At 41.1% G+C, this 60948-nt stretch overlaps 1 protein-coding gene across 2 annotated transcripts; it reads right to left on the bottom strand.

Annotated features, from left to right (window-relative positions):
* Positions 1–11141: 11141 nt before the first annotated feature.
* zswim6 (zinc finger, SWIM-type containing 6) lies at positions 11142–55169 on the bottom strand. Of its 2 annotated transcripts, none has more exons than XM_035184725.2 (14): positions 54330–55169; positions 31292–31648; positions 29228–29376; positions 28966–29116; positions 27205–27384; positions 25930–26106; positions 25692–25838; positions 24451–24591; positions 21832–22095; positions 20996–21131; positions 19816–19973; positions 17657–17820; positions 17501–17582; positions 11142–15075 (listed from the first exon to the last, which is right to left on the bottom strand). In XM_035184725.2, exons 1-14 carry the CDS (start codon positions 54754–54756, stop codon positions 14213–14215), a joined length of 3396 nt encoding a protein of 1131 aa, XP_035040616.1. In that variant the 5' UTR covers positions 54757–55169; the 3' UTR covers positions 11142–14212. The 2 variants fall into 2 exon arrangements, with proteins under 2 accessions (XP_035040616.1, XP_035040617.1); XM_035184726.2 differs by having other exon boundaries at positions 21832–22092.
* Positions 55170–60948: the final 5779 nt, after the last annotated feature.

The raw sequence follows: 60948 nt of genomic DNA, 5'->3' as shown, positions 1-60948 counted from the left end.
CATTTTACTTTTACATTGAAGATTCTTGATTGTAAAAATACAATATAAAAGATGTCCTCCCATCCACAATGGAAATGATGCCCTTGCTTTAGCAATAACTCAAGGTGAAAGGAAGCAAAAGGACAGGAAAAAACTGGGTTCCAATATCATTTTCATTCCTTCAGAGTTCACACTCTGGTATCTCACCTGTGAGTGAGTGACAGCAAGGTTAGGCTGATGTAAAAGATCTGACCTAAGTCACCCTCCCCCCTGCTCACCTCTCTCTCTCTCTCTCTCTCTCTCTCTCTCTCTGAATTGAATAGGCAGGCAGTAGGAGGCTTCTTTTTGGGACCATTAGTCAAAGGTGGGGACACTATCAAGGCTTTGATTACAATGGTGTGGAGTATCCCCTCGGGGTCCGCTCTTCTTCATTCATATTCTGCTCTTTAAACATCCCATTTATCAATTACCACCACCACTGCAGCCACATGCCCCCTATTTAGAAATAGACACACGTACACACGTACACACACACACACACTGGACGCACACACAATATGTAGAGTATGCATTAACATGTATGGACCATTTTCATTTACATGCACAGATGTACATATGCATGTACACACACGCACACACACACACACACACACACACACACACACACACACACACACACACACACACACACACACACACACACACACAAACACACAGTCCGTATAGAACAAGGTGGTTCTGATGTTCTAGGGTAGGAAGCAGGATATTTCTGTTTATGTATTCATTTGATATCTTTTTGGCATCTCAGTTTTGGAAGTGTTAGCATGTTATGACCTTTTTTACCCAGACTAGTGGCCTGGCTCCAGGGATTCCAGTATCAGTCAGCGTATCAGAGTGTGATACCTCAACAGTGATGGGATGGATGAGAACAAATTTTGCACAGACGTTGGTGGTCCCCAGAGGATAAGTCCTAATGGTATTGGCGATCTCCTGATGTTTTCTAGTGCCATAATAAGGTCAACATTTTAATTTGTCGAGCACTTGGTTTATGACTAAACAGCTGTAATAGTAACGGCATTCCCATCAGCCTTTGCTGTATTTTGTGTTTTTGTACAAATTGAAATGCTGAACAAGGATGGTCAACATTTTTTGCACACTGACCTTAATTTTCAGCTCTTAACAGCCCTGTGCTAAACTACAACTGCAACCAAACAGGCAAATCATATCGAACTGCTTAATAAAACAGTGTTTATACTAAAATAATAATACAAATAATTGTAAGTCTCCCGGATAAAATCTAGAACAATGTCAGAAAAGGTTTTGATGCAAAGTTTAGATTCTTGATGCATTGGCGTGCGAGATGTAACCGACACATTTCAATCTCATCTCTTATTCAGAAAGATATTTAGGTTTGATATCCAGGCCCACTATTCCTTTTTCTGATGCACATATTTTCACAGATAGATGGATGATGCACCTCCACTTTCTCATACTCACAAAAATGAGGCAAAAATATCCTGGATAACGGGCACTGCCATTTTGTGCTGGTGACGTCATTTGTAACCATGGAGCCATTTGGAGTCTACATGGTAGGGATCATGGAGTGGCGCTGTCAACTATGTTTTTATAGCGCCTCTAATTTAAACCAACCTAGCCAGGAAAAAACAACACACAGACATGTTATTAGAACTACCTAAAAGGACGGACACAATTTCTAAAGGTATTTATGAAACATATACTTTGACTTTTAATTTTGGCCCATGTCCCAACCACTGACATGGAGGAGGCTGGGTTTATGACCCATACTGCGGTCAGCAGGGTTCAGAGGGCGGTCATGATGTTTTGGCTTTACCTTTGGGAGCTGTCATGTTGTCCATCACAATGATTGGGACCGATCTGACCCAAAATAAGTTTGGTAGATGAGGTGTGTTTCACTTATAGAATATCAGATTGTGATAAAAAAAAAAAAATTGTCTGGACATATAAACAATGAGCCAATACTCATAAAGCTCTGTAAAGCAGAGGCGAGTTGCAGATTCAGGTGATGATTCTCTGTAGGTTCATTACTATAAGAAACCCCTTTCACACTATCATCTGACAACTGTCCAATGTATCTACACTTTCTCCGACTTATTCAGTCGAGCCTTTTCCACTCCCATATTCTCCCTGTCTGCTACAGCCTGGCCTCAACCTTTCCTTTGATCTCGCCTTCATCTTTTTCCCCTGGTGCCTCATTTGCCCCTCTGCTCTCTGAGACATTCAGCTGGGACGGACCTCAGCGAGTCTCAGCATGTGCTCTGGAGGTTTGTCTGTGGAGCGCAGATGAGTTTCGGGTCAGCACTAATTCAGAGCGAGGGGCTACATTTACCTTTTGAAATGGAATAAGTGAGTGAGAGTGTCTGCGTGTGGTCAAACTGAGCAGACACATGCATATATATATATATATCTATCATTACTATGAAGCTGCAGTTCAACCTCCGCTCTTTCATCTGAACCTGCTCCAGCCTTCAGGTTTACGCCGGGTGTCCGATCTTTGAGAGGTTCGGAGGGGATTTGAATCCTCAGGAGGCCGAGTTTCATCTTTTGTCTTCTTCCTGTCACCTTTGCCTCTGCCTCAGTCCTCCACATCTGACAAGCTGACACCAAAGCCGTGTTTCATCCCTGCTTCTCAAGCTGAGATGACATGTCATTCAGGTAGAGAAACATGCAGCAGGTGACACTTAACTCCCGACTAACACAGGGAGCCAGAGCCAGTATACCTGATATCTCGTCCTCAGGCAGACACAGGGCTCGGTCGAGACAGACAGATCAGGATGGGTAGGCTTATGAGCAAGGAATTTATTGCAAACGTCAAAATCCTCCCACTGTGTAGATTATTGTGATGGTTTCTTGTCTCGTCTTCCTCCACTGACTTTCTTATAATTCTAAAATATACACTCACCGAGCACTGGGTAGCTCAAACAGCCTTAAATTCTTCATGGCATGGATCCCACAAGATTTTAGTAATATGACTTAATCTTGTAAATTGTAAATAATCGCACGTCTAGTCATGATGACACACACACACACACATATATTCAGTGCATCTATGTGCGACACTTTCTCTATCACACATCAGTCATCACAGTCTTCAGGGGCAGTTTGGGGTTCAGTATCTTGCCCAAGGACACTTCGACACTTGGAATGGGGGGGACTGGGATTGAACAGCCAACCTTCTGGTTAGATGGCCCGCTGTACCCCCTGACCCCGCTGCACATTCATCCACGTTCAATAGATCCTCTGCTGGATCCACATCTGGTGACTGTGGAGGTCACTGAACTGACGTTTACATGGAGCATTAACCTGCAGGAAGTAGCAGATAAAGTTGTCACGATGCTGAGGGTTCATGCTGTTGACTCCAGATTAAGACTCTATCATCTGCCGGCTCAGCAGGAATCCCCATTCATCGGCCCAGACTACGTTTTTAACGCTTCGACTGTCCAGCGTTGGTGAGTCTGTGTCTCTGTAGCCTCAGGATTCTGCTCCTGACTGACAGGAGTGGAACCTGAAGTGCTCACTGCAGAACGTCTGGAGGAGTCGATGTGAGAACGCAGCAGGAGATCACCACGAACGAGTGGGATCAAGGGGTGGGGGGGTCGATGACGCATCTAAAACGCGTGAAAAAAGCGAAATAAATATCTCAGGATTAAAAAGCGGTGCCATACACACAGAAAACGTCTACGAAGATGTTAAGAGAGTTAGTGGTTATGAGGGCCCACGCTGATGTTGATGTGCTGTCAACAAAAACACGTGATCTCCGCAGCAGAATTAATACGTTACATCCTGCCTCTGCCTGCTGTGGAGTATTTGTTGCTGAGAATCTCCTGCTGCGTTGTGCATGTGTGAAAGGCAAACTGCGGAGAAGGTCTGGACCGAGTTCTCTGGAGATCCTCCGGAGGTCATGGCAGAAAAATGGCTTTAATGAGTGGTTTACCTGAGTTACTGTAGCTTTTCTGTCAGCTCCTACCCTGACCTGACCTGGTTATTCTCCTCTTACTTCGCCCATCAACACAGAACTGCTGCTCATTGGATGTTTTCCTTGGACTTTTATGCACGGAAATCCCACACAAGGATTTCTTTGGGGGGGGGAATAGCTGCACATGGACTTCAGTCTCTCTCTGAAGTGTAGAATAACTAACTGGCTGATTTCCCGGCCAAACATTCTGACCTATTAATGATTTGTTCAGAGCAGAAGCAAAGGTCAGACTGCACCGCTGACTGTAAATGGACTGGACTAATAAAAAAAAAAAAAGCATAAAAGAGAATTTTACCATGCAGACAAACTGGGGAGGCCTGGTTCCAGCAGATCCTGCTGTGCACTCAGCAGATAATTACATGGTCAAACATTAACACCAATCTTTAAACAGCCCACTGAGCTTGAGATAGCAGATAGAGTCTAGTAAAGCACATTAATTAACTGCCCCCAACACTTTAATAGAGTATAAAGGTAATAGATACCCTCAGGTGACATTTCTGCTTTAACAAAGGCGTATAAATTAACTTTAATGTATTAATTCCTTTTTCTTTTTTTCTTTATCGTAAATCTCACAGGGGGGTTGCATTACACATTTATATCGGGAGGCAAGGAATTATTGCAGCGAGGTCGGAAGTTATCAAGAGGAGCTTCTCTGATGTTATATTCAGGCTGCTTCTTTTCAGGAGCTAATGGCTTTGAGTGAAATTATCTCTTAACTCTATTAAAAGCTGGGTTTGTGTCCTTGTTAACTAAGTGAATAAATGGCAACTATTAATCATCTGATAGGGACGGTGTGGTGAACACTGCTCAGGCATAAGCTCTGGAGGTAATAATTAGTATTTAATTATATACACTGGTCATAAATATCATTAAAAGCTATCACTTATTTCCACCTGGGAACAGAAACCTCCTGGGGAGCCTTCATGTGTTTCAGCAAACCGCAACGGAAACAGAGGAAATGTCTCAAATCAGAACCAAAATAATTTGACAACAGTAACTGACTCAATATCGTGATCAAACCTCTCTTTTGGATGGTGGAGCTTTTTCAACCGAACTCAATGCGCCGGTTTGTGTGTTTTACTGTCCAGTTCATGTATCCACAAACACACACACACACACACACACACACACACACACACACACACACACACACACACACACACACACACCGTAAATCTCAGGTAGATAGATAGATAGATAGATAGATAATAGATAGATAGATAGATAGATAGATAGATAGATAGATAGATAGATGGATGGATGGATGGATGGATGGATAGATGGATAGATAGATGGATAGACAGATAGATTCCAATTTATGGGTAAATGAGGTAAATGTAATAATTAGAAGATTCTTATTTGTGTATTTGTGTGTGTGTACTTTAAAATACAATTGATCTATGTGTCTATCTATCTATCTATCTATCTATCTATCTATCTATCTATCCATCCATCCATCCATCCATCCATCTAAACTAATCGTTACTGAATCGTTATTTTAGGGTACACCATATCACAAATCAAAATAGAGAAATACATAAAAACCACAATCTGTGCCAGCCTTCCTGATGATATTATAGGTTGTTGGTAAAAGCAAACAAGACAAAAAAAGATAGCAATTTTGTGTTTCCTTGTGTTTGGTTTCCACCTGTATGTAAGTGTTCTGTGTAATTTTCTGGTCATTTTGTGTCTTTGTGGTGGTTTTATGTCTCTTTGTTGTCATTTTGCATCACTGCAGACATTCTCTGTCTATCTGTCTCTTTTGAGAACATGTTACATCTGTTTGTAGGCGGCTCTTTGTGGTGGTTGTGCGTCTGTTTTGTTTGGTCTGTTTAATCTTGGTCCAATTGTCGTTTTTGGGATATTGTTTAGAAGACCTGCTCAGTAATCCATCCTCCTCCATGCACTATATATAACGTCATCATTTTTAACTGGGTCTAATACGCACCTTTATGCTGATGACACAATTTTGTACTGCACTGCACATTCTGCTCTTAAATCCCTTCAACACTGTTTCTCAGATTTACAAGTTGCACTCAATAATCATAAACTAGTTCTTAATGTAAACAAAACAGAATCCATGTTCATCATTAGAGCCAGAAATATGGATTCTAACAATCTCATCATCTCGACCATGAATAGCACAATTGTTTAAGGAGAGTCAGAATATAAATCAAATCAAATCAAATCAAATCAAATCAAATCAAATTGTATTCGTATAGCCCATATTCAGAAATCACAATTTGTCTCACAGGGTTTAACAAGGTGGGACATCCTCTGCTCTATATAAGCACTTTGGAATCTGGATTGATGAGAAGCTAAGTGTTTAGTAACAGTTCTAAATTTGGGACCATCTTAAGGAAGAATTTTGGCTTCATCCACAGAAACAAAACACGTTTCCCTCTGTGCTTGGAGAAAAAAAAACATTATGGTGAGATTTCATACATGCATGTTACAACCCTGACTGTTTTTCTCACTGCATTAAGATGCATTAGCGTTGACAACTGCAACACTCATCGTTGCATGTTATATGCTAAGGTGGGATGACCCTCTCTCTCTGATGGTGATGCTCTTTGACCCCTTTACATCTCCTCACTGCTGTCTTTGAATGTGGGCTCCAATCAAAAATGCTCAAATTAAAAAAAAATGACACTGCAGGTGGCAACTGTTTTTGATTAGCTGGGTAAATCCAGTTTTCCTCATCATGCACCTGCAGCGTATAAACTGATGCATTGACAAAATATCTATATATCCGTCTATAATATCTGCTTACAAGTACATTTTTGAGTTTTGTAAATCTTGGGAGGTGTTGCCATGCGCACTCTCGGCAAAACATAGATCTGATTACAATAATGACCACACTCAACAGGCGTTTATTCTAACAAAAGACTGCTCAGGTTTTTTTTTTTCTTCCAGTGGCATTCACATTTGAAAAGGCTCCCAGTGAAGAGCTGAGTCTTAATACTGGGCCCAAAGAGCCCCACTACGAGCAGCACTTGTTAATGCCAATCAACAGGCGGAGAGGACCTCTCTGTTGCTAAGAGACCAGACAGGATATTTTCATCGGTCCAGTGAGACTCTGATTGATCAGTCACTACTGGTCTCTGGTGTGAGTTTTGTCCTGAGAATAACCAATTTTGATTGATGCAACTTTAATAAAATAATACAGTCAGTGTTTTGAGAGTAATTTCATCAACACAGAAACATAAAAAAAACCTCCTTTGTGCTCCATAAAACATCAAACAACTGAGGAAGCTGAATCAATTAATCGCTGTACATCTCAATATAATTACACTTGTTTTTGAAATGGAAATCCTCAAGATAATTGGACGAATTGTGTTGCCGTTTCACAATATTCTCTCTTTCTGTGCATCAGGAAGGAGGTTTTTGTTGTGAAGAGCTGGCCTTTCAGGAAATACCTAATTGCTATTGGCTGTTTCATTCGCCGTGACATTTATGAAAACTTAATGGACAGCAATTGCTTCTGCTTGTGACATTTTGGATTCCCTTTAAAGCTGTGAATATGAAGGGTTTCTGCCTTACGGGCCATGGGACTCAAAATGAAAACGGCTCCCACACCGAGTCTCGTTGGCCCGGATGAAAGAGCGACGAGAGAAAAGAGACTGACGGTGTTTTCATCCTGGAGGAAAAGGTCATAAATACGTTGCATCATGATGGAGACCAAAGGTCTTGTGTGGTTTGCAATGGAAATCCTTTCACAGGTTGTTGAACTCTGCATGTAATTGAAATGAGGAAACACTAAGCTGATGTTCCGGCTGTAGAAAAGATGCTGAGGTGTGATACTTGGCTGGATGTGTCTGCTCCAATGCACTGGCTCCAAATGTTTTGGAAACCGGGACAGTTTCACTCCATCAAAATAATTTACTTAGACCAACAGGGTTGTTTCATTGTCAAAGTTGGAAAGATGAAGTACGAGCCGGAGAAGAACCTGTTTTATTTTGTTGCAGGAATTTTTTTCATCACTTTCCTTGATGCTTTGAGATGGGACATTTTTCTTTTCTTTTTTTTTCAGAACATAATTTTGAAATTAAAATATCAGACATATTCAAGGTGCCTTTGAGTTTGTACAGTTTGATGCTGATTATAAGACAGCTTCCTTTTTCCTGGAAAGCTGGACAGACGTCTGTAGGATTGTTTGGCCTCGGTGGAGGTGTCTAGATATATGACAATATTTTGTATCTGTCAAAAAAACTATTAATATCCCATTACTGAAGTTTGACGATGTGAATCATACAATATAGCCAGAGCTGTTGGATAATATTTTGGGCCAGACAATGTGTATCTTTAGTCTCAAGTATTTAAACGTTGTTTGAAAGCATGTCAGTGAAGGTATCATGTACAGTATGTTGTGAGGCTGTTGGTGTGTGTATTTGTATCTTATTGCTCCTCCTACCTGCCAACTTTACTTGTGGTGCGATGACAAGCACCTCATGCACTCCATGACTACATTAGGCTACATGACACAGTAAACGCATGCACTCTCAATGTGCTTGCACAGTAGTTTATCCTGTTAGGTAACATGATACAGTAAATGCTTGTACTCTCGAGAGTGTTTTTGCAAAGTGAGTGACATAATTGATAATGTCAGCTCCCACATTGTTATAACAATAATCAAGATATGATTTCCCTCCACATCGTTACTCATCTTCTCTGGATGTGTGTGTTCACGTGGTCCCACCAGTGACACACACCCTGTGTGATTGACAGTCGGGATGCATCTGTGCTTGTGTGTGCACCATCACCGACAGGATTTAGAAAACAGCGCTGCTGAAAACATAGAAGACTGATGTTAACACATGCAGTTTACACGACATGTGGGGTTCAGTGGCTTGCCCGGGACACTTTGGCATGCAGACTGGGGAAGACTGGGATCAAACTGTCGACTTTTTGGTGAATTTGACAACCCACTCTCCCCCCTGAGCCACAGCTGCCTGCTGAATCACACAGCACCCGCCTGCAGGTCAGACTGCCGGTAGACTCATTTGTCTAGAAAACAGTGTGTTTTAAACCCAATTGCTCCCGTTTGCATTCACTGCTGCTGTGAAGCCACTGAGGGCTGTAATCTGGCAGCAGATCAGCAGTTAAAGGTTACTTGTGTTGCGGGGCAGGTGGACGGTTCTCCCTGCAGTCACCCCACTGTGCCTTCATTTGCATACCGGATCAGATTATCATTACATTATATATTCCAAGGACAGGCCTGAGCGTGATGGATGATTGGTGCAGTGGAGTCATCTTCACCAAGGTGCTTTGTGCAACCCTCGTATTTCTGCCTCCAAACCGAGCAGCAGTGATCTACTGCTCCGCTGATCCAGGGTCAGACTCTGTTTACGGCTTCATTCAGTGGTGCCTTCAGTTCATATGAAATACAATGCATACAATTTCAATTGTATACAGTCTACATTCATGTATATGTTATGTTATGTCATGTCAGCGTTAAATCAGTTGTTTTAAATTCTGATTTCCGATACAACTTTCTTTTTTGCAGATAGATTATATTGAGCGGATGGCTTCACTAACTCTGTAGCAGGAGTGGAATAACAGGCCGGTCCACACAGGATATGTGTGATTAAGGGTGATAAGATTTATCTGTGGTGCCAGTTACACAGATGAGCTTACAGAAATAAGCTGCTGCCTGGGTACAGGATATGCTCTGACTGACATTTTGCTGCATTTGATCCAGATAATAGCCTGAAGTAGCAACAATAGCATCCAGGATTAAGTGCACAGATACAATACGATATTTACTGTATGTGCTTATGCGGAGGTGTGTGAACGACAGATACTGTAGAAGAGGCTGAGTGTGTAAAGTCTGAATCTGCTGCTACAGGAAACATGTGATGTGTTGATGGGTGAACAAAAACACTTAATAGACGACTGTAGTTTCAAGTAAAAAGGGAAAAGCTGACACTGAGATGAACGGTTTGCGAGATGTGCGTTCAACATACAGACAGACAGAGGTTTGGGGAATTAGTAGGTAGATGAGCAGTCGAGCTGATGGGAGGATGATTGTGTTTCCTTTAGACGGAGACAGAGATGGACTGTTTCCTCTTGTTCCCAGTGTTTGTGCAAAGCCAAGCTAATCGGCGGCTGGCAGCTTAAATAGGTGTTGATCTCTTCACATAACTCTCAGCAAAGAAAATTTGAATAATCACCTTTTTAAACCCTTTTTTTTAGGTTTCCATGTGTTTCTGCTGCAGCTCATGCGTTTGTCAGTGACCTCACACAAACTCCACTTACTGTGAACTTTCTACCACATCTTGTGACCTTCATCAGTGGATGGAATTTGTCATGAAGAAAGTTAATGGTTCAGTTATACAGGAGTCACAGTAAGAGGCTGCACAGTTTGGAGTCAGTGAACTCCAGTAACCTTGTTCTAAGAATTTCTTGTCAGATTCAAATAACACATTTGATTAATTAAATACTAACACTTGGAAAATATGTCATCTTAAAATGATTCAGTGATTAGGATTGAACCTTTTAAATGTAGAGACATAGAAACGGTGAACACAAGCACAACGACTGAGGAATGTATAGAAAAACAGTCGTAGCATAAAAACAACGATGAGTGATGGCGTAGGGAGTTTCTATACGACCCACAAGTCGACATTAATTCAGTCACTTAAAGGTTTTTACTGACCCTTAGCTTGCACCATATTTCCAACATTTAATGGTCCTTTGTTTCCTCAAGAAAACGTCCTTTTTTAAAGAGCTTCCTGCTCCGGGCTCTCTGTTGACAAGAGACAGGAAGTAGATAAGCAAAGCTTAAAATTCCCAAATTATCTTTGCAGGAAGACAAATAAGCAGGAAGAGAAATTATGACTTCCTCCTTGAGAGCACTAATCTGTACCGACAAGTCATACAGAATTTAACATCGAAACCTGTTTATGTCTCTGTCCGTATATATATATATATATATATATATATGATACATAAATACAACTGGTACTGATATTATATGATGGGAACAAGGTAATTAAAATACAAAAAAAAAAACAGAACAAGTTCTTCTCAAACTAACCGAGTCTGAAATAAGCACATTAGAGACGGGTCACCACTAAGAATTAATGCAGAAGTAACTGAATGTAGCAAACCAGAGCTAAAATAAGAAAAAAGACAGAGGTCGTCCTGCTGTCAAAAAACTAATTTAATCCAAACAAAATGTTGATTCAATAACAAGTTTATAAAACAGTGATTTAGTTACATAAATAAATCGATCAGTGTATCAAATCTTAGTTTCAACTTCATGAGCATGTCGACATGGTTGTACAATCATTTACCTAACGTAATAAATAAAAGGGAGTAATATTCGCTTCTAAACAAAAAGGAGCTACCAACAGACCTCTAAGAGACGACACTGAAAAACGGATGACATGAGCTTTTAAAGCACAGAATACAGTTCAGCTAAAAAACGAAAAGACACTAAGAAAAGTTGTAACCAAACGTCGGCTGGCCTATGAAAAAGGTTTGGTAGTTAGAACTCCCATTTGGTTGTTTTAAAGCATTAAGACAAGGCAAGAAAGAAGGCTGTTCCTGTGTGAGGAATTCTAGAGAGAAATGAAAACACTTGAACGAGAGGGGAAATAAAAAGAAAACGCACAAAAAAGTGGAACAGTCAAAACCCATGGTATATGGCAATGTTTTATTTTACAGCTTCTGTATTTTACAGCTAGATTCCTGGAAACTTCCAGATTCATTTTCATTAGATCAGCGAATATTTATTATTCTATAATTTATTATTGGAAACTTTATTCTTCATTTTTGCTGATTGTTCAGTCTCTATTTTAACCATGATTTCAGGAAACTTCATGGGAGACTATTTGGAAATAAATTGGAATTCACAGACCCAAATGAAGCGAACCCCAACTTGTGTGTGCCTTTCTTTGAAATAAATTTGTAATCAACAGTAAATCTTTAGGAAGGTTATGAGGAAAGTTCACAGGATATTAGCTGTAAAACACAGGACTCGTGAAATAAAGCTTTGCCCAACTTCCTGTCCCGCTCAAAGTTCAGATGTGAGCAGAGGAGGCATGGACACCGGGGCGTAAAGCAGCTTTCGTCTAGTGATCGGATCGCTGCAGGAGGAGACGTGTCCACTGGAGGGTCGCAGCAGTTGGCATCTGAACGTCGTCGCTGCTCGACCTCCACAGTCCTCTCTCACGTGCGCCCATCCTCAATACACTTTCTGTATTCAGGAGAATTCACTCTTTGCATGTCCACCTCCTGTCTTCACGTGGCCAGTTTCTGCAGTTCATTACATGTCTGCAGAGCCAGACCTGCCAGCATGTACTCTGTGGGTACTACTGTCTCCACCAGCCCCTGATGCGATGCAAGGCGAACGTTTTGAAGTCCTTCTGATATGTTTCTCTTTTCTTGTTTCAAAAACCAAAAGTACTGCAGCTTCAAGTATTGTGCCTTACATAGAATATTCTGTCATAAATTACTTAACATATACATTTTTTTTCAATATTCAGACATATACTTTCATATATACAGGACATTAAAATGCTTTTGTTCTCTTTTTTTGTCTTGGTTTTTTTTTTTAGAGAAATCCCTGAGAATGTATGTTGACAGTTGCAAAGTTTCCACAAGAGCGAGCACTGTGACAGTTTGTTGTGGTGTCCGTGACAAATAGTCTGTAAACGAAGCATATTGAACATTTGAGACAGCGAAGCAAAAACAATCAGCTTAAAGATGGCAGGAACAAATATCGACCCATTTAATGAATTCTGATCATGGATTTGGAGTTTTTCTGAGCACTGGGGGGTGGGTGGGGTGGGGTAAAGCTGGATCCTTAAAAAGAGGTACTCAATACTTCAGATGGAGTTGCTCCATTTGGTTTAAAGCCGTTTGTTTTCTCTTTGAGGCTGTGAATGTTAACAGAGGGACACAGGAGGAGTGCAAGGTGGACTTTTTGCCATTAGACAATACAGTATATACTCAGTGTAAAACTCTTCCTCTCTTACTTTCATACATATAAAAAGGGACAAACAGTTCTCTGCTTCTGCAGACGTAATGGTTTTATACACATCAATACCAGCTGTTGCTTTCAGGGCTCAGTTTTTTTTCCTTCAATTTCAAACGTGTCAATTTTCAGAGAGAAACTTCACCCTGCAGCATTTTTCATATCTCAACCCTATCACCTTGGACTGTCCAATCCTTCCTCCAGCACGGAAGTCAACCCAGGATCTGTCTGTGCTTAGGCTGACACTTGGTGCGGCTTGAATTGAATAAAGTCTAAGGATCTGCCTTCGGGAACCTGTGGTTATTATCACATTAGCTAGAAGAGAGACTGCACAGTGACTCCAAGTCACAACATTTAGAAAACGTTCAAAGTCAGAACATTTGTCAGGTCAAAACTCTTGACATAGATTTATTCACAAGTTTTTATATTTATAGCCTAATTTTATTCCAGTCTTGTGTGTTGATGGAAAAGATAATTTCAAGTTAAAATAAATATCGTACAATAGGGAATTTGCTACGACCAACAGGGGAATTATTGAGAGGTAGAGGTAGAAAGGATTGGTTTTCTAGTCATTTTTCACTACTGTGTATTTAACTTTATCCACAGTGCTATAATATGATATAGTGCAAAATGTAATACTTAATCCCACCAAGACATATCCACTCAGCACTGGTTACTGCTCTCAAAATCTATGTTTTATTTTTACTTTCAATAATAATAATAATAATAATGGTGATAATGATAATGTTAATAATAATAATAGCATTAACCCTTGCAAATTTGCTGGAAAGGCCACCCAAGCCTATACATTTTTTCTTATAATTAATTTTCTGATATATTGTTGATATTTTATCGTTGAGATTTATCTTCTTGCTTTGAGATTCTTATTATTTCTGTTACATAATCATATGTATGTGGATGTGGTATTTTTAAGCATTTTGACCCGTCAGAGATTAGAGTGGGATAGAAACGTTGGCTTTTCTTCTTCACATTTTGTGGCTTGGAATCAGTGTGCAGGAGACTTTTTTTCTTCCGATGCTGCTTTTTAAATAGCCCTACATCTCTATGGTATGTGCATATAATTACACCCCTTCAGTTCAGTATCACATTAGACCCAGTAGTCCCAAATCATATGAATATGAATGTTGTTTTAAGTGGATTTTCACTTCAAGTTAGAAAGGATAAAAAACGAGTCTCAAGTAAAAAAAAAAGGGCAATAGTCTTTTGGTCCACTTTCAACCAAATCTTTCTCGAACAAGCATCATGAGTTTCTTCTTGCCCTTGTATATCTGTTTCAGGTTGTCTATAAACTGGGTGAACTGGATGTGTCCGTCTTGTGCCATGAGAAAAGTCTCTCTGGCTTTACTGAGGAACTCTATGAACTCGCTGTAGTGGCGTGGGCTGATGTGCGTCAGCCGAGAGTGCGTCGTGTTGATGTAGGCCCCAATAGTGGCGTCCAGTAGCTGCCTGAGTGGAGCCTTGTCCAGAGACATCAGCTTCCCAGAGTTCCTGCGACTGTGCAGTGCCACCATGCCTGGCGTCGTTAATGTGCACCGCCGCAAAATGTCCGACAAGACGGTGGCGCATTTCACACTCTTCACCACCAGGGGGATGACGGCTGCCAGTTCGTTTTTTCCCAGCGAATGACTGAGCGCACATGCCCACAGCACATCGTTGATGGCCGGGTGTGTGTCTTGGTTGTAGCTGAGGTTCAGGTGAGTCATGGCTAATGTTGCTAGTTTGTACGCTCTCATAGGATAACCACGGTGCTCCATGTAGCGTGCTATTGTAAACAGCTGTGTGTAGTTCATTCCTGTAGCAGCTGCGTCCAGTACAATCTGGTAGGCTGTCTCAAAGGCAATGTGGTCCTTCTCACAAAGCGTCAGGGCAGACAGGGCACAGTTTTGGGGGTCCTTCATGGCACACTGCAGGGCCAGGGTGCGAGCAGAGTTGGCCAGGTTCTCCTGTTGATGGCAGTCCAAATGCAGGCGGACGATGGTGCTGTTGGACATGACTGTGCTAGCCACAACACTGGTGGCTTCGGTGGGGGTGAAGAGGGTGAACCAGCTCTGCATGATGCTGTCCAGTGCAAACACACCTAGGCAGAAAGGAAAAGACATCTTAGTAAAGATTTTACATTTGAATAGAACGTCGTCAACCCACTTTAAAGACCTTGATGGGGTACACCAAGGCTCAATTGTCAGTCCTTTCACTTTTTCATTTTACATGCTTACCATTTGGTACTGTTTGCCAAAATATATCCTCTTTCACACTAGGCATTCCATAGCCTTACATTATACAGCATAAACCAAATGTAGATTAATCTGCCACTAAAGATAGTCCCCAACAAATGCACAATTTTCTCCAGTTTGGTTAAGAGGTATTCCTTAATATTTATATTTTAGTAGGAACCAAAGAGTTTTTTACTGTGGGATACAGTGGCTTATGTATTTTTGTATGATTTGTTAGACAAAATAATAAAATCTGACCAGCCTTGTCCTTTAAATCCTGCAGTCACAAGAATATAAAATGCATTAGTCATGTCAACTTTTCACTGCTGGAAGTTATAATGCTCTTTTTAGTCCTTGAAGACATTTAATCCAACTTCAACTATGAATGAATAAGTCATGACTAGAAATTGGATTTCATTAACTGATATAATATCCAAACAGCATATTTTTGTTTAATTATTGTCTCTGGGATGTTTCTGTTCAGACTAAATCCTCTTTCACTAGAGTGTTTGTCCTCAGAAATCATTCAATTGTTCCGGAATTCTAACAAACTGCGTCACAGACCTTACAATTTTAACCGTCTAATTCAATATTCTATTTCTAATGCAGTGACATTATATGGCCTGGCCCCTCTCTACATCACCAACTGGCATGTTCTCAATGCATCCATTCAAACTGTGCTCACAGAAACAGGGACTCCTTGTCACTCCCCCACATTCACAAGAAATCATCTGGGAGGAGGGGTTTCCCCTCTGGACCCCACTTCCTGTCCACTTCAGGGAAATCAGCCGCTGGGTTTCAGTATTCAAGTCCAAACATAAGGCCCACTTAATCAGCCCAAAGCCCACAATCTTCCATAATTACTACTCTGCCAGTCATTCCTTCCCTCCTGCTGAGAGGCCTCCAAAATCCACTTCTAAAGGTCTTGTGAAGACCGACCTGGTGTTTCTCAAAAATCTCTCACATCTCCACATACGCCCGTCTAAATTATTTGTAACTGACATTTGCCAACGTTTGCTGATCCCCTCCCCAAACAGGAGCTGAGCACAGTAGGCCTGTCAAGCTCTAGATTCCCCTGCATGTTGAAGCTGTGTATAAGGGGCTGTTGAAAGAAAAATATTCAGTAACTCAAGAAGCTGGGAGATTAACCAAAAAACACAACAATAGTATAAGAAACGTTTCTTTCTTTCTACAGAAACGTAGAATGTGTATTTGTCTGCTCTAATTCAATCTAGAAACCATCAGCAACCCGAGCTACCTAGCTTACTTTAAATGTGTTTCTGTTCATTTATTGATATTTTCCTGAGTGGCGCATGACAAAAATAATCACAAAATAAGACTATTCATTGCAGCAAAAATTGAGTTAATCTCAAAGAGCCAACCCCAAACACATTTTACTTTTAGGTTTTCTGAAAATGTAGTTACACTTTGCACCAGCCAAACTCGTTACCCAAGATAACGTTAGATTTGCCAAATTCATCAGTTAAAGCCTTCTTGTCTTGTTGAAAACATGAACAAGAGCAAAGTCTTTCTACTGTTTATAGTTTGTGTTTGAAAGAAATACCAGGATTAACTAACTCTCCACTACATTAGTCTTCTAACTGGGTCACTAGCTGGCGACGATGCTGAATATCATATACAGCATGAAGCCATCAAGTGCATATTTAAGACTTATATATATATATATATATATATATATATATATATATATATATATATATATATATATATATATATATATATATATATATGGAAATTCAGCTGGAGGTTTTCATAAAAAAATATATATAAAAAAGATGATAGTCTGCTATAAGGAAAAGCATTTTTTTTTTTTTTTAAGAAATAAGGACCAGTTCCTTTAAAAATAAACAGAAACTTTAGGAGGAAAATCTGCACCCAAGGTCAGACCTAGGATTTTGCTGAATAAGAACCCATAAAGGGGCCGAGTACATGTCCAACATTCATGAACCATTGCCTATTCAGTAAGGTCTTTCCTTGTTTGCTGTCGGTTCTATAACTTTGGGCAAAAACAATTGAACATATTTTGCTAAATGTTCCTTATTTCTCCAAGCAAATCACAAAAAGCTTAGAAAATATAAACACAGAAAATAAACAAGACGTAGTTTATGGTGTTTACTTATCTTTTAAGAGTCAAGTGACTAAGCACTAAGCACTTCAGGGGCCAATCAGATTTTAGTAGAGGCCCCGCCCCTGCCTTCACCATTATTACTGTAAACTGTGCGTGTGCCATATTGAGGTCAGACACGTTTTTTTTGTGAAAAACCTACTCACCGACTTCAGTAGCACAAGTGACGAGCCACCGCACCATTTCCCTCCTCCGCCAGTTCAGGGTGGACAGGGTCATTCTCATCACCTATAAGAAACACGGGATTAGCTCAGGGCCTATGTGGTATGAAGTGTGTTTACTTGTGTGTTTGTGTTGTTTACCTGAAGGCCCAGCTCCAGGGAGACTTTGAGCAGCGTGAGGTCCGGCAGGCTGTCCATGAGGGTGGCGATTTTGAAGGCATCCTGGGCCAGTTTGAAGATGTGGGATGAGGAGTGGATGTTCTTCTGGATGGACTCTAACACTGTTTGTAGCTTACGAGCATCACCTGTGAACACAGCAAACAGCCAATGACATCAGATGTAATGTTGAGTTTGTGTTGAAACAGGTTTTGATCACACAGGTAAATTCATTTTTATATGAATATAGTCAGGGTTATGTGACATCTGTGTTCTTTTGTCTATTTGTTAAAAAGATTACGCAATGCAAATACATGCCCTTGCAAATACGCACACAACTGCAGCTGAAACTACAAGGTCTGATTGTCTGCATGGATGGTAACAACTTAAGGGACGATGACGTGAGTGTATGTTTAACTATGTGGCAAATTGTGCTGCACACATTCAATCCAGCAAGTTAGAGATCTCTTATTCAAATCCCACTATCTCAAGGCACGTAGTAAGGTCGGGACCCTCTCATGTTATTATGAGAAGTGTATAAATGTTTTGGTTGATTATGAAACTGTGGCAGGACAAATAAGAATATGGCCCATGTCACAGTCTAGATAACTAATGGGAACCACTGGTTTGACATGGAAAGATAGGGTATTAGCCTTGGAGGGGGTATGCGCTCTCAGGAGGCCCTTCTAGTTTTCTTATGTTGCAAAACTATTCTCATTTTATAATGATCCATTTCATGTTCAAATATGTTTCATACTAATGACGTGACATACAAAATGTTATAACCTCTTTGATAAAACATCAACCTATTTTGTTAGATGACAAGTTGGTATGTTAGAGCAAGAAACGTTCCAGTCAGTGCCTGAAGAGAAGAACTTGTGCCTGGAATTAAATAGTGACTGTAAATAAGCATCCATTTATACAGTCATACAGTCACACACACACACACACACACACACACCATCATACCCACAGTCGTGCCTATGGGATATTTTTAGAGTTGGTGATTATACATATATTTTGTCCAGATTTAAAATGATACAGTGTGTAACATGGAACAACCCAGGGAGTGTTGGCGGGTTAGGGAGGGGAGGCGGTTCACGCTGTAGGTGGTCAGACATATAAATAACCTACATGACTTCGGGGTAGGGTCGAAGCTAACACTGCACAAAGCGACACAGAGTGTTACAGAAACGTTTCCTGTTTAAAGGTTCAGTGTGTTGAATTTAGTGAAATCTAGAGGAGAAGTTTCATGTTGCAGCTGAATACCCCTCCCCTCACCCTCCCCTTCCAAACATGAAAGAGAACCTGTGGTAGACTTCAGTTGTCATAGAAACTCAAAAAGGTGTTTAGAGAGGACCGGCTCCCGATGTAAATATAAAGTATTTAAATTTAAAAGGGCCATTCTAGGGTTAAGAAAACAAAAAAATTGTACAATTTAGATGATTACACACTAGTGACAACATCCCTAACGGTTATAGTGACATGTCACTTTATCTTGTTATTGTTCATGTAATTACACAAATAACATATCTCCTTAAAAGGTTCAGTGTGTAAGATTTAGGTGAAAGGGATCTATTGGCAGAAATTGAATATAAAATAATCCTCAAGTTTCTTGTTAAAAGTGAATTATAGGGTTTTTAGTAATTATAGAAAGAACACAATCAGTTGCCAGTTCATTAGTTTTCCTCACAGTCTAATGCATCAGTCCTGGAATAAATCCTCCTCTATGAAGCTTATAATGTTGACTCTGTGCTGAAACTGCTTTAGACATGAGCTGATTCAAGTATATGATCAGTTTGGAAGGAGTCAGTACTGGTGGTGCTTCTATTATTCGGATCATATTTACTGTATAACAATATGGGTATGCTAAACAATAGACTCACCTCTCTATATAATGCATATACTTCAACAGCACCACAGACTACAGCTCCAAAATGATCACAAAGTTGACAACACCCCTCTAGAGCAGAGAAAAATTTAACTAAAGTTGTAACCAGGGAGTGCCAAATAAAATGAGAACTGACAACAAATTGTGAATAAATTATTGTTGTGTGAATAGAGTCAATAAAACAAAGTTTATCCTTAAAACCAGAGATGTTGTTCCCATACAAATGGACATATCAGAACATTTCTGTTTGTACCTTTAGCAGCAGTGAGCATGGTAGAGGCCAGTTCACACTGTTGGGTCTCTATGTGGCTGAGCGTGAACCAGCGAGGGTAGCGGTTGGGCACCACCGACACTATATGGTGAGGCCGGGACATGTCGCCAGAGGGGGCCGTGGACTCCAGGACTGGCAATCTGAGCACAGAGGAAAACTCAATTAGACACAGACAGAGAAGCGTAATCACACAGGAACTGATCTGTTCACTAAGATGAACATTTCATGGAGGTAAAGAAGTTATTAGAGAGCAATGCTTCTGTTACAGAACCAATCGATAGCTTTCCTTTGTCTGTCGGCACAAATAAACTCAGGTGGATCTTTGCCTCAGGCCGTAATAAGGATGGGTTTAAAAATAACAGCTTGGTTCCTTTTTCCTCCACACTCCTGTTATATCCAGTTATAGCTGCTGTGATACCACAAGTTTAATATTTCTCCTTCTACGATTCAAGTCTGGAATTTCAAAAATAAACATTATTGTAAAAATCCAAGGGGCCTAATTTGGGCAAGAGGAAATAAAGTTTCCAGTGGCGGTCAGGGAGGAAACCAACAGCATGTATTTATTATTCACACATTTTATAAAACTGGTTTTCAGCAGTGTTGAATTATTTAGTGAATATTCCAGCAAAAGGAGGTTTTGTCATTAAAGACTGCCCCAGATAGCTCCTAAATCTGCCTCCATTCCTCCATGTCTGCACCATCAGACGCTTTTTCAGCGCCTGGAAACAAGACCAATCAGCCAGCTCATATTTATTCACTCTCGCAGATGGGTCTGCCACCTCCCCCTCCTTCAGATAGTTTTCCATCCATTTATCTAAAAAGGGGAACGTTTGAGAGCGGAGCACCGAGGAAGCATTTATATTTACAAAACCAAAATGGCTGCCGCTGATGTCAAAACTCCAACAATACTTCCAGTGTTTGTTAATTCGGTGGAAGTTTAATTTACTGTTTCTCCGCTACATCCACGTTTTGTTGCATGACTGATTGTAGGTCTAATTGTGTCCAGAAGCATTTTGGTCTGCGGCTGTTGATAACACCCCTGGTAGACTCACTCTTTCACACATTAAACAGAGGAGACCAAAAGGAGACGGAGAAGGACGGTACCTCCCGTTCTCACTTTTTCTTTATTTCTCTGTTTTGACCCTCTGTCCAGTTGACTCACCTCATGGCCCTCAGTGCAATTTTGTACGCCAGTTCGGCTTCATGAGGTAGCAGCGAGGTGAAGAGATACTTGGCAAAGGTGTGCATGGGCACGCTCTCTCTGTAGAGTAGTTCTCCCAGACCAGTGTAAGGACCAGCTGGAAGGAAATGCACAGAGACACAAGACAAAGATCAGTTCAGTCCGCAGAGTCAGCATAAGGAGAGATGAATGTAAAATCACAGATCTCAGCATGCAGCACAGTGAAGAGCAGCACGGCTCATATATGAATCACAGAAGAGTTGAAAGGTTTCTGGCTTCTAGGAAAAGGCATTAAGATTAATCTAACCTTAATTTCTATATACAGTATGTTTTTCTCTGTAGCTGGATATAATTTGAATTAAAGCCAAAGTGTAAAGATATCATAAACGATAAGGTTTTCATTATTCAGCTTTTTTTTTTACGTAAAAAAGGCCAAAACCAACAATGTGTTGGTCTGTCCCTCGATACGTCCTGTCTTCTCTACCTTGTCTGTAGCACCAAAATTATCATCATTTCAAAATATGACAATTTGAAATTTAACTAAAGATGGCACCTTAGGTTGTGGGAAATTATGACAGACATTTTTCACTATGTCATAGAGAAAACAGTTATTTGAGAGAATAGACAGCAGATAAATCAATAATGGAAATAAGTACAGGGACATGTAGAGGGGGCATTTTTCCACATTTGCAGCTGAGTCACAGGTGATGTCTTCAGTTTTGTTATTTAGATTTTCAGTTTACTAACCTAAGATGTCAATCATCACATTAGAGAGTCTAGAATCAACAGTTGCTTCACAATGTTTGAGGCCTCCTCACCCTCTAGCAGGAAAACGGCTTGCTTCTGAAAGATTTTCACCAACGAGTCGTCCAAATTGACTTCATGGAGCTTGGCCAATAGCTGCTCCTCGTTGCGACACACTTTCTCCTGGGCGTAGAGGCCGTCCGGCATCACCCTCTGCTGCCCCAACCCGATCAGCGCCGTCTCCACAGCCAGCGACACAAACGACTCTCCGTCTTCCAGGAAACGCTGCGCCGGGAAAGCGAAATGCTCCGTCATCCTCCCTGGACCATATGAGCCTGCTGGTGAAGCAGAGGAGGGAGAGGCAGAGTGAGAGATAGGGATGGGCTTCACTTCAGATCTGGTTCCAAGTTGGTAAAATACCAGGATTCATTAAGCTCCGTGGAAAACTACTCTTTCAAACTTTTTTGGACACCACAGAAACTGGCAAAGAAAAACTGACTGATGACCCAGGATGGAGTGCAGTGGCATTTTATCAAATTCATATCCTTGTATCTCCTTTATCAAATCTGTTGAAATAGTTTGTTTGGGGGGGAACAAAGACATCTGTTATTGGTTCAGAACAATTTACGGATTTTAGTTCACTCAGTGCAGGAACAAGAGATAACTTTCCTTATCATAACTAATCATGTTAATAACAAGTAATTAGCTGGTCCACCATTTAAAAGTTATTTCTTTATGTACATCTGAACGTCGTCTTTTTTAAATCTTCCGTCCCACATGTCATTTTAAGATGTAGCGATGTTTTTGATAACCTGAGAAGGACGAGTGCTCAGCCTCAGCAAAAAAATCTGCTTTTTTTGTGCTATTTACTGAATGATAAAGTAGACCTAATAATTTCACTATGTTGTGTTTACTTCAGCTTGTGTTGCACCCCCAAGTCTTATCTTTTGATAAATAAATCTTATTTCTTATGTTACATTTTTCCTTACATCTCTTCGATTCCCTCCAAACAAGCTACTTAAAAAGATTCAATAAAGGGCTCAGAGATTGGAGCCTCCATCCTCAAGTGTGAGAGATGACTTAGGGAGGAGAATGTTCCCTTTGGGCTGTGGACCTAGCAGAGTGCTGATAGATCTATTGATCTATTTGTTCATTCTGCTGTTCCTTTTTTCACAGTGTGTATTCTCCTGGGGATGGTAACCGTGTGTTTTAATGACTTAATGATGTCTTGGCAGACCTCACAGTTCATCCCAGGAGGGTTAACAGTCCCTAATGAATACGTACACACACACACACACACACACACTCTCTCTCTCTCTATCAGATATAAACAGCAGAGTCCTAATTGAAAAGTCACTACTTTCTCCCATGCAGAGACTTCAGAATGTTGCCCATCACTTTACCTACTTTACAACAGAAACAAAGTGTAGAGCTGACGTGATCGTGTCTTTCCTGGCTACTGCGAGAACTGTGCTATGTGATTGGTCTAGCTGAGCTCCCTGCATAATTAATACTTTCTAACTGGAGTGTTTCTTCCTGCTGCATTCCTTATTCATGAGCTGTTATTGGAGGATGACTGCCGGCCAATCAGCACGTCTGTGTCATCACTGCTGATTGCAGCCTGAGGGGCTGCAGTTCCGTCAAGGAGACACAATCACCGCAGTGTAAATGTATCTGCAATGGTAAACAGTAACTTGGTGCTGATACTTAAGTATTGTGCTTTAAGTACAGCTTTCACACTGTTTTGCTGCTACTTTTATAGTTGTACTCCACAACGGTACAGAGTACATCACGTCTCAAGTGTCAGCTGAGATTGGGATCGAGCTGCCTCGCAAACCTCAAAGAATAAGCGTAAATAGTTAAGAGATGGATGGATGAACAGGGAATTATTGCATTTTTACTCCACTGCACTAATCTGTCAGATTTACTTACTTTTACACCATACAGTGTATACTTAACTACTAAACCCGTTTTGGGATTGTGACTCGATTCTTGTCACATTTCAGATCTCTAGGAGTTGTTATCCGTTCCTCCTCTGAACGTCTCTCATGGTTTTTATATTTCAATAATTGTTGAGACTCAAGCAGGTAAAATTATCCACGTCCAAATAATCTCAAAGTTGTCTGTCAATCATCTTACGACCCCTCAGTTAGGAACCACTGGACTTGACGATCTAATTCTACATGACAAGTTAAGCTAAACCTACAACAGCTACAACTTTACAAATTATGCATCCGTATCGATAATTTAATAATGTATGAGTCACATTAGACATTTTTCTGTCAATGTTTTACTTGAATACATTATGTACTAGCTGACATACTTTAGCACTTCTACTTTACACAGGGATTCATGTTCTGTACGGCCTTTGACTGAATCCCATCCTACCCTCTTTCCCTCCATTTCCATTAATTTTAACATTTTCTTCACAAAAAAGGCCTCTATTCTTTTACTTTGTATTTCAATGTTGTTTTTCTTACGCTTCTGATGGTTTCTCTGCATTATGTAAATCACTTTGAACTGCCTCTACGTATGAAATATGCTATATAAATAAACTTTCCTTGCCATGTGTGAATAAAGGATGGTCGTACTTGTTCCTTCGTTTTCGTGTGTGTGTGTGTGTGTGTGTGTGTGTGTGTGTGTGTGTGTGTGTGTGTGTGTGTGTGTGTGTGTGTGTGTGTGTGTGTGTGTACCTGAGAAGTCGAACAGGACTCTATCTTCACTTCCCTGCCTCGTCTCCATCAGTGTGCTGAACAGTGTGCCGATGGGGTCCAGAGGGTGGCCCACCCAGCCCTCCAGGTTGGTAACTGATGTCATGCCTTTATGAAGCAGCTCTGCAGTGAAACACAAAACACACAGAGAATGAGTAAGGAGACAAAGCCAAAGACAAAGACTTGAATTTAAAGCCAGAACCTCGGCTCATTAATGCGTTTTACTTGTTATTTTATTGTTTTCACATTCATGAGTAGAAGGGGAAAGTTCCTCAGCTCGTCTTCCAAAGACGAGGAGGCAGCAGCAATATTTTCTGAGATCATCACTAATCTTGAGGCCAAACCATGGTCCAATATGCAACTTGCACCAGAGAGATGTAGAAACTCGAAACCTACAGCTCTCATACTGCAACACTGAGAACTGACTAGTCATCTTGTGTCCAGCTGTTAAACTTCTGAAGTGAAAACTATTTTTGCATTATTCATAGATTCTGGAGAAGGAATAGATTTGATTTTAAGAATTTGTAATGAGGTACCTGATCTTTTTCACACATATATTTTTATGTGTCTTCAAATGTGTCTGGGGAATTTTTAAAGCTAAAGATACAGGAAATAATACACAAACGATCAATGACAGTTTTATGAATCAGAAAACATTTGTGTCTTTTAAAGTAACCGTGGGGAATTGTTTTCACCAGTTGATGCATTCTCTTAATGTATTTTATTACTGTTAATGGTCCTGTAGCTTTTAGCATATTAAAATACAGCCATTTCAAGCTAAAACTGTCAATTCTAACTTTACTTTTTATTGCAGGCAAAAGTGTCTCTGATAGTTTGATTGTATTATGATTGACAGAAGCTTTCTCACACCTCCAAAAGCACATATTAAATATGAAATCATGAATATGTGTAAGTTAATGGCGTAATAATAAGTGTTTCTGTGTAAAATGCGGTTGCTGGTATCAGAGTCACTGATGAGTTCTGCAGTTAGTTCTATGTATTTTTTAACAAAGTGGGACATGGAAATATACGAGTAAAAAAATCCAGCTTTATCTCAAGTGAGTTGATCGATTTTAGCCAATTAGAGCTGAACAATATGGACAGCATTAAACATGCAGTCCGATAACAGCTTGAATGGGGAAAATAGAAGGAAGGAAACAAAGGATGGATTCCTCTTTCTGTTGCTTCAAGGTTAAACAAAGCTTGATGGTGAATAAACAGACCTTTTTTATGAGTGCGGAAGAACTCCAGCTGTTTCTGCTGTTGCCTCCTCAGTGTGTTGACTATGGCGATGGCCAGTCTGAGTGCTTCCTTGGGGTAACCATGTGATCTCAGGGCGTCGACTCGGGCGCAGGCGGTGGGTACATGCTCTGCGGGGATGGAAGGAGAAGAAAAGATGTTTCAAGGCATTTTTCTGTTTTATTGATTCAACTTGTCTGACCTCGAACCCCGCTCTCTCACCGTGCCACAGGGGCCACCCTCGGGCATCGAAGAGGGAGCTGTCAATGTTGTCATGGTAACAGTAGTTGGTGTAGTGGTCCTCCGTGATGATGTGCTGCAGGTGGGGGTCCTGCCAGTGCAGGTCGCAGGCCTCAATCGCCCGCGTGAACACGGTCCGGTGAGGCCGAGTCAGTGAGTCTGAGGGTCAGTCAAGCAACAAGGTCAGTTTTTAAATCCCATGTGGTGGCACTGAGGTGTTCAGGCTGTGGGGGGTGGTAGGTGGGTGGCACACAGTACAAAGGCAGTTTAGCTGCTGATTGTCCTGGAGTATCAACACCATCAGGCTGCAGTGTCTATGACAAACAGCTCATAGAGGCAATTAGGGTACTTGAAAAACCATTTACGTCCCTTTCCTGCAATTAGTATCTATAACCATGCTCCTCCTCTGAGTCATAACTCGGTCGAATCGGACATGTTTCACATATTTTTAGATTCGGTGTAACTCACACTTTCTGATGACATCATTATCCTCCATATCAGTCGTGTATTAACATCCAATAACCAACGTTAGTAATCATAGACCTTCTCTGAGAAGTTTTCTTTAGTACCACAGTCATCCAGTGATGGTTGTGTGTACATCCACTCCTACACTGCAAATAGGTACTAGTAATACATCATTGGGCAAAATAAATGCTGCCAATTTGATCAAAATGCAAACAAATAACTCCCATATTTATCATTATCTATATGAAAACTTAAGCTTTAACAAATAAGAAGGTGATAATGCACAAAATACAAGGCAAACATTTTGACACGAGTAAGGCTCAGCATGATACTGACTTGAAAACTGCTATAGTAGCAGAATTGGAAATGTTAATAACATCACAAAAGCAGGGCGGTTACAGACAGAAGGGCAGCAGTAGTAACACCATCTGCCCTCTCATTCAGAACATCTTTATGATTAACTAATAAAAAACGTGTGTCTGGATTTTTTTCAGTGCAACCACACGCAGGAATACAGGCCAGAAAAACTGTATTATTAGGGTCATTCTATTAGCTCGGTACAAAGGTAATACAACTCCTAGGCACAAGATTGATAGAACGAGACTTGATTAAAAGAGAGGGGGGAGGGTGGAAGAGAGAAGACTCAACAGTGTTAATACAACAGCTGAACAGAAGAGGAGGCACAGACTGAAATGTACAGATGAGAAAAGATGAGATGTGGGAGAGGATTTGGGGGAAAACAATAAATAAAAGAAAGGAAAAAATCTCGGCCTCAGCCAGGTGCCATCTCACCTGGGTTGCCGAGAAGGCCCTGGGGCAGAGCGTTGGTCAGATTGGTCAGCTCGCTGCCATGGTTACCATCCTCCAAGGGACAGACGTCCACACTGTTCCACCTGCGAAGCTGTCGAAGCCAGAATCCCTTCTGCTCGGGTTTACAGTGGGGGTTCAACACAATGCACATCCACAGAGCCCCTGCACAGAAACACACACACACACACACTGCTGTTATCCTGCTGCAGAACACGGTTCCATATGTGAGACTCTTTGGCCTTATTTGTTCTGTGCAACCCATTATACCATCTTCATATCACACCACAATTTCTTTGTTTGTACAATTTACAGGACATTCCTCCCAACATTTGCACTTGTGCCGTGTCTGTAACTTTTGGTTCAGCATTTCTTACGTGTTAAACAAGCAAATAACAAAAAAAAGGAGCAAATACATTTGATAGAAACAGAAATCAACCATTTGTCATTATTCTCGAAACTGCTCCAGAGCAGTTGAGATTACATCGACTGAACAGATGCTGCTGAAAACTTTTCACAAACATCTGTATTTTCACTAAATCTCAACTCAACTTTCTGTTCACCAGATGTAGAGTTGGACAACGCAGCGCTAATCTACAACTAATGATTGTTTTTAAAATATTGATTAATTTGCTGGTATTTTCTCCATTAGTCGATCTAATTGTTGCTGCGACTACCTGCACTGCCGGCGGAGCACACGAGGACACTGGGTACAGACGGGAGGATAAAAGGCACAATGTTGCGGGACAAATAAAGGATGACAGATGACAAAATGAAACGGGAGAAGAAAAGAAAAAAGGAGGTGAAGTGAATGAGGGGGGGAAAAGGAGAAACACGGAGGAGAGGTGGGGAGGAAGCGAATGGGGGAAGGAGAATGAGAAACGGGGGGAGGGGACAGGAGAAGAGAGGCTATATCCTCCGTCTCTTTGTTAAGGCTGCACCAAGGACAACGACGAGGAGGGAATAACAGAAGAGACACGAGAGTGACGAAATGCAAAGCAACTATCTGGGGGTGTTTACTGGGAAAATAAAAATAAAAAACACAGAGAGGGGAAAGGGGAGGACGGAATTTCAATCTCCAGCCTAATTTATGAAGTGGAAGATTTATCGAGCATCGTTATATTCTGAATATAAATGTGAATTGGCAGCCTGCAGACGAGCGTACAACCTGGTTACTAGTACATTTTTATATTAAAATCATTTACATTTACAATACACTAATAAAGATTTATACTGTGGGTTTTTGGCTTGAAATGTTTGGAAAAATGTTTGGAATTTTTAGTCGTGGCAGTTTTTAGCAGCCGGAGATTGAATCTTTCCTTTTCTACACGTGATATGGCTGATACCTGATTTAAGTACAAAGCAGACATGCACAGAATGTTAATAGTTTGTCAAACAGCATTTTCTACAGAAAACAACCTTGATCTTGAACCTCACCCGGATTATATTTGTGATCCATTTTTGCCAAGTGCAAAGATATTTCTACATCTCGTCATCCTACATTGCAGTTGTTTGAAGAAATATTGATTGTTCTGCAATTTAAAATCATATTTCAGGGGAAATTTGAATATTTCCGGTTTTAAAAAAAAGGGAAAATATCAGTATATACTTTCTATACTATCACTCTCTCTAAAGCTACAGCAAACTATGTTGTATTTCTATTGTGTGTGTGTGTGTGTGTGTGTGTGTGTGTGTGTGTGTGTGTGTGTGTGTGTGTGTGTGTGTGTGTGTGTTTTCACACCATACCTAGTTCATCCCACAGCTGCCTGTACTTGTCAGTCATGGTGGTCCCCTGTTGCCTCCACAGCACCAGTCTGGGGTCGCCCATGAACTGCTCTGTGATCAGCGTTAACATGCGGGCGCCATTGGAGTCCCTCATCTTCAGCATCTCTCTCACCTACACAGAAGGGGGGGAGACATTGTGGGTAAAGGTCGCCTGCCACAGAGGTGTATGCGATGCTTGCTGGGCTGAGGACCGAGCCCAGTTATCCGCTCTGGGGATCGTTACCTTGCTGAACAGTAAGTTGAGCTGCTTTCCCGAGCCATGGTACCCGCCCTGGGAGAGAAAGAGCTTCACCTGCTCCTGAACCTGCTCCTCGTCCAGATGCCAGCAGTTCTCATCGTCCACACTGGCCCCTGCCGTCGGATCTGGAGCTCCTGCACCAAGAAATCAGTCAGCAAATTATTGCGGAAGCAAAACAACATCACAATCAAATGACCCTGATTTTCATCGATTAGTTTCCTACAGTCAGTGACGGGAGAAGGGCTCAGACAAGGAGGCAGAGTTGTTGATTATCATCAAAACCACAGAGTTAAGAATAAGATTGATAATTATTATACAGCTTACTTCTTTAGTATAAAGTGAGCATGTTTGCTTTTAGTCTGATGATTTACACCCAATTATGAATATGTGATTCACATAAAAATGTTTATGTAAAATTTCTTATGTGTTAATACAAATTCATATTTAATCAATTATAAAGTAAAAGTCCCATATTTACAGTTTTACTTTATTGACCAGAAGTACTCGTGCAGAAATCCCCCCCATGTCAATGTTTCTGTGGCGATCAACACGTTTAACCAATAATTATCATTCATTCAACATAAACACATCATAAATATATATATTCTGTGTTATTAATAGTCTCCAAATTTACTAAACTTATGTAATAAATGCAGTGGAGGGGAAATATAAAGTAGCAGATGAAATACTCAAGTACAAGTAACTAAAAAAGTGTCTTGTTGGGGAAGTGTGGACATGACTATGTCTGCATCAGTATATGATGTAGTTCACTGTTTGCACTAATGCTTTGATGCAGTGCTGGTTAAGCCAAACACTCAACACCATAAACTCTGACAACAATGACTGGCCTCCATTAGTGAAGAATACATCCTGTACATTTCATGAATCTAATATGTGTCACTGTGGAGGATTAAATCCATGAGACAAAACAGCTTCTGGTATTTTCCACAGTCAACATGAAAGCAATGGAGATAAAACCACCAAACTGCAACCTAAGGCAGGATACACAGAAACCAGGAGGCTGCAAAGCTAAACATCTTCAGACAGACTTTACAGTTGCATCTATGTAATTAAGCAACTGCATATTATCAGATTAAATCATTTACGTCACCGACAGAAACATGTGCACATGTAAATAAACATGAAAGAGGAATATTACAGGGACTGAAAAACAAAGTGCTTCATAAAAAACATGAGGTGCTACTTCATCCTAAAAATAAAAGGAAAATCCAGCTAAGCCGCAAATATTCTGCTGAAAGATTTCCCAAAAATAATACTTTTTACTACATACATGATACTGAGCATCTATGAAGTAGCCAAAAGTAATTAATGGCCCCATATGACACAACAGATGATACCACAGTACACGAACACACAGCAAAGTGTACTATAACATGTACCTACATAACCACAGACTGGAACTACAAGTATCCTTGGCTATATTAAAACTACCACAAAAAATACCCACCATGTTCTGTAAAGCTCAAACTAGCCCAACATGATGACTCAGCAAATACTTCGATTATCAGTTGATTCTTTCATATGTGTCATGTTGTATTTTAAGCAAAAATAAACAATCCCTTGTCCCAGGATCTCAAATATTTCTCCCTAAAAGTTACCATAGAATGTTAAGTTTAATTTTGTACTGCATGGGTATGGAAAATTACAATGTGCAATTCTACAAAGAAACCAAATGATTCATCAACATATTGAGTATAATGATATTGAGTATGTGCATCATACTTTTGCAGTACAGTGGTGCTATTCCTGTAAACCTTAAAAAGGCAGCAGTTCAAAGACGTAACAACAAGTGTGTGTAATGCATTCAAGTCAAACTTGACTTAATTTGAGTGTGAGTGTGTGTGTGTGTGTGTGTGTGTGTGTGTGTGTGTGTGTGTGTGTTCGGAGGAAATCTAACACAGGTACCTGCATTTGCTGCTGAGAGTTTTTGTGCCTGTGGTGCTGTTGCACATTAAAGCGCTAGCACAGCCTGTTATTTCATTGAAATCACAAAACAAAAACAGCCATTAATACAGACCCTCCACTCACCGTGAACCTGGTTGATCTCTGAGTTCTGCGACAGTATTTCATCTGCCAGCTTCTGTGCCGTCGGCAGCACCTCCGTGTGATGCACTGTGATCAGGTACTGAACAAACTTCTGCAGCTGATCTCTGTTCATTTGGAAAAGCGTCTCTGAGATGGGCAGGCGCAGTTTGACCTGCTCTGGCTTTCGTACTCGATACAGCGAGAGTGCCACGACGTGGGCGCAGTAGAAGATGTCCTTGTTGCCGCAGCTGCATGTTACTGCTGTGATTTTGCAGCGGTCGAAGCTGACGCTCACGTTGCAGACCAGCTCGGGCTCCGAGGCCGTGGCAGGTTCCCTTACTGTGCCGCTGAGGTGAAACCCTGCACAGAAACAGAGAAAATAATCAGCGTTAATCTTTTAATATACACTGTTCAATGCATGGTACAACTTGGCCTTGAAGCAATACTTAGTTTGGGACTGCACCAGATTCAATCTTCTCAGAACTTTGAGAAATTGGACAAGTTTTGAAAACTCCAACTCTTCAGTTTCTTTCTGTGCAAAGTATTTTAGGATTTCCATGTATCACAGCAACAGCTGTCAACACAGACTTGGTTCAGACTTGTGGCCTTATGTTCCCTTGTTTATGCCAAAATAATAAACACAAAAAAACACAAAAAAGAATCCTAACATTTCTACCATGTTTGTGCCTCTAGAACTTGGGTGCAGTATCTCTTACATTCACTCTGACTCTGTGCTTGAAAAATTCAAAGAATTGCCTTTCAATACAGACCAGGGTAATGACTGTAATCAAAAGGGTTGAAGAACGGTTAACTTTCTATTGAAGGTGTCGAGAAACTGGTTATTTCTCTTCAGTCAGTGACTACCTACATGCTGTTGCAGTATTCAAATTAAAAAGTTACACATAATGAAATCTACATTGGTCACTCTGACAAAAGCAACCGTCGTCTTTGCATCTGATTCGGCTGATTTTGTGCAAATTTCTACTCTTCAAGAGATATGAACCCAGATGATCAGTACCAGTGTGGTTCAACCTGACATTCATCCAGTCAGGAGAGAGCTGGCAGGGAGAAAACTGTAAAAGCGAGACAGAAGCCAGGAGAGGGCAGGGACCCAAATATTCTCATTTCCTGTTCATTTCCCTTCCACAACACCTCCGGTGCTTACCTTCCCCTGAACACCTCCTCCCGCTCCCAGGACTGACGGGATCATTTCACCGCATTATACAGAGAACATACTGCCCTCTCACAAGTTAAAAACCTGTAGGTCTGTGTGTGTGTGTGTGTGTGTGTGTGTGTGTGTGTGTGTGTGTGTGTGTGTGTCGGAGAAACAGATTTGAATGTGGGTGTGTCTTGAACTTGTGTTTCTCGAAGCGTCTGTGTTTGGGGTTTCTGACATGAAAATAAACCCACGGGCAAGTGTACCCTCATTTTCTGTTTTAACTAATAACCCATCACAAATAAATGGAATTGAAAACAGTGGTGGAAGAGGGACTCTGATGAGAAAAATGTACTGAAAGTATTAAAAACTATTCAATACCACTATATATTCTACTATAAAACATGAATCTGTTAAGTATCAGCAGCTGAAAGAGATGTAGTGGAACATATGTATACAGTAGAAGGAAGTAGAAATACTAAGAATGTATAAGTACATCAGATTGGTATTTAGTGTAGTACTTGAGTGAATATGCTGTTAAAGTAAAATCAGTCATAGTTTATCATCTGTTTACGTACATCTAACAGGGCAAGTGTCTGTGCCGTTTCAGTTTCAAGCCCATAGTTCCAACAAATCCAAGTTACTGATTCAAAGAGAATCACTCCATCAGTAATCACCTCACAGAACTCCAAAGGTTTAACAAAAGCAGGTTGACATAGAGTCCACAACTCACTGTTTGTCTCACAAGTCAACACACAGTTTGTCCTTTTAGTTTTGAATCCCAGGAGCAGGATGTACAGTGTTGATTTGCCTCATGTTTTTCTGATTTCAGCAGGATGTTGATTATGTTGCTGATGCGTTATACAGAGGGGCCGATCTGTTCCATCTGTCCTCATTGAACCAAATAAGAGAAACGCCTGTCAGTATATTGCAAGTGAACAGTAACCGGACCTGTAGCCTCAAACTCAGCTTCTCTTGAACACAAACTAATTATTATAAACCATGAAGGAGATTTACTGCAGGACCGTTGAGTTAGTCAGTTTTAGCTCGGTGTTCCTAATAAACTGACCACTGACTGAACAGTTTATCGTGTGAGGAAAGTCTGACGATGTAGAAAAACAAAAACATGTGCACAAAACACAAGCAGAAGCACTCATCGCGGAACATTATCTGGGAGATTTGATTTCCACATTGCTCGGATGTTCTCACAAATGTGACACACACCACAGAGCTGATGCATATCACCCTTGGTGGGTGGAAGAAGGTTGTAAACAGAGTAGGGTTTTTTTATTTTCTGCAAATGTGGTGGGGCTCAGTGACACCACCGAACTGAGCAAATACAAAAAGAGACGGAACAACAACTACACCAAATCTGCGAGAGGAACATGTTACAAACAGAGAAAACGTGTGAGTTCAGCAGACACGGCACAGTAACACATTGAAACGCACTCCACTCAACCACCAGTCCACATCCTGTCTTTTTAAATACACAAACACACACACATACACACGTGCACACACACACACACACACACACACACACACAGAAATGCATGGCACTCTCTGTTACACAGCCCTGCCCCAGTCATGCCTGGCCCACAGCTGAACTACTGACGTAACAGAAAGAGAGAGGGTGACTCCAGGAGGAGGAGGAGGCTGGAAAAATCGGTATGCCCTCAGCTGAGTGTGAGTGCGTGTGCACATGCAGGAGTGTATGCTTGGCGGCGGGCCAAAGCCCTGAGCTCAGCATTCTGTAATGCACTTCCTCTCTGTGTGTCTGCGCTTCACAGCTTGCATAATACAGCTCTCTGTGCACTGCATAGCAACCAAACTTAACTCCTTCCCTCCCAACGCAGCATCATCTCAGGCAGGAGACGTAACTGAGGGCAAAGTAACAGTTTACTCATGTGAGATATTTTGTTAAACTACCTTTACTCCACTCAATTTAGAGAGAATACTGCATCTTTTTTTCATTTATTTGGAAGTTTAAAAAACTGCTTACTTTGCAAATTTTGACAATCTATAGAAAATATAAATAGCAAATTAATTCTGATGTGTTATTAGAGTTTGAGCTGTCCAACTGTTATTTTATTTATTTATTATTGTATCTAAAATAAAAGTGGTGGAGAGAGTACTTAAAATATTTACTTCAATAAAAGTACCAATGCACAAACACTCCGGAACAAATAAATCACTGCATTCAACAGGATGTTAGGTTGAAAACAAAAGTATTACCAGCACAATGTAGTATTTTTTTTTATAAATGGTAAAAATTACTGTCTTGTTTTGACTGCAGTCAAGAACACAAAGATAGTCAGTTTATTATCATATGTGACAAAGAAAAGCATGAAATACTCACTTTAAGAAGATTTCATTATGGATGTTAGTTGCTCAGTACTTTCCTTTTGAACAAATTATCAATAAATCCACTGAGGATTAGTCTATAGGTATATATTATGTCCTGGCAACCTGCTATCGGTTACAAAAACATTTTTATAGCTAAAATGACTGCCTGCTGCAGGAAAGAGAAAATATTCAGGACTTTGTGAAGTGAGTTTAAGACCTTCAACACCTACGTTGGCCTTTTTGGTTTTGTTGAGGAAAGTACATTAAAGTCTTTTCCAGACTTTACGAGACGTGCAGATGGCCTGATTAACCACTCTGGAAACACTGGAAAACAAGGTTTAACACTTCACTCAAGTTAAGCCCGAGGTAGGTGACATAAGCCGGCTCCATAGGATTCAGAGAGGAGGATGAGGGGGTGGGGTTTTTTTTGTGGCTGAAGACAAAGCCGGGACGTTAGCCTGTGAAAGAGCAGTGGCTCAGCTCCCTACAGAGATCAGCCTGAGGAGACCTTCATGCCAGAGGCTGTGTGCAACATTGCTCACTGAATTCTGTGGCTGCAGGGCGTCATTCTCAGCTATGTGGCCATAGCCTTCTTTAACAGGACTAGCACACACAAAAGGCAGACAGACCCCCATCCTCCTCCTCCACTCTACATTACACACAGGCATACACCAGTCAGCCATTCAGCCAGCTCGGCCTCCAAAGCAGGCCACTCAGGCGGAAGTGAGAGCCTCTCAACCAAGGTGTGTGTGTGTGTGTGTGTGTGTGTGTGTGTGCTTGCTTTTGATGACAATGGGGAACCTAATCTCTCACCCGTGGAGATGCAGGGGCACCTCTGGGGCTGTAGGAAGGTGAAGTAAACAACCAATCAATAGTCACTGTGCACTGATTACCATCTGTCCTTAATGACTGGTTTCAGATGAGCCTCCCAGTGCATTTAAATACAACTTTATGGAGTATTTAGTGCTACTCATTCATGTGATTCTGGCAACAAAAGAGACAAAACGGACTTGACCGAAACATATTTCTGGCCATTGATTGAATCGTCTATCACTATTTGAACTGATACCCATTATGTAAAACAGGGTTTCTGTGGTGTTCGCCAATCTGTCTGAATCATGTTCAAACATGGCGGCAGATTCTGCGTGGTAAACCTACCACTGTTATCACTGTACAAACTAAGGGGGCTACAGGGCTTAGCGACGGGTCAGATGGGTTTGAGAGGCAGCGCTCATGTGGTAATGTGTCAAGGGGGAGGGGGGGGATGTCCTGTGAGCTGGAGGATGCACCTCCATGCATGCACAGAATGAGGTCAATGAGGATTTGAGTTAACTGGGTCAATCTGTGTCCCTTAAGCTCCTTACAGTATGACCATGCTAATCGAGGAACTCTATTTATTCTGCAAACTTTTTATCAAAGAAGAATACTTATTGTGTTTTTATCTTTCAGGGTGTTCCCTCTTGCCCATTTCTTTTTTAATGTCTTGCAACTGGTTTTATTTTAAAATTTTAAAATGCAGATTTCAATTCACTTCAGAACTGCAGCTTCTTTCATTTTACAGACATTTCACTGCTTCTTCTTCCAACCCACTGTCCTGCTTTTGAAACCAAACTCTAGAAATAACAAACTGCACTGAAATACTACAAGGAGGAAGGAGTCCTCTCTGACCAAGGGAACAGAAATTCCTCAGCTCTGTCAGAAAAACAAGGGGCCGCCTTTACAACGCATGAGAAATTGGGAACGGCCTCGTCACTCAGACAAGAAAACAACTTCTTCAGCACTGGCGAAGCCGCTGTTTTACAGCGTCTTTTAATTGCTGCCATTCAGGCTCCAGTGCAGGCCTGTCTGGCCTGTAGTCAGCACCGGGACGAAACAGGTCCCTGCACTTCTATGAGAATGACTCAATCTGCCAGTGAGAGGAGGGAGAGAGATAGAGAGAGAGAAAGACTGGGCTTTTAAGAGCGAGCACTCCAGTAGAAACCTCTCAGTGGTTTGTATCAGAGCAGACAGCGGCAGCAGCACATGAATCGATTACAAAAACAACTATCAAAGCACTCAGAGATCCTGCACTCGCTGCTGCTTGCAACTTATATAATGTGAGCACTATGAAGGCAGGTGTCACATGAGGCAGTTAGGTTTTACATTGCTGAGTTAGTGTTAGCAGGAAATTCTAATTCAATGATTAAAAATGTGTTTTGGTTATTTGTTTTATTGGTTGGTCTGTGAAATGCTCTAAAGAAAGTTTTCAAACATCTTGTTTTGTTGGACCAACAGTCCAAAACCCAAAGATATTCAGTTTATCACCATGTATGACAAAGAAAAGCATCATAGCGTCATGTCTGAGAATTTGAGAGGCTGACACTACACATTCAGATTGTTTACAACTGAACGGAACAAAACCAAACATTGAAAACCAAAATGACATTTAATAGAAAAAGAGAAAAGCAGCACACAATCCAACTAAATAAGAAGGAACTGGCAAATGTTTTGGATTTGTTTTTGCCCTCGAGGAAAATTGAGTGCCAATTTGATTATCAAAATGACTGCCAATTAGTTTTGTATTGATATAATAATTACTGCATGCCTATGTTAATGTGATATGCAACAATATCATCGTTTAATTAATTTAATATGGACTGTTTTATGCTGGTAGAGATGAAGAGACAAGCACTTTAAACTGACAGCGTCTACAAAGTGCCAGAGAAGATGTTTATAAAAAGCTTTAGAATGGGACATTTGTGAGGTCTGATGTTAACATAAGCCCAAAAGCATGAGGGTTTATGTATCAATTATTAGAATTAATGAATGCATACAAGACTGAAACAACAGAGGAATGTAAAAATACTAGAATCTGACTATGTCTTCTACTGCCAACCAAAGTAATAGCAGGGAAAAAACAGCAGCATAGCTACACAATGTGGTTAACACCCTACGCATAATAAAACAAAGTTTTTTCACAACACGAAGGCAACAGTCAATTTGATGCCAAACTATTACAAAGTCACAGTGACCTGATGTTGCTGTTCTGTATTTCCTCCGTCCTGAAAGGCAAATTCGCTTCTTTAGAGGGTGCGGATTCATCACTTAAAAAAAAATTGTCTCTGTTTTGAAGTGCTGTCAATTCAATAAGTTTACATTTTGGACAGAAGGTTGATAAATACCCCAGTAGAAAATATCAAATTGGGCTCAGGGATTTTCCAGCCATTTTACAGGCAAATTAAAGTATTAATTAATCAAGACAATAATCAACAGTTTAATAAATTGTGAAAATAATTTAGAATAGAGTTTGAAGCACTTGCTTATTTCGCTTTGCATAAGTGTGACACATCTTTGGTTGTAGCCCCAGGTTTCCTGTGGAGGTGGGTCCCAGCCTCTAGCACCGCACTTAACTGTAATAAACTGTAAAATGACATGACGATGAGGCATCAGCATAAACAAGTATTTTTACTTGTAATGCTCCGAGACCATTTTGCTGATAATCCTTCAATTTTAAATGTAGGTATTTTACATTGTTGTACTTTTCCTTAGGTAAAGATTCAGAGCTGTTCCTCCATCACAGAATTACAGGGTAATCATCTATGCACAGCGTACGGTGCATGTCGATAAAGGACAAAATTTGATTTCAAATTGAGCTCCAGAGTTTAGAATAAATGAGGAAACTAACGACAAGACCTTACACGCGGCTCCCTGATCAAACCGCCTCGGCCGTGGAGGAACATAGACAGAGGAACACGTGCAATCTCGCAAAGTTTTTACGTCATTGTGCCTTTGCTGAGACTAATAACGGCCAACGGAGGTTTGCCAACAAGCTTCTAAAGGGACCGAGGAGGATCTTCCCCTCCTCATCTTCCCTCCCATTTAAGAGCATTTGTTTGAGTGCTGTCTGTTGCCGACGTGCTCAGTGAAAGTCATTTGTTTAGCCTCTGAGGACCATCAGCAGGCCAGCCAGTGCCTCTCCTCTCCAAATGCATTTATTCCCACTCCTGAGATACACCACAGAGAGTCTCCACAGACATCCTGACTGAGCTCCACCGCTGCAGCTAATGAGCCCAGGATCCCATAAAGACAAATAAAAATCAAATAAAAGCTTTTAAGTGTTTGCTTACATATTTGCTCTGCTGTAGGTTATTAAACCTTTTTCAAGATGCGAGCTGTGTTGGTGAATATTCAGCATCTTCATTAAAAGGAATAGTTTGAGGTTTTCCCACAGAGCAGGGATGGGAACGACACCGCTCACATGGGTGTACATTAAATATGAAACTGTAGAGGTAGTCAGCTTAGTTTACGATAACGACTGGAAACAGAGGAAAACAGCTATTCGAGGATTGACAAAACAATCCACCAATCAGCACCTTTAAAGCTCACTATTCAACAAATGATATCTATTTCATTTTCATCAATACTTCAGCCAAAATGTAATAATTATTTATTGTAGATAGATGAGCACATTGATGTTTAATTGTAAATCCACATTTGGAATTACAGGGGAATATGGCAAATCAGTTATTATTATGAAGCTACAACCACTAGCCAGATAGCTTAGAATAAAGACGTCGATCTCTATATAAAGCTAAATCCCTTGACTAGTACCCCTAAATATCAAAGGTTATCACATTACATCTCATTTGTTTAATCCATAGAAAGGTTAAAGTGTAAAAGCAACAGATTAAGTTAAGATCAGTCCTCTAAATTATTTACATCCTATCTTTGATCACATCAGCTGAAATAGTGACCAAAATAACCAGAAAGGAAAAGGCTAAAGATAAAAAAAACTGCATGTGGGAACAGGCAGCACATCGGTGAAGCCGGCCAACAAAAGGCCGATGGGAGAAGTTCACTGTGGGAACAAATGCGTTGGGAAGCGTCTGGTCCGTGAGTGAATGAAGTTGGAACTGGGAGCAACCTGAATGTTCCTTCATCTCCTGTGGGAGTGTGGTGGTGCGGCCCCAGCTGTTTTCTGCATTTTATTTCCCTTTAATGTCGCCATTTCCCTCCACTGGACCCCTTTCTCCTGAGATTACAGCCTGAACTCTTCCACAGTCTCACTGCGGCAATTTAATACATGTAGTCCTAAACTCACATTAACAGCGACAGTTAACGCCGTTTCATCTGCTACTCCGATGGAAGATTCTTTATTTATATGCAGATGACTATCAGTGCCACCATGTGTACTATCCTGATTAACCAGGATAGTGCCACCATGTGCACTATCCTGATTAACCAGTTATAAGTTTGGTTAAAATAAGGAAATTGCCCGTCACAATCTCCTAAAGCCCAAGTAGATGAATTCAGATCTCTTGTTTTTTTTTCCTGTCTAAAACACAAACGTTTCAGCAAAAATAGCAACTGACTTCCCAGCAGTAACAATATATAAGACCAAACAGATCGTAGTGGGTTAGCCTCTGCCAGTAAGCGTATTTTCATATCATTATTCACACATTATATTTGCATACACTTAAATACAAGAGTCACGTCAGAGATGACAAAGAGAGACTCATGAGGATATAGATCCTAAACGTTCTGGCTAATTAGCTTCTTTCCAGAACGGACAAATATCATTTTCATTCACCACTTGTGTGAGGGAGGAGGATTAATATCTGTACATCTGAGTCCGACCATGATTGTAACTCGTGTCGCGTGTGTTTGAGCCACTCAGTCATGGCTAGGACGCTCAGAAACTGCGAGGCGGCGTGATGAACCACATCACAGCTGAACAGGAAGGCACCTCCAGCTGGTCGATGAGAGGCAGAGAGGAAAAGAGCTGGTTGGTTTGGACCGCGACAGACAGATAACGTGGGGCGACAGAAACTAAAGTAACCTTGTGTCCTGACAACGAAAGTTCAGAACGATTAAGGAGTAGTATTGTTTATTTTTCAGTCCAGTCAGACCTGCTGTCTAGGCAGAGCCATTTCTTGCCCAGAAATGTTGAGCAAGCCGTTTTGTCTGTTTAGCCTAAATAGAAAGTAGGCGGAGGGTGTGTAGATCTGGTTTGATGCACAGCCACAATAAGGTGCGACCTGCATCCTGTTTGGACAGTGAGGGGCCCCTCCTCCTCTGTGACGCTGTAGGAAAATATGCTTTCCTCTCATAGGCACAGCATTATGATGAAACGCTGACAGTTAAACGGCTACTCTCAGTCACACCGAGACAAAGACAAGCCCTGGGTATGTTGATAGATTCTTTGTTGAACACACAGACACACAAAAACGTACACCCACACACACACACCCCCCCCCCACACACACTCAGATTGATTGGACTGTTGAATGCAGATTTTTCAGTTATGGGGCTGAAGCAAGTTGAGCAAATGTGCAGCGGATTCACAGGAATCATAACGCGGCCATGACGAGAGCCACTCAGATCAGTTGATTAGTTGGCAACCACTTAATTGATCATTTAGGTAATGTTCGATGAAGTCAGCTTCTCAAATTAGATCATTTGTAGCTTTTTTGCACTTCCACTAAGACACGTTTCCCCTCTAAACTTCACAGATGGTTTATATAACATTTTGAAGTCCAAGGTGAATAATTGATCCAATATTTCACCATAAAGCAAAGATGAGAGAAAAGCCTTGAAGTTTTCCTCCCCCATTAATCATCGCACATCATGTGAGATTTATTGAGGGGCCCCGACTCTTAGGGTGGGAAAAATGCTGGTAACTTGGAAACTATAAATCAATTACTCGTTGCATCTTTTGTACTTAACGTGTGTAGAAGCAGAGGACAAGACACTGCAGTTTAACAAATAGCAGTTGTACAGTTTGGAGGGACTTACTGAAAACCCAGCAGCAGTTAGCCTCTCCTCAGTCACTGCACACAGCTCTCAACAAAGCCCCACGTGTAGACAGAGACACCTATAGGGCCTGTCCCGCACCTGAACCACACCACACTGCCCACTACACAAAGACACCCAGCTAATATTAGCCCTTCTCGAAATGCACTGTAAGACAATGAACACACCAACTATTAAACTGTCAAAGTAACAGACAGCCTTTTCAGACATGAACTCCGGCTGATGTTTGCACAATTGAGCCTGGACCTTCTTTGGAGGTTGCCTTTCGCACACGCACAACGCAGCAGGAGATTCTCAGCTTAGAGCCATTTACAAGAGAAGGTGAAGGAGGCAGGACGTAACGTATAAATTCGTTTTTTGTTTACATCACAACAATACCGGCATCAGCCCGTCTCACCTCATCAGTGTCTTTCACATGTATTGCATCTGTATTTTTACATCTGTCGCGTGTTAAAAAAGGTATAAACATGCTCACTAGCTCGTGGTGAATCCTCCGGAGAATCTCCTGGGGGTTTTTTCACATGGGCTAACTCTGACATTATCTGGAGGTTTTACTAAATGTCCGGCAGATGAAACTCCAGAGAATGTCCGCAGCAACTGACTCTGACTATCACATCACCTGAAGGTCTGTGCATATCTAGAGCAGCTTGACTGGTGAAAAATAGCAAACATTGACGATTGTTATTTCCCAAATCCTAAAGAGGATTTTTTTTATATTTTCGTCTGACTAGCAGTCCAGGACGAAAACATTTATTTGATTATCCGGAATTCATTACATGTCTGAAAGCAGCTCAAGAGCCCCATACTTTAGAAATTGTAGTCCCTTACATGACTCCATAATGAAAAAAGTAATCAAATTACTGTTACATGTTTCTCAATGCCCATCACTCCCTGGAAACAACTACAAAATTGTATGCAAAGCACTTCGGGTAAAACTAGCTCCACATCGAGCAGCTAAACTGCCTCTATCACACTAATGCATCAGTATTTAGAATATAATAATATATTCTGCAGAACTAAAACCTTTATTTTGAAAGCAGGCCTTAAAATCTCCTCTGTTCTCAGCGTTTTCTACTCCCCTCCTTTTTAAAATTCACCAACATGCACACATCTGATCATCCTCAATGCACTCGCCTCCCCTCCCTGCTTTAAAATGCATTAAAGCCAAGTCTTTACAGTTCTCAGTTACATCCCGTACCGATACTGTTCAACAGATGAAAACAATGACTCAACATGCAGGCGCATGCCAGGCATGTGCTGAAACATCCCGGATGAGTTTGCCGGGCTTGTGAGAGCTTGTGTCAAATCTGAGGTGTGCGTGTGTGTGTGTGTGCTTTGTAGAGCAACTGGTTCTTTGAAAAAACTCATAGTTGAGCAGAATAATACAGGGTTGTTATTATCTTCATCATCAAATCATCTCCTGATTATTTTCTTTATTGAACAGAGACACCGCCAATATTACTAATAAAGAAAATGTCACTTTACTCGTCATGGAAAGTTTGACTACACATGTAAAGTAGTGGCTGGCTCTGGAGGGAGGAGAACCTGAAAGATCATTTTTATTTAAGTCTCACATGGACAATGTTAGATCACTCTAGTGTTACACAGTAGAAAAGAAAATATCTGGTTTTCTGATAAAGATGATAAAGGTCAGAGTCTGTTTACATAAGGCCAGATATAAACTACCACTCCCAACGTGCATTTATCAAGAAACAGTGTGGTAAGCTTAAAATTCATCTGCAACTATTTTGAAAATTGATTAATCGTTAGTAGTAAACATGCCAAACATTACATTTTATTTCCGCTCCTAAATGATAGAATTTTAGTTTTTTGCTCTTATTAGCATCATAGACATTTAAATATATTTTTATTTTGGACTGTTAATTGGGCTTAACTTGAAATTAGATGACATCAATGTGGGCTTTGTAAAATTGTGATCGCAACATTGATTCTTTTGTTATGTTTTACACAGAAGGTAATAATCTGAAGATTAATCCATGATGACAATTATGGTTAATTTTAGTCGTAATCTCTGCTCTTCCTTCTTCTCATCTACATGAAAGATGTTGTGGTGTTGCATCATTATGGGATATGTAGGACTTAGCATGTTTCAGCTTTGACTTGTACTAAAGGTCAGGCTATCTCTGCCTCTGCTGCTTAGATTCTAACAATGTTTTTTATTTTTCTATTGCAAGTCCCCCGTCTTTATGATGGAAGTCTAAAATAACACGATAAACTCCATCACAATGTACAAAAGCCAAGGTTAAGTTTGCCGTCACAGAACATAAAGAGGAGAATTAACTCATAGAGAAGCTAGAAACTCGTGATGTTTGTCATTTTTTCTTTTGAAGTAACATAAATGGTTAGGTGGCTTATAAAACCAAGCACTTATTAGTACAGCTCTATCAACAATCGCCAATGAGACCATGAAGTCGTGAGGAAATGAAGGAATTTGAATGTGGCGACAGAGTTGTGCAACAGTTTGCCTGGAAGTGTTTAGAAAATGGATCCATGATCAAACAGTTTCAGGACGCGTCTCGAAACCTGGTTTTACTTGTCTAAACTTTAACATGCTGTGCCCGTTGAAACTTCAAGGCACTCGCCCAAAAGCAGCAACATATCATGTGAGTCAGGGAGCTCTGCTGGAGGTTGGGGAAAGGCCTGCAGCTACAGCTGGACCAGGAGAGCAAGATTCTGTGCTTGCTGATGCAGATACAGATACAGATACAGATACCAGTGCAGAAGGTGAAGCATGTGGAAAATAATAAACCCGAACCAGAGAGGAGAACCCTGAGTAAAGAGCTGAATGAAGTTAATGGTTACATGTCCTGTGACAACGCTGATGAGGAAATCTAAATGTGTTCACAGTCAATGGATCTGTTTGTGAATTTGGCTAAGCTAACTAAGAAACAGTTCAACTCCGTCTATAAATATGTTCTTTGACTTGTTGTAAAGGCGCCTCTAGGGAAAGGCATTTGGAATTAGCAGTAGCAAGAAGGATTATGTGGTGAATAAATGACTGAATCAAATCAAATCAAATGAATGAGCATTTATCATAATTTTGCTTCCTGTGCTGAAAAAGACCAGACATACAGATACTGGATCTTCCAGAGCAGGTTCACATGCAGGAGGGAAACCTACAGTATCTCAAGCCCAAGTTGAATGCTCTGCGCTTAAGGCCTCTGTGGGACGGTTGACTGACATTTGCGCTACAAGCGTTGACACAAGTCAACATGCTGGTTGTTAGCTGTTAGCAGCTCAAGACGGTTCACCAAATACAGTGCATTTCTTTAACTGCAATGATGTATGCGTTTCTGCTGTCTGAGGAGGAGCGAGCAGAGGACCATCAGTCTTCATTAAGCATGGCCTGGCAGTGAGCTATAAGGTAACAGCCTCTGATGGATGGCACCTTTAAGTTCCCATTAAAAGGTGAGCATTGCTCATAAGCAGCTTCTGATTAAACACTGGGGCTGGGAGCGGGGAGCCGTCTGCTGCACATAGACAAAAGCTTGTGCTTCTCTCTCAGGCTGCAACACTCAGCACAGGCCCTTCAGCAAACACCTTTATTTTCGTTTCCTCTGTCTCTCTCTCGCTCTCTCTTGGTGAACCACAGCTTATTTTTCATTAGAAAATAAAGAAAAAAACACCCAGAACAGGACATTTGGAGATGATGACCTCAGAAAATCGTGAGTAGCACCAATATGTAACATGATGAAATGCTTATGAAATGCTCGCAGCACTTCACCTGTTTACTAAAGTGCTCTGTTTGCAGGGGTCTGAGGGCGCTCCTCTTCAGAGACCACCCCAGAGGCCCAGATTTCCCGATGAGGTGAGGACAGGGGCAGGCTTTGACTTGCTGAGACGGTTCAGTTTTTATAAAACTCTCCAAACGCCCCCAAGAAAAGAGACTGTTTTGACAAACCCTGAGAGGCAAAGGTCTGTCTTATATTGAGAGAATAAGTGGATTAATCAATCAGTTGTTCATCAGCGAAATAATCAGCAGCTATGTTTAAAACCAATCAGTCTCTTCTGTCATTTTCCAATATTCCCTCGGCTCGTTTCTCAGTTGTGGGAATATGTTGCTTTCCTTTGTCCAATGTGATAGTAAACATGAATATGCCTGCAACTAAAAATTATTTCCATTATCAGTTAAACTGCCAATTATATTCTTGAGTAAATTGATTAGTCTGAATGAATCTACCTTCAAAAAATGTCAAACTATCACTTGATTATCTAAATGTGCAGAGAGTGATTTACAAACTATTAATCCAGAAAATAATTAGCCGATCAATCATAAATGAAAACAATAGTTGTTCACGCTATCAGCAGCATTAGATGGACAGGTGGTGTTGGACAAGCCATGTGCCAATGAGAACAAAACAGGATTTATCGAGTCGATTACAGGTAGGCGGAGGAAAACTAGTCCCTCCCCTCCTCCACCCACCTCGCTGCTGCGCCACCTCTCCTCTCCCTCCAGTTGAAGGTTAATGGGGACGCAGCAGAGGAATACAGATCAGGGAGACGTGGATGGATGTGGAAAGAAAGAAACCATATGGGAGCAGGTTTGGTGGGAGACTAGCTACAGCCCGACCCTTAAAGAATACAAACTTGGCCACTGGTGGTTGTTTGTTACCTTCAACAAATCAAACACTGACTATATCCAACTAACGCAGACTGTGTGTTGCAAAGCCTATAGGTCTTATTCCCCAGTACCATAGAGCTCCATTGTACAAACAAGTGTAACAGTGACACTGGGAGACGTTGCCCTTCATCAAGGCTGCAACTAACAATTACTTTGATAAGCGATGTTACGTGCTGACTGTTGAAAATGTTTTTACTTCTAGGTGCCGTTCGCATTGAGTCCAAAACCCAACAATTGTCAACACATTTATCAGACAGACAAAGGGTCTTGAAACATTTTGGCATTTTTGCTTGAAAAATAAAAGGAAGCTATCAATTATCAATTCATTTTCTGTCGTTCAAATAATTGTTTATGCTGCAATCATCATGAACAAAAACACCCTTTATTTGCACCCCGTGCCACGCATGTCCTGCTGTCTCAGATACTCACTAGAGAACCAAATGTGGATTAATCTGTCACTGAAAATAGTCCCCTGAAAACGTTTAGAAATGCAGAAATGAAAAAGAAAAATCATCTAAATTCCATGTGGTGTCCGTCGCTGACCTGGAAAATACCTGGGAAGGACTCCAAGACTTCAACCAGCAACAACAACAGGAAAACTGATTCAGCTGAAGGACATATACACAACTAGTGCCTCTGTTACAATCTCTCTTTCTTCGCTTTTAATTTTATTCAAATATGCTCAATGTAGTGTAAAACCGTACTTCAAAGTGGCAGGGTTAGCCAGGGGCTGGCCTCATGCAGGCATTTGCATCAAAGCAATCGCCCGATGTTGCTCCAATAAAAATCGATCTTGCAGAGCAGAAGCATATTGAGGTGCTATGCATACACCATTAATGCTGATCAACAGCCTAAAAGCCTGAGCACGGTGTCTGTGTGCATGTGCACACGTCCCCTCAGCATTCCTGCATTCCTCCTGCCGATTCATTGATTCTTCATAAAATTGCAGATGAGAGAGCTAGCCGGCAGTAATCAGTGTGTACAAGACGCCTGGGGCTACATGTAAGCATCTGTGTGTGTGTGTGTGTGCACAAATTAATGCTTTGATATGTTTACAACATCAGTACAAGCTGCCCATATGAAACTTTGATATTGACAGAGGATCTTAATGTTTGTTTCTCACAGAATTGTGATGATGAATTAGGATAATAAGTTCCTAATACTCAATATCACATCTTTCCATTGGGTGTTTTGACCAACCAACTGTCCTAAACCCCCAAATATTCACTTTTTAAATGATATAATGGAGAAAAGCAGCAACTCCTCACATTTTAGAAGCTGGAACCAGACTATTTGATATTTTGTCTGAAAAAGGGACGCATGATTGATAATCTTTCAGCATGATAAAATCATCATTTTATCCAAATAACACAAAATAGTAAAAAGAAAAACTCAAGTTTAAATCTGCCCAAACTGTCTGGTTTTCCTGACCATCAATCCTAAATCTAAATAAAACCAAGGACAATAAGCATGTCCTAATATCTGGAAAGCTGGAACCATGCAGACAACGTCCGGCATTTTAACTCGATTCTCAATATAGTTAACAATTACATTTTCTGTTTATTCACATACTGAAACCAAATCATATAATTTAACAGAGTAATTCTGAACAGAATGACTCCGACCAGCCAAGATAAAACAAGTAGCAGTGTGTCAAAGAGGGATTTCTTCTTCTCTGAATGAGGTTTTAGTATGAAATGTCTGACTATTTTGCAAATCATGCCCCTGACCGGTCCCCACAACAAACTCAAAACACCACCCAACTCTTTTTTGACTCATATGTCAAGAGCTGAAACTATAACAACAAATCAGCATTTCCATTTTATGCTAGTTAATACTTCTCTTCTACAGTTCAGATGTAAATATATAGTTTATACTTCATTTATCTGTTGGCTGGATTTACTTTTCAGATTACAATTTTACATAACAAAACATAAAAACCACAGTCAAATCATAAACCAGTATTTGCTTATCTTTGTGCCTTGAGGCTCCTTATCATGTTTCAGACGTCCCTGAGTTGACAGCAGCTGCACCAAAAATACACATTTGCGCATCAGAACTTTGTTTTCTCCTCCTTCCTCTCGTGTTAATCATCTCGTGAGCCCTCAGATTTATCTGGTGACCCTTTGGAAGGGCTCCAGCCCTTGGTTGCGACCCACTGGATGGACACAGTGAACTGCGTATAAAGTAGTTTATACTGCCTTCATCTAGCAGCAGTAAAATTATAATTGCACACTGATACATCAGTATAATCTAATGTCAAATATAATAACATAACAGTCACAAAGGAGATTTTACTCCAAGAGGAGCAGTTTTACTTTTGATACTTTAAGCACACTTATCCTCACACTTGTGTACTTCTCACTTAATAAAGATTTTGAATGGAGGACTCAAGCATTAATACTTTTACAGTTAAGTATTTCTTCCCACTGAAAGCCAGGAGGTCGTAATGCTGACTGCAGAGGGAGTTAACACTTGTCTTTGGACGCCGCACCTCATTGGACGATCGCTGAGCCACAACGTCCTTTAACGGAGCAGAACAGGTGAAGTTTTGCCTGGACTCTAGTTGGTCTCATTCCAGTGATGACAGAAGTGCACCAGAGAGACCTGGTGAGATTTCACTGTGTGGTGAAACTATGCAACGCTCCCGGCAAACCCAACCTCACATCTTACCACAGAGACAGAGTGGGGCACTTCTTGAATATCACATGATGGGACGTGAGGAAAACTACAGACACATTAGATCTTGGTGGACGTGCCGCAGACTACCACTCCCTATCAGCCCTGTGTGTGTGAAGCAACAGGCCAGTGACAGACCTGACCACAGGATCTCAAATTCTGCACTAAAGTGAACAAAAGGCTTGTAATACTGATGTTAACTCAGTTAAAACCATTTCTCTCTCACACACACACACACACACACACACACACACACACACACACACACACACACACACACACACACACACACACACACACACACACACACACACACACACACACACACACACACACACACACACACACACCATGGTGGACAGTAGCGATAGCATTATCTTCAGCAAGTTTAAATCACTGTTAATCTATGAATATGTCTAATATGTCAGTTTGCTAAGATATGACTGAGTTTTTTCAAAACACGAAATGAGCCTCGTTAAGATGTGCACTTTAGATACTGAAAATAAATTCAGCTCCATTTTTCACACAAAAAAGGACCAACTGTTCTCCAGTGTCACCTTAGAATTTGCTAACTTTCTGAATGAAATAACACATTTTAAGGGCAGCGGTCAATTATAATGGACATTTTTCACAGTTTTTAATTTCATAGAATAGAAAATAATTAGCAAATTAATCTATAATGAAAAAATCTCATGTTACAGCCCTTAATAGATTTACTGTGAAAGAAAATCAACGTTTTCTAAATGTTCTTCGGTCATTGTAAGTGCTGTATTGTGTTCACATTAGAGCTCAACCTGCATCCATTTTGATAATTAATTAAGTTATATTCACATTCAAGCAAAAAAAAAAATGCTACGCTACGGCCTCTGTTATGGTTCTAAATGTACCAATTCTTCTTTAATTACAAACTGAACATCTTGGACTAAATAAAGACGTTTGAAGATCATCTCAGACTCTGGGAAAGTGTTTGACATCTTTAAACCAAATGATTGATCCACTAACGAAGAAAAAAATGAGCCGATGAAATGATATTGAAAATAATCCTTAGTTGCAACCGTCCTCTGTCTCTTGAGGTGCTTTCACTGCTGTTCAGGAAAAGAGAAGGGGGGGGGGGAGGATTTCATCGACTACAAACACAGAAGATTATCAGCATTGATATTCCAGTGACTCTTCACCTTATACAGCAGATGGAAGAACAGATGAAGCATCAGATAAAGTGTGAAAAACCTTGAACTTGACCTCATGTAGAGTGCAGGCAGGTAAAATGTGACCTAATGACCGAGGAGCTTGGGCAACAAACACATTACAGCACTTGTTTCCCACCACATATAGAAATCATGCATTTCATTGCTACGGTAAATGTGACGGTGTACATTACTTTACATCTCTGCCCCCTCTGTTATGAAGTTGTTTTGTCTGAACGCATGCAGCTTCTCCTACTGAAATAACCATCCTCAGTGCACATAAACACTGCAGCCTATACTTCAACTTGTAGCTGAAGCCTATACTTCAGCTCAAACCTACACGTCAACATCCTAACGCAGAGATGGAGACGGGCTTCCGTCATCGAGGACTGAGGTACAGACTCTTTCTGCAGTGTGAGAAAGTGGTTCTTAACCTTTCTAGTGCCACAGTAAAAACAAATTGTCGAAAGAATTATAAATAGTAAGGCCTCTAATAGTGACCGCAACACTAGACTCGTGTCTTAGATCCAGGGCAACAAGTAATATTATACAATGTACTTCATAATTTTGAGGATATGCTGTTTTTCTTTGATTTCAATGATTTAATTAATGATGTGGGAGGTTCTGGACTCATCATTGGGAGAAAGAAATGGTATGTAGCTTTTGAAAGAATTAACAACAGATATAAAAAAAATTATTCTTTAAATCTTAGAGACAGATCAAATGAAGGTATAGTCCCTATTCAACATGTCAGTGCATGGAGGAAGTTTTGTGATGGTATAGTTGGAAGAAGTCTTTTTGGCTGAACGTATCTTTGTACCTCAGACACAGTGTTGTGGTGGTTAAAAGCTGCTAAGCTCTAATTATTGTATAAAGCCAATTATAATATGCTGTGTTTATCTTTTCCCTGACATCAAGGGATCTTGGCACCGGTTTCTGCAAACAGAGATTTCTGCTTCATGACCCTCAAGTGCAAACTGAATTAGATGAAAGCTGCTACTCTGCATGAAGCTCACAGCAAAGTGACTGGTCTTCCTCCGAGGACTTAATATGGATGCTGTTGAATAAGTTTCAATAAGGTGCCGTCTGAGCTTTGTTTAGTGAAGATCTAGTTTGGTTTGGACACTGTAAAACTCCCTTGTTTTTTTTACTTACACATTCTCTTTTTGAACCTGAATTAATTGCACCCTGAAGTTCACACGTTTTTCCTCCACCCTGTCTTTTATGAGCCATGAATATTTTACTGCCACAGCTACAGGATTTGATTGCATATACAAAATAAAAACAGAATAATGTAATCTCACTTTATTAATTATTCAGGGAAATTTGATGTGTAAGGTCCTTGACCTAGAATTCTTACTTTCAATTAAAAGTTACAGCCAATTAAACCACTGATGGCAACCATTTATGTCCAGTTATAAGGGAATAATGAAATTTTCAGCAACAGATAAAACTGCAAAACCAACATTTGACCTTTTTTCTGTCTCTTTGAATTTTTCTTTTTAACCCAAAATACTCGCTTTACTATCAAGACAAAGAAATGAAGCTTATTCTTACATTTAAAAAGCTGGAAACATTAAATTATTGACATTTGGGGGTTAAATCACCAGAAAGCCAACTATTGGACAAATATCTCTGCAGCAAATAAACACTTTCGTTATTGTTTGGTGTCGGTGGAAAAGCTTTATCAAGCTCTTGGTTCAATTACATCGCCACAAACTATGACACTGGCTCCAACCATGGGAATGAAGAAGCCCTCAAGTCTAAACTCAAGAAGCTGCAGTATTTTCTCTTGCAATGGGAAAGATAGCTTATTTTATCTTTGCGCTGATTAACAGCGAGGGTTTGCTGTGGACAGTCCACACAGCCAATGTGTGCCAATTCATTTCCTCAAGGTCTGCAGCGAGAAAACCTCCCTGCTCTGGTACAGCCCACACGTGGGGAGATTACATCTTTTATTTATCACTTCTTGGCTCTATTTTTCCAGCAAATTCCAGGCTGGAGTGCAATCAGCCAAGAAACCCTCCCTGTGTGCATGTGTGTGTGTGCATGTGTGTGTGTCTGTGTGTGTACTACTGTTATTCCTCTTTGTAAGCATGCCCACCCCCCTCATTCTGTGGAATAACAACCCAGATTCAGTTTCTTCCCAACAGAAACATTTCCCAATATGTGGGAATATATTAAAGGCCTCTCACTTTGGCAGGACAGAGGTTTGTGTGTGTGTGTGTGTGTGTGTGTGTGTGTGTGTGTGTGTGTGTGTGTGTGTGTGTGTTTTCCCCGTGGCCCTTCAGTGAGTACACAAAGCCCACATGAACCTCCTGCATTTAAAAGTGGTTGGAAAGAGGGGCGGTCATCCAGAAACTCATGTGCTCAGATTGCATTACCATTCAAATTAACCATGCAGAGTAATGGGATTACAGTCCCCTCTGAGAAGGTGTTCTGAGGGCCCGCTGAACTCACAGGTGACAGACCGCAACATGCTCAAAGACTCCCGGCTGACCACGCACTGATAAAGGCTCCAAACTCAAGCCTGTCTTCATTAAAGTGAGCTATCTCTTCAATTCAACACCACATCTGCTTCTCTCGCTGCCAAGCACACTCGGTCGGCTTTTTTTTCTCTTTTCTCTTTTCAATTATAGATACACACACAAAAAAAACCCTGAACCAATTGGCTGCAGCCTGGCGTGAATCGTGGCCCATTTAAAAAGAACCGTCGAGCTCAATACGCTTCCTCCTTCCAAATCTCCTCTACTTAACAAGGGAGTGAAAAGATGCTTTTGTTTGCCTTCCTATTGGAGGCAACAGGAAGCTTGAAAGACACAAATGAACATGAAAATAGGAACAAAGTGCCAAATTCACAATAGGAATGCTGGGTATTTGATATGTGTGCCGAGTGATTAAAATCTCAAAGAGGGCTGTGCTCTTTTAAAGCACCGAAAAATAGGGGATGGAGAGGGGGTGTGTGTGTGCAGGGGGCTGCCACTAAATGACATTGAATCAAATGTCGCTGAGTCACTGATTCATGTTGTTGGTGTTGTAAAAGTTGAACTGTCAACTCAGCACACAAGTGTCTGTTCCTGTTCATCCACGCCTGCCATCAGAAAGGGTTGTAACCACGGAGACGTGCCAACTCTGATGGTCTGCTCCCAATTTAGCCTCCAGAAAAACAGAGTGAATTCAGTCCAGTTACTGTTATTCTGGACTTAAAGAATAACCATTCCACTAATAACATACTGGAGCTCCACTTGGTCTAAATATATTACAACAATAATGTGAGACTCCATATTTGACTCCTCTTCATTTCAGCAGCTCACATTTATTAGCTCCTAGCTGCAGAGCAGCGGAGCACAACAGATCAAACTCCACGCAGGCAGACAAAACACACAATGTGCCCATACAATTATCATTCAACAGCACCTCGACCGTGCCACACAGAGCAACTCATTCAAAACTAATGTGTGTCAGTTGAGACCCAACCCAACGCTGGGCACTTCCCTTATTACTCAATAGTTTTATGTAATCATGTTCACACTGATTTTTTTTTTTTTTTTAAAGGTCATACTGTGTGCTACTGTGGATTCTGGATGCAATGAATTCAGCAGATCAGGGATGAATCGGAACATTAAATACAAAACCACATCCAAATGCAATTTTTTGAATCAATTTGATATCAGGAGGAAAGACACATTGGGTAGTTTTAGGTGCTTTCTAATGCTATAGCAGCTTCCTCAAATCTTTGGGACTTTTGTGTCACAGACCGGCGTGGTTGTATTTCACATTGTCGCCTGTAAAGCAGCAGCGGACAGTGGAGGAGTGTATTTATCCTCTTTCTCTGGTGGTTTCTCGGTGGATGGTGCTGGGTTCGGGTCAGTGGTGGGGATTCCTGTTCTCTTTGAAGCCGCAAGCTTCATTTTCTACGCAATTAGTGGATCTGGAGGCTTTGCAGCCTCCCTGCATTTCACATTCAAACTGCCCCCGAGCAAAACAGGATTTAAATGCCCCAGTCACACATTGCCATTCATGCACCCAGCAGATTTAAAGCCCCATTGTAGCCTCTGTGTGTCTGTCGCCTGACCGCTTCACCCTTTGTTGTCACAGCCTGTCACTTCATCCGCCTACGTTCCTCTCGTCGTCCACACAAATGAGATCGAACTCAGCCCGAGTTGTTTGTTTTCTGGGTGGTTTAAAGACGTGTACCCTTGTATTTGCACTCTGTTCGCCGGCTTCCATCGCATCACTCACCGACTTGCAGTACGTTGTCCACGCAGCCGCTCTCCAGCAGACCGATGCCCCGTCGGAACGGCAGCCGCGTGTCGTCGCCGCTCTCCCCGCTACTCCCGGTCTCCTCCCCGCCCGTGCTGAACGACGAGTACATACAGATCTCCCGTTCGCTCCTCGGGAAGGACCAGTACACGATCCGCCGCTGGACGGGCTCCGGGATCCTCTCGAAGCGCTCCTCGACCCGCTGGAACGGCCACTTCTCCGCGACTCTCCGCGCCGCGATGTCCAGCAGAGTCTCCGGGTTCTGGGTTTTGCTCGAGTCGCCCTGAGCGGCTGCGGAGCCGCAGCACGGCGCCCACGCGGCCCGCTGGCCTTGCCTACATGTTGCGCCGTATCCCGGTCGACAGCAGAGCCGCTTGGCCGGGGGCTGCTGTGCGCGCTCCGCCATGATAGCTCCGCTTTAACGGCGACGGAGGAAGTCAACGCAGCATATGAACGTGGATGTGGAAGGGAAAGCGGCTGCCCACGGCTCGGTTGTCGGCCGTGTATGGCCAAATCATCCTTTTATGGGAACATGGAGGCAGGGCTTCTCCGGGCTTGTCAAACCCCTTTGTTGACAAATGAAGGAGAGGCGGGGTCTGGCCGCTGAGCTCCGTGAGGGCGGAATTCCCGCACGGCCGCTAATCCTTTGTGAGCCCCGAATAAAAAGCTTTAAATGGCGGGAGGGGGGTCGCCGCGATAACGACCGTCTCTTCTCCCGGGCGCTGGGTTTGACCGGCGGGCGTTCACAGATATTACAGCCGGGGAGAGAGGAGGCTTTGTGCGGCCGCGGAGCGGAGCTGGGGTCGGGACTGAAGTGAGCGCTCGGTGCCCGAGGGGGGGGGGGGCGGTGATTGGCCTGTCAACACCGGAGCCTCGTGGTTTTGGGGGAGGGGGCAGTGAACGCGTCTCCGCCCCGTGTGACGTTCAGGTTCCGCAGGAATGTGGGGGACCGGTCGGATGAAAACACGGCTCATTATCCGGAACATGCGCAGGGAGCCGGCGCGTGTGAGAGCCCGAGCAGAGGAGCAGGAGGGCTGCGGAGGAAGAGCGGAGACATGTCCCCGAAGAGCGGCTTTAATAATGTAGTTAAACATGAGGAGAGTCACACGGTGTACAAATGTTCAGAGCCGGAGTGGCAGGAAGCGGCTTTATTGGACAATTGCCCCCAATGAAGTCATATCTCAACTCTGTGAAACAAGTTTAGTTGAACTCCAGAACCATCGGATTTACACTGAGCTCATTTATCTCTCGCCTTTTCCCCATTGTATCAACTGATCAACGCACACAAACACAGTGCAAGCGTATTTAATCCCACCATAGAAGTACTGTACTGTCCTTCAATGTTTTATCTTATCTCAGGTTTTCATCTGTACTACATTTTATTTTTGTATTCGTGCTCTAATGCTGAGTGATCTTCAAATTGATTGTATTTGTTTCCTGTTGTTTTTCTTCATTACATTTGTTTTTAACTGCAAAATAATATTGTTATTATCATTATTATTATAAGGCTGCGACCATAGACTATTTCTATTGCCATGCGTTTGAAAATAATTTCCCTTTAATATTCACTTAATTCTTCCATGTACACAATGTGGCCTGAGTTGAGTTTATCAGTTTTAAGTTAGTTGATGCTTCTGCTCATTAAAGAGGCAGACATTGTACTTTTGACTCCCCTACATTAGCTTGATGTTAAAGAATAAAAAGAAAGAAAACCCCACGCCCAAAAAGGTACATTTAACCAATATTTTTTCAGTAAATACTTTTACATTGATAATACTTTTACACTTTTACATAAGTAAGAATTCAGATGTAGGACTTTTCCTTGTGATGGAATATTTTAGACTGAAGTATGTTGTTTTTATTTACATAAAATAATTCTGAATATCATTCTTGGTAAAGTTAAAAATACACTCCAGCCAAGAACCAGTCCGACACACTCTTGACTGTAACCTAGTGTTTATCATACGGTGCTGTGAGTGGTATTGATACTGAGAGTTGTATATCGGACAATAAAAGGAGTTGTAACTGATTCTTTGACCCTGATTGTCTGGACCTGAAAATGAGACACCCCAGGACAACTGGACAGAGTTCACTGTGGACAATGGTCATGTTGTTTTTCGTCCAGTTGCCCTCGGGGGCCCAACTGCTGGATTTCTTTTTTTATCAGATGTGTTTTCACCTGGAGTCGTACAAAGGTGTAGACCAGTCCCCAAACAGATGACAATGGTTGAAACAAAGGGTTCATTATGAAAATGTTTTTCTTCTTAAACTGCTGTGACCAAATTTATTACCATGTACAAATAACTTCCTGTCTCAAAAACAGTACACACTATTGTTTGAAGTGCGACATTTTCAGAGGGACACAGAGTCGTCATTTAATGCTCTCTGCCCCGAGACACTCACACGTGGAGAGTTTATGTAGGCCTACTCAAGTTTTTCCTTATTTATATTGTACTTTATAATTTGACTTCCAATACTTTTATTTGCCAACTTTAGTTACCTTGCAGATATGAATCATTACTTCAAAGTATAATCAGCTAATATATAATACTGTAAACATTATAAGCTACTCAGCAATTAGCCCCAACTTTACCTGATACAACATTAAAATAATGCTTACTCATTACTGTATCCATGGTTACAATTCAAAAATATGCTGTAATATTATTCTGAGAACACCATTCTTCATAACTAGTACTCTTACTTTAGGTATTTTAAATATATTTTAATACTCAGTATATATATATAAAGTATTTTCACTTGAGTAAAATTTGGAATGCAGTACTTCTGCACTGTGTGTTTGCTATTTTTACTAACACTGATCAGCCACAACATTAAACGCCAGTCACCAGATTTGAAGTGTACATATACTTTTGCCACCTGATTTGCTGGACTGGGAGAGAAGAGCAGTTCTCCTTTCCAGGATACAAACTACAAAACAATCAGTTCTTTGACACTATATTTTATAATACAGAGCCAAAGCTTGTGATGTTGAAAATAAATAAATAAATAAAAGAGCTCCCAGTCCCAGCAGCCCCATCTGAAGATGATATCTGGTATCTCCTTTTGATCAGCACCAGGGGAACATTTCAGACGTGATTTTAAACAGTTTTATTTGTGCATAAACACGCTGTTTGTCACTGTAATGAGTTCATCTGTCTCTTTTTCTTGCCATCATTTTCCAGTTACAGTGCCACCTGCTGCTCCTGCAGGACAGCGTTATCAGCAGCCTCATTTCAGCACACTCACTCCATGCTGTGTAAATGATTTAGGCCGCCGGTTAAAAATCTTTACTATTGTCTCATTTTACCCTGCAGACAGCGCAGCAGAAGCAAAGTAATGACTGAGCCTATTCACTCAGCATGGTGGTAACAGTAGGAGGGCTGCGAGAGGAAGACAACAACATAGACACACACCACACACTGGCTTGAATAAGATAGAGCCGTCTTCTACCAGCTGAGTTTGTGTCCATTTTTTCACCATTTCACTTTCACTGTATTAGATTTAAAATTCAAACGCCTATTATGATAATAAGGTTCTTATCTTCAGAGTTCATACATTTCATCAAGACGCCTCATTAATGTACCGTGGGGCTGTCTTTAGACTGGATCTATTGGTGCATTCTGATTGAACTCGGGAGTCAGAATTAGCTGAAAATGTACAGCTTGCCTACGGACTTACTCAAGATATCTCCCTGGTAGAAACTCCAGAGAATGTCCAAATGAGCCGATGTGAAAAAACCGCAGGAGACCCTCCAAAGAATTCAACTGGGAGCAAGTGGGCGTGTTGATGACGTTTCTAACACGTGGCAGATGCAAAAATGAAAGAAACAAATATGATACAATTATCGAAGCATGAAAAAGCATGCAGTTGTGTCTGTAGTTGCCATAACAAAAACACAGAAAAGAGGTCAAGAGAGCTTTTGGTGATAAGGGCTGTAAATGGGCTATAGACAAAAACATGTGATCTCAACAGAACTACAGTAGCATTAGCATTTAGCTTTAAATACAGCTGTAGTTAGACTATTCAAATTAAAGCTCATTAAAATGCTTTGCTCACAACACACACACATGGTACACCGACTACAAATCTTCCAGCAGATACTCAAGCTGTTTTAATTTTGATTTTGTTTTCAAATTTTTTTTATTTAAAATAAAGCCCATGCAACATTTCTTTCATATACATATGTTCTATACAGTCCAGGTATTCAAGCATAAAGAATGTGTTAAGACTCCCATTAAAATGATTTCTATGGATGGACTCTCTGCTCTGCTAAGACGGCTAGCATGGGGGATAATGACACACGACGCTCACTCCTGGGGATAATCACACACACACCCACACACACACACAGGCACACACCCACACACACACCCACACACACTCACACACACACTCACAACACAAACCATAGTATCCTTTTCACGCTGGGCTCATTTGCATTCTCATCAGTATGCATGAAATTTCTCACTGAACTTTAATACCCTAACTGCTGCATAATACACTTTAATGAGCATAAAAGTGAGCATGACAATTAAAAATCGCATTAATCACTAAACGCTGAGGGGTGGGGATGTGGGGGTATGGCGATAGAGGGAGGGAGGGAGGGTGTGGGAGGATACTGGGGACTGGGGGGGATAAAGATCACTCCAGAGAGGATGGTGGGGGGAAGAGAAAAGAAATTGAAGTGAAATTTAAAGACAGGATGGAGTGGATGGTTGGTAAAGAGCATAACAAATATTTCTGAGTGTTGAGGCTGGCAGACAGCAAGTAAACAATGTCTTTTTAATCTGAGAAGTGTGGACAAACAAATGACCACTCTTCCCTTTTGTGCTCCTTTTTAAAATCTTGCTTTATTATTCATCCTTCTATTAGCAGTTTCCGCACCTTCACATCCCCCCACCGTGTCCCTTCCCCTTCTCTGACACAAATAATCATTTGAAGGTTATGAATATTCAGATGAAAGAAATTCACAGATGCTCCCGTGATCTAACTTGGATCCCTCACATCTCTGATCTTCTCCCCCAAAACAACAATGAATAAGTGGCTCTAAATTTGTATTCTCCTCTTTGGTCGTGTTGCATGTGATTTCAGATTTTTTTTTCTGTCACTAGAAGTAGTGCCGTTGGGCATTCATGAAATCTTACCATCACAATGAGTCATGCAGATGTTGGTTGTGCAAACACAACTAAGATTATGAGCATGCCCAAACTCACAGAAAACCAGTGCTGGAAAATTACATTAAAGTGCATTTATGTCTCCTCATAACTGTGAGAAAGTACAGCTTCCTGCTACTTTATACTTCTACTTCACTGCACTTCAGAAGGAAATGCTCCACTACACTTCTGTGACTATAATCTGTCAAATTTAGATTCATCTTTTAAAAAGTACACATGATTACTCCACAACAGATCACTGAAGATTAACCCAGTGGCTTCCAGTCTTTTTGGTTTGTGACCTTTAGTTAGGCAGACGTCAGACACACTCGTGCTGAACCTCTGCCTCACTGGTTGACATTTAATGTGCAGTTTGAAAAAAACATGATTACTTTCCTAACTGATCCATCCCCTGGGTCTCTGGTCAGCTGTAGTTCTCGTAAAAATGACTTGTATACACTGACAGGTCACTTTTATCAATCTAATAATGTCATATAAAATCATATAAAAGCCAAGGGCACATCTTACATTTACTTTGATACTTACAGAGCATTTAAATCTGGATACTTCTTCCACCAGTGCAGAATAAAGACATTAATATCAACCACAAACTATGACAGAAATTACACAACATTAAATAATCAACACATGCAGGTGACACACTGACCTGAGCATGAATGATTGGCTGCCTAAAATACTGTATAATTGATTGTGTCCTTAAACATGTTAATTACACCAATTAAATGTCAAGCTGTGCTGGAATTATGCAAAGAGCCAACACACACATATACAGTAAATGAAGGCTTTGTACACACACACACATGCACACACACACACACGTTTGTACCTTCTATCTTAGTGAGGACACTCATTGACATAATATATTCCCTAGCCCCTTACCCTAACCTTAACCATCCAAACCAAATGCCTAACCCTAACCCTAAAACCAAGTCTTAACTCTCAAACTTCCCATTAAAAAAGTGAGGACCTGTCAAAATGTCCCCACTCTCCAAAACTGTCCTCACCCTGTAGGGGTGCTTTGCTTAAAATGGTCCTTACAAAGATATAAGTACAGGAAAAAACACACACAAGCACACAAACATTCATATACACACACTCAAACATATACACACACAAAGTCCATAATCCAGTCATCATTTTTGTTGCAGCGTTGACACTTTTCTTACAGTGTTTGACCCTCTTTGTCCTTTGTTTACCTGGATCCAGGAGTGTGTGTGTGTGTGTGTGTGTGTGTGTGTGTGTGTGTGTGTGTGTGTGTGCGTGTGTGTGTGTGTGTGTGTGTGTGTGTGTGTGTCAGGAGGAAGCATGATAATCTCCATCTGCGTTTCCATAACTCAGCGAGGCAGGTTTGTATTCACCCAGTTGAGGGGCCTGAGAGCAAAGCCCCCGGGGCCCGTAGGGATTATAAACCAAGTAGTCCC

The sequence above is a fragment of the Hippoglossus stenolepis genome, chromosome 18 (genome assembly GCF_022539355.2).
Source record: "Hippoglossus stenolepis isolate QCI-W04-F060 chromosome 18, HSTE1.2, whole genome shotgun sequence".
Classification (NCBI taxonomy): domain Eukaryota; kingdom Metazoa; phylum Chordata; class Actinopteri; order Pleuronectiformes; family Pleuronectidae; genus Hippoglossus; species Hippoglossus stenolepis.
The sequence above is the reverse complement of the archived record's forward strand: the minus strand, read 5'-3'. Positions and strand labels throughout refer to the sequence as shown.

Excerpts from the sequence above, each read along its gene's own strand:
- zswim6 (XM_035184725.2), bottom strand. The coding sequence starts at position 54,756 with ATGGCGGAGCGCGCACAGCAGCCCCCGGCCAAGCGGCTCTGCTGTCGA. Across the intron at positions 31,649-54,329 it reads GGACAACGTACTGCAAGTCG|GGTTTCACCTCAGCGGCACA; the intron begins GTGAGTGATGCG and ends GTTTCTGTGCAG. Across the intron at positions 15,076-17,500 it reads CACTTGTGCTACTGAAGTCG|GTGTGTTTGCACTGGACAGC; the intron begins GTGAGTAGGTTT and ends CTTTCTGCCTAG.